This window comes from Gossypium arboreum, chromosome 9, assembly GCF_025698485.1.
Source record: "Gossypium arboreum isolate Shixiya-1 chromosome 9, ASM2569848v2, whole genome shotgun sequence".
Taxonomy (NCBI): Eukaryota; Viridiplantae; Streptophyta; class Magnoliopsida; order Malvales; family Malvaceae; genus Gossypium; species Gossypium arboreum.
Genome location: NC_069078.1, coordinates 10,153,101 through 10,225,189, shown reverse-complemented (window position 1 = coordinate 10,225,189; position 72,089 = coordinate 10,153,101). Strand labels below are relative to the sequence as shown.

The following is a 72,089-nucleotide window of genomic DNA, read 5'->3' as shown; positions in this document are numbered from 1 at the left end:
ATCGAAAATGAGTTCAGAGTCGATTACATACGAGGAAGGATTAGCACCCTCGTCGCCCAAAATTGGTACCTAGTTGATTAATTAATGTCTTAGTGTCGAAAATTTGAAAACTTGAAAGAATTTAAAATACGATCCCTCTTTGTAAAGAAAATGCTCAAATGTTAAGGACCTTCTCGTCTCACAATATAAAATGTCACATCCAGTAAGTTAGGACACGACATCTTGAATTTTCGAGAGCGAGCTTGCCTTTTATATAAAAGTTCGTGTATTTCAAAAGGTTATTCAGTTAGTTAAGGTGAACGAGGAAAATCGAAACCCAGTAAGTTAGGGCACGTTTCCTCGAATTCCCGAACACCGAATATTGCCTTTACTTGCAAAAATCTTATTTCGAGGTAACAAAATGCCATACCCAGTAAGTTAGGACACAACACCTCGTATCTCCAAGAATAAGCATTTTTCAAAACTTATGTCGCGATTTAAAATAGTATTCCGTTATTTAGGTTAAAGGAGAAAATCAAAACCCAGTAAGTTAGGGCACGATTGTCTCGAATTACCAAATACGGAATATTACTTTTATGAAAGAATTATTATTGGGTTGGATATAATGATAATAAGAATAATATTAAAGTAAAGTAAATAATAATACTATATATAAATATATATATATATATATGTATATAATAGAAATACACACTACTATATAATAATAATAATAAATATAGAAATACAAAAAGCAAATATAATAAAAATATTAAATTAAAGTAATAAAAACAATACTATATATAAATATATATATATATATATACATAAAATATACACTAATATATAATAAAAATAGTAATAGCAAAAATAATGAAAATATGAGTAATATTAATAATATATTAGAATACAAAAGTAAAGTAATAACAATAGGGGTGATAATAATAATAATACTAATACAAACAATAATACATATATATATATATATATATAATAATAGTAGTCAGAAATAAAAAATAATAGAAGTAACAATAATGATAGTAATAATATAAATAAATATGGAGAGGGCATATATAATATAATAATAATATAAATAATAATATATACATGAGAAATAATAATAATAATATAAATAATAGTAAAAATAATAAAATAAAAAAAATAAAACAAAGCTCTCAACTCTCTTTCTCCCTCTTTTCTAAATCCGGCCGTTGGTCTGGCTTTACTTCGGTCATGGACCCCCACGGGCCGCCATCGACGCCACCGTACACGGTGACCGGACCTAAAAAAAAACCTTTTTCAGTAATGAAAATATGGGTAAGCTTCTTACTTTTATTTTTACTTTCGTATAAAAAAAACAAAATAAAATTGAAAGGAAAACAATAAACAAACAAAGAACTTAAGATGAGAATAGACAAAAGAAACCTCTTTTGCTTTGATCTTTGATTAATCTCCAAAAACTAGCCTTTCCAAAAAACAAAAAACCCCTTCTAACATAGTCTTGAATGGCTTTTATAGCCAAATTTTACAAATAAATTTTTGTAAGCAAGTGGAGTGGTTGGGGTGGTTTAGGTGGCCAAGGTGGGTGGCCAACAATGGTGGTGGAGTAGGTGGCCAACAAGGGTGGTGGAGTAGGTGGCCAACAAGGGTGGTGGAGTAGGTGGCCAAGGTGGTGGAGTAGGTGGCCAAGGTGGTGGAGTAGGTGGGATTAGGGTTTTTATTTTTTTGATTTTTTTTTTGGGTTGGGTTAGTGTTTTGGGCTAAGTTTTGGGTTTATAGTTGGGTTATGTTTATTTGGGCCCAAAATTGGGCTTGTACAGCTGCTCCTCTTTGCTTGTTGTCGTGTAACGAAAACAAAGCAAAGACTTAAGAAAGACCAATTTTATCCGGTCTCACTGTGTCTGGACTTGTTTAGCGCTCCTTTTCTCCAGGTAGCTTTATTCCAATCTTGTTGCTTCGCTTCGCTTCACTGCTCTACTGCGACTTCAAGAAGGCAAGGTTTGTTTTGATCTGCTCAATTGCAACTCCATGGAGATAAGACACGTGACTTCCATCAATTCCACTGAAACTTCAAAGAGACCTGCTGTAGCTTCGCTTAATCCACTGAAACTTCAAGGAGATCTGCTGTGGCTTTTAGCTGCTCCAACGCCATTTCAGGGAGAAGATATTTGATTTTTAACTTGTTACTCTACTGCTTAGGGGGTTAAGGCTTGTCATCATTGATCCGTTTCCCTACTGCTTAGGGGTTTAAGATCTTGTAAAATCAGCCTATTACCCTACTGCTTAGGGGTTTAAAATCTGTAAATTTAGCTTGTTACCCTACTGCTTAGGGGTTTAAGACTCATCACCTTCGATCTGTTTCCCTACTGCTTAGGGGGTTAAGATCTGTAAATTTAGCCTGTTACCCTACTGCTTAGGGGTTTAAAACTCATCACCTTCAATCTATTTCCCTACTGCTTAGGGGGTTAAGATCTGTAAATCTTCAATCTGCTTCACTGCAACTTCAGGAAGACGAGATTCGTTGGATTCGATCTGTTCCACTGCAACTTTAGGGAGACAAGATCTGTAATTTTTAGCCTATTACCCTACTGCTTAGGGGGTTAAAGCTCATTATCTTCGATTTGTTTCCCTACTGCTTAGGGTGATAAGATCTATGAATTCACTGATTCTAGGGACATAACCTGTAGAATCAGTTCCATGTATTTATGCTTATGTCAAAGAATTAAGATGTTATGACCAAAATGAATCAAATGTTCCTAATTAGATGCACTTATGAATGATCTATGAATGTATGAGTGTAGCATGTTGTGAGCGAGAATCCCTTTTAATGTTTAGGTTGCCATTGCTCTTTGTTCATCAAGGTTCTTTCACTGAAATGGTACCCTGTCTTCTTGTTTAGCTCAAATTTTGAACAGAAAACCCGAAGAGGTAGTCCCAATTTAAACTCTTTCTTCTCAGATACTTCCAATCTTTGAGTTTGGTTAGTTCTAAAAAAATAGTCCTGTTTCAGGTTCCTATACTATTTAGAAACTTTCAGAGTAATATGCAAAACTCATTTTGCAAAAATGGTTTTAGTCCATTAATCATCATTTCAATGCAAAATACTTGAAAAAGATCATAGTAATGATGGAATTGAAATTTATCAGAAACAAAATTTGAAGGGAATGGATTCATCACGGTCAACAAACATTGCTGGAATACAAAATGAATAAAAAGGGAATAGGTGCCCCAGATATCGCAACGTGAGCTTCTCTGCACTTGTTTCTTGAGGACTCCTTTTTGCCCAATATGTGTTTAGGGGATCTAGAATACTCTTGTAGATGCCCCAAAACGTAACATCTCTCTTCCTTGTTAATTTTAGGTATCATAAGACCATCGCATGCCCCACCTTCGATCAAAATTTGAATCGCCCTTTATGGGTTTTCAATTCAAAATCCATTTGGTCTCAAGGTGCTCTTTGCGAGTTTTCACCCTGGCCTCTCCTTTTTTTTTTAGGCGAAGTATTTCTTAACCGAATCCGAATTCACAGGATTGGATAAGGTCTTGCCATCCATTTCAGCCAATATCAATGCTCCGCTAGAAAAGGCTTTCTTCACCACATAAGGCCCTTCCCAATTCGGCATTCATTTTCCTCTGAAGTCTTTTTGTATGGGCAGGATTTTTTTCAGTACTAGGTCTCCCTTGTGGAACTCCCTGGGACGAACCTTTTTGTTATAAGCTCGCATCATTCGCTTTTGGTACATCTAACCATGGCGAATAGCCCGCAGCCTATTTTCTTCAATCAAATTCAGCTGATTGTATCGGGACTGGATCCATTCTGCTTCATCCATCTTTACTTCTGACAAAACTCTGAGGGAAGGAATCTCGACCTCGATAGGTAAAAGCGCCTCCATTCCATAGACTAATGAGAAAGGCGTTGCCCGGTAGAAGTTCGATAGGCGTTCGATAAGCATAGAGGCGAATGGTAGCTTCTCATGCCAATCTTTATAAGTTTACATCATCTTTCCTACAATCTTCTTGATGTTCTTATTGGTCGCTTATTGCTCCGTTCATCTTGAGCGTCGGTGACGAGTTGTGGTGTCTGACCTTGAACTAACTGCAGAAATCCGCTATCGTGCTGTTGTTCAAATTCAATGCATTGTCAGATATAATCCTTTCTGGCATTCCATATTGACAGATGATTTCCTTTTTCAGGAACTTGCTAACTGCTGATTTAGTGACATTGGCATATGAAGCGTCCTCCACCCATTTGGTGAAATAATCGATGACCACAAAGATGAAACGATGCCCATTTGAAGCTTTTGGCAAAATTGGCCCAATCACATCCATGCCCCACATCGAGAAAGGCCATGGCGAAGTCATGACATGCAAAGGTGAGGGAGGTACATTAATCTTGTCTCCATAGATTTGGCACTTATGACATCTTTTGGCGTAGTTAATACAGTCTCCTTCCATGGTGGACCAACAATAACCGAACCTCATAATTTGCCTGGCCATTGTAAAACCATTAGCATGTGCCCCGCAGACGCCCTCGTGGACTTCTTCTAAGATTTTCTTAGCCTCAATGGCGTCTACACATCTTAATAGTACCGATCCTTCCTTCTTTGTATAGGATCTCCCATCTAAGACATAGTCATCGGCGATCTTCTCAACGTTCTCTTGTCGTTCTCGAGCTTGGTGGGTACTCACAATTCTTCACATATCGTAGGATATCGTGGTACCAAGGGCAATCATCATTTTCCTCTTCTTCTTCGAGGTTGTAACAATGAGCCGGGGCCTCGTAAATGCTCATTTGGATTGGTTTCACATCCTCTGGTTGGTTCACCTTAATCATAGAAGCTAAAGTGGCTAGGGCGTCAGCCATCTGATTTTCTTCTCGTGGGAGGTAGTAGAAGACAATATCATCAAACTCTTCAATTAACTCAAGGATCAACCTCCGGTAATTGATCAATTTGGGGTCTCTTGTCTCCCATTCACCTTTGAGTTGATAAATCACTAGGGCAGAATCTCCATATACCTTTGACATCTTGATTTTACGTTCTATGGCTGCACGTATTCCCATGATGCATGCTTCATATTCTGCCATATTGTTCGTGCAGTCAAAATCTAATTTATTAGTGAAAGGATAATGATCTCTGCTCGGGGATACCAGGACTGCCCCGATTCCATTACCCACGGCATTCGATGCTCCGTCAAAGTTTAGCTTTCAAGGATGACCTTCTTGAGGGTCTTCTTCAGTGGTTGCTACGTACATTAGATCTTCATTTGGGAAGTCAAAGTTTAGAGGCTCGTAGTCCTCTAGGGATCTGCTGGCTAGGAAATCTGCTATAGCACTCCCTTTTACGGCCTTCTGGTTCACATAGACTATATCGAATTCAGAAAGTAAAATTTGCCATCGGGCCATTCTCCCGTTCAAGGCAGTCGACTCCATCAAGTACTTCAGAGGGTCCATTTTAGAGATTAGCCAAGTTGTGTGATACAACATGTATTGTCTCGATCTTGGGTTGTCGAGATCAAGGCACAGCACAACTTTTCAATGAACGAGTATCTCGTCTCACACTCAGTAAACTTTTTACTGAGGTAATATATCGCTCTTTCTTTCCTTCCCGATTCATCGTGTTGGCCAAGCACGCATCCCATAGAATTTTCAAATACCGTCAAATCTGATGTCGATAGCTTATCTGGATTAGGTGGTGTCAACACTAGGGCATTAGAAAAATATTGCTTAACTTTGTCGAAAGTCTTCTGGCATTCCTCGTCCCAATCACCAGGGTTGTGTTTCTTAAAGAGACGGAATATGGGGTCACATTTCTCGGTTGGTTGTGAAATAAACCGAGCGATGTAATTTAGTCTTCTTAGGAATCCTCGAACTTCCTTCTGAGTACGTGGTGGAGGTAACTCTTGTATGGCTTTGACTTTATCTGGGTCAATCTCAATCCCTTTTCCACTGACCACGAATCCTAGCAGTTTACGACACAGCTCGAAGGTACATTTTATGGATTGAGTTTCAACTGAAATCTTCTCAACTTCAAAAATAATTTCCTCAAGACTTGCACATGCTCTTCTTCAGTTCGAGATTTGGCGATCATGTCGTCGACATAGACTTCAATTTCTTTATGCATCATATCATGAAATAGGGTTACCATGGCTCTCTGATATGTTGCTCCCGTATTTTTCAATCCGAACGGCATTACTTTATAGCAAAAGGTTCCCCACATGGTCACAAATGTGGTTTTATTCATGTCTTCAGGATGCATTTTGATCTGATTGTACCCCAAAAAACCATCCATGAAGGAGAAGAGTGAGTAACTTGCCGTGTTGTCTACTAAGGTGTCGATATGAGGCAACGGGAAATTATCTTTCAGGTTGGCCTTGTTTAAGTCTCTGTAGTCTACACACATCCGTACTTTTCCATCTTTTTTAGGGACGGGGACGATGTTGGCTACCCATTCCGAGTACTTAACTACTTGTAAGAAACCAACATCAAATTGCTTCTTGACCTCCTCTTTTATTTTCAACAGAACATCAAAAGATCCTTGAAGCTTTTCTTTGAACCGGCTTGTATTTTTCTTTGATGGGGAGCACATGTACCACAAGGTCGATGATTTAGCCTAGGCATATCCTGATATGACCATGCAAAGACATCCTTGAACTCTTGGAGTAACTCAATAAGGTCCCGCTTTGTCTCTGTGGTGATGCAAGCTCCGATCTTTACTTCTCTCCTTTCTAGTTCATCTCTCAAGTTCACGACTTCTACGGTCTCTTTGTGGGGTAGAATCTGTTTCTCCTCGTGTTCTACCATCCTTAACAAATCAGGGGATAAGTTACAGTCTCCGTCATCCTCAAAGTCTTGGGATCCCTCCAGACACATATCTCGCTCAAAAGGAGATTCTGAATTAGTAGCAACGTCACTCGCGTCATTGATATCTGGAGACCTATTGTAGGTGTGAAGGAAGATGCAAAGAACAAGAGAATCTAAGAACAATGATATGTGTGGTATGATCATGAATGAAAGAATAAAAGAATATTTGCATGGAATAAGTCAAAAGGATGCATTTCATCGAAATAACGATTTCGAACATAAGCCTATTTCTCAAAAGGACACTTGTTACTCCTAGGCCTAGAGTAATAAGTGTGTTTTGGACATTACTCTGAGTTAGTTCTAAAGACTTCAAGAATCTCTTCCACAGTCCAATTATTCAGAACACTTCCCGGCTCATAGGGGCGAATGCCTGATAAATTCTTTACCCCTGTCCCTTCTTCATATGTGGCGTTGATGTCCAAACTCTCCATCATTCCTTTCAAGATTTCCTTTTCTGACATCTTCCGCTCGGAGTGAATGACCCCTCCAGACACAAAAGTCTTCGATATATGGGGGAAGATTATTGGTTCCCATTCGATTTCTCCCCCGCTCAATCGCGCTCTCCTTCTTTCTTGCTTCTTCTCAAGTTCTTTCTTTCTTTGTTTCATGTCCGGCTTAAACCCTAACCCAAAACGGTCTTGTTTGTCCTTCATCATTGGTACATTAATCCTTCCTTGGAGGTATCTCCCAAGTCCTCTTCCGGGTAGAGCCCTTTTCCAATAGTTAGCCGTAGTCCCATTCTTGTAGTCTCAGATAACCTGGGCATTGGAATCTTATTTCCTTCGATGATGAACGTCGCGTTTAAAAACTCCAAAGATTGAAAAGAGCACTCGATTGCTTCATCATTTGCCTCCAGATATGGGGCATCACTGGTTATTGCCGCAATGATGTCCTCTTCAGCATTGATTGTTACTAACCGACCTTCGGTCACTAATTTCAACTTTTGATGCAACGATGAAGGGACTGCCCCCGCCGAGTGTATCCACGGTCTCCCCAATAGGCAATTATACGAAGGCTTAATGTCCATGACCAAGAAATCTACCTCGTATGTACTCGGCCCGATTAAGAGGGGTACTTCAATTCTCCCCATTACCCTCCTTTCTGTGCCATCAAATGCTCTCACTACACTTTGGCATGTCTTCATATGGGAACTATCTACTGGTAACCTACTCAGCGTAGATAGGGGTAGGACATTCAGTGCAGACCCATTGTCAATCAATACCCCCGGTAACGTGTACCCTTTACAGCGAGTCGTGATGTGCAAAGCTTTAGTTGAACCTCGGCCCCCTAGTGGTACCTCATCGTCATTGAAGAATATGAAGTTGTCGGCACTTATATTGTTGACTAAGCGATCTAGTTTGTTTACAGAGATATCGTTAGCAACATAAGTTTCATTCAAGACCTTCATCAATGCGCTTGCGATGAGTTTGAAACTTAAAAGTAAGGCCGATCTTATATATCTGCTACCGGTTGTTTGTACAACCTTGTTCTACGACACTATATTCAACGTGCTTTAGGAATTTTAAGAATTTATTGGCTTCTTTTTGATCACCGATTCATTAACAGTTGGTTCGAGCCCTTGACTTCTCTTTCTTTTGCTCAATTGCTAATGATTTTTCTTTAACTCTTTCGACTTTTGTATTTGGGGTATAACGCCTTCCGTTCGCGTATAAAACCTTCGTCTTGAACTTCCTCGATGCATTAATCGGGTCTCCTTTCCGGAATGTCACATTGCACTCTGATTCCACGGTACCCTTTTGTTATGTTCATAAGGAAAAGCAACGGGGTTTTGGATTACGACCTTTAGGCGCAACTCGTGTCCCGGCTTCATTCATTCTCGGACGTGATATGATAACCACTGGGTGGTTGACTTTGTAATTATCCTTCGTTGACCCCTCTTTGGAGGCACACACATCTGCTTCTTCCAGGCTCTCGACATATTCGAAGAATTCCAGCTCCTTATTATCCATCAATCCTTGTACTAAAGCCCTGAATTGGCTATATTTCTGAATCTCATGATCCTCTTGATCGTGGAACTCACAATAATTCTTCGCTTCTCGAGGCCTGACCCCCAAATTCTGTGTCATCAAACCATTTTCTTCCATACTTCTTTCAACGGGGTATTCACTTCTGCAACATTCATCTTAATTTCTTTCCCCGAATTCTGGATTATTGCATTTATTCCCTTATCCCCATGGTTAGGTAATGGATTCTCTGTATTGGATACATCATCAAATTTCACAATCCCCATGTTGATGAGTCTTTCAACCAATTTCTTGAAAGTGGTGCAATTTTCTATCGAGTGTCCTCTGGCTCCCGCATGGTATTCGCATTGGGCATTCGCGTCATACCATTTGGGGTATGGAGGTTGCATTGGCTTTAGATAGAAGGGAGACACGACATGTGCATCAAATAAACTCTGGTATAACTCCTTGTACGTCATTGGAATGGCCGTAAATTGAAGTTTCTCCCTGTTTTGTTTTGTGTTGGGCTCTTGTCGGGGTGGGCCCTGCTGTCCAGTAGTTGTTGACCTTGGTTGGCTTACGGTGATCGACTTCGAATATGAGCTCACATTATTCACCTCGTGCTCTTTCTTTCTCGGTGCTGTCCTTTTAGTATTTTCCCCAGCCTCTATTTTCCCACATCTTATGGCATTTTCTATCATTTCTCCAGACATTACTATGTCTAAAAAACTCTTGGTTGCGCTACCCAGTATATGGTTAATAAAAGGTGCCTTCAGGGTATTGATGAAGAGCATAGTGGTTTCCTTTTCCAACAGAGGGTTGGACCTGTGGCCACTTCTCTCCATCATTTGGGCGTCTTGCCTAAAGCTCTCATTATGCTTCTTTTCCATATTCTGTAAAGTGATTCTATCAGGGGCTATGTCTGCCACATGACCGTACTGCTTTATGAAGGCTTGTGCTAAATCTTTCCATGAACTGATCTGGGCGCGACTCAGTTGGTTGTACCATCTAGAAGCGGCCCCAACCAGACTTTCTTGGAAGCAGTGAATTAATAGTTGGTCATTATTGACATGGCCTGCCATTCGTCTGCAGAACATAGTGATGTGAGCTTCGGGACAGCTAGTCCCGTTGTATTTCTCAAATTTTGGAGTTTTGAACTTGGGGGGATTATCAAGTCCGGAACCAAACTTAATTCCTTAGCATCAATTCCACCACGATAGTCGGTGCTTTCCATTTCTTTAAATTTTTCTTCCAACCATTTACACCTTTCTTCAAGCTCTCTCGGGAGTTCTACCCTTGTCTTTTCTACTTCTGTTACTTTATCAAGATTGAGGACCACAGGATTAGTTGGGTTGTCCCCCGGATTAGAGCCCGAGTCGGCCTGATAATTCATCGGTACTGAAACACTGGCCTGAAATAGTTGGGGCCTAATTGTGACCGATGGCCTTCTTGGGTGCATGTCAGGTTGTGTCTGAACGTCCGCTGGGGCAAAACCCGGAGGGTAGGTAGGATCTTCATTATCTTCTCCCGCATTGATCAAAGGGCTTTTCCCTTTTTCTAATCCGCCAGCTAATAGATGAGTTAATTGGTCCATCATGCTTTTCTGGGACTCCAACATATGGTCCCTCATATCTTACTGTATCTTAGCCAGTTGCTCTTGCATCTGCGCTTGTAATTGTTCTTGCATCTCCCTTTGCATTTGTTCTATCCTTTCTAATCTCTGGTCCATTGCTTTGGTTTTACGGCGGGTATAGTGGGTGTGTTCGGTTGCTTGATTCTCGTTGGTTTCCAGATTAACTGAAATAATTTTGTTTAATCAAGGTTCTTTAGTGAAAGTTTAATGCAAATGTTTCAATGTAATGCAAATGTATAGAATGAATGCAAAAGAAAGAAAGATGTTGATCTTGAATTCAATTCCATTAGAATAACTTTTCTAGAAAACATATTTCTTTACATGAAAATAGATTACATATGCGGTATTGCCCTTCATAGTCTAAGTAAACGCTGATCTTTTCTTCATGGTCGAATCCTGTAAATTCTCTAAAAGATGCCTTTACTAGTTCTTTGTTGCTTAATCTGAGCCTCGATCTCTTGCTCACTTATCTCCATGATACTCATCAAAAGTGCCGGCTCTTGGATAATCTTCGTTGGCAATTAAATCAAGTCATGTATTCCTTCGTAAACTTTTGGCTTTCTCTCGTCATGCCTTTGTTGGCTTGAATCTCTGGTAATTACATCATGTATTCCTCTGTAAACTACCAGCTTTCTCTCATCGTGTTTACTTGGACTATATTCAAGCGATCGCACTATAATCTACTTTATCAAGAAATTCGTTTCCTTATGACAAACTATTCTATTTAGGAATTGAATTTCGAATCAACACATTCTTTTCTTTGATGTAATGTAATGCAAATGCATGAACGCAAAAAAAAGGAAGGCATTGATTTTAAATTTAATTTCATTAGAACAACTTTTCTAGAAAGCAAATTCTTTTACATAAAACGGACTACATATACGGCTTTTCTCTTGTATTCCAAGTGAAGACACCTATCTTCCTCTTCATATCATGATCTTATTGTCGAGTCTGACGAATTCTCCAAGAGATGTCTATATTAACTCCTTTTTTTGCTCGATCCAGGCTGCGACTCGTTGCTCACTTATTTGTGATACTTGTCAGCTCCTTTAAGAAGGTCAAGATGTGACGGCTCTCGAATAATCTTTGTCAGTTTCTGTCTTCAGGCAATGAAGCAAAGTCTTGTATTTCTTCACGGGCTATCAGTCTTCTTTCATGTGTTCACTTGGATCATATTTAGACAACCGTATTATAATCCACTTTATCAAAAAATTCGTTTTCTTATGACAAACTGTTCTATTTAGCAATCAAATATGAATCAACACCTCCTTCCTAGGATGATGTAATGTAATGCAATTATAAACAAAACAAAAATAAATCACGTTAGTGCAGGATAAATAAATAACAAATAAAGCAATTCGGGTGACCACTAGGGATTCGGAGTGGCTCTAACTAGTGTGGGCTCCTAGGTCTCTCTATATATGGTTTGGTTCTAGAGTAAGGGTACCTGAACCAGCAGATTCCTCGATCCTCACCCATTATAGACTCATTTGAATCGAGTTCAATTCAGGGGAATACATTTCCCTATGGCTACACGGAGATGAAAATCTCACGAAACCATAGGTACGGATGTATTCCGAAAGTGATCCACTATCCTGCACGGAGGTGAAAACCTCACGAAGGCGTAGTTTCTCACTCCCACTTAAGGGTGTGACCACAACGGTCATGCAATGCAATGCGAGAAGATATATGCATAAAAGCTTAAAACGATTAAAGAAAATAGGAATAAAATGATGAAAATAGTACGAAAAACGGGTGAAACGCAATGAAGAGATCGTATATCAAAACCAAATTCTCAATTTTCAGAAAAAGACAAAAGTTAATCAACTTGTGGCTTGACTTTCTTATAAAACTCCCCAGTGGAGTCGCCAAGCTGTCGTAACCATTTTTTAGGAAAATCGGGATCGACTTGGAGGAAAAAAAACGAAAATAGGAGTCGCCACCAATCTTTTTAGGTGTGATCGATCACCTTAAATTAATCATTTTAATAAAAGTTAAGATTTACTAAAACGATAATTTTTGGTCTACGAAAATCGAAAAATGAGTTCGAGTCGGTTACATACGAGGAAGGATTAGCACCCTCGATCGCCCAAAATTGGTACCTAGTTGATTAATTAGTGTCTTAGTGTCGAAAATTTGAAAACTTGAAAGAATTTAAAATCGATCCCTCTTTGTAAAGAAAATGCTCAAATGTTAAGGACCTTCTCGTCTCACAATATAAAATGTCACATCCAAGAAGTTAGGACACGACATCTTGAATTTTCGAGAGCGAGCTTGCCTTTTATATAAAAGTTCGTGTATTTCAAAAGGTTATTCGGTTAGTTAAGGTGAACGAGGAAAATCGAAACCCGTAAGTTAGGACACGTTTCCTCGAATTCCGAACACCGAATATTGCCTTTACTTGCAAAAATCTTATTTCGAGGTAACAAAATGCCATACCCGAGAAGTTAGGGCACAACACCTCGTATCTCCGAGAATAAGCATTTTCAAAACTCATGTCGCGATTTAAAATAGTATTCCGTTATTTAGGTTAAAGGAGAAAATCGAAACCCAGTAAGTTAGGACACGATTGTCTCGAATTACCAAATACTGAATATTACTTTATGAAAGAATTATTATTGGGTTGGATATAATGATAATAAGAATAATATTAAAGTAAAGTAAATAATAATACTATATATAAATATATATATATATATATATATATATATATATATATATATAATAGAAATACACACTACTATATAATAATAATAATAATAAATATAGAAATACAAAAGCAAATATAATAAAAATATTAAATTAAAGTAATAAAAACAATACTATATATAAATATATATATACATAAAAATATACACTAATATATAATAAAAATAGTAATAGCGAAAATAATGAAAATATGAATAATATTAATAATACATTAGAATACAAAAGTAAAGTAATAATAATAGGTGATAATAATAATAATACTAATACAAACAATAATACATATATATATATATATATATATATAATAATAATAATAGTAGTCGAAATAAAAATAATAGAAGTAACAATAATGATAGTAATAATATAAATAAATATGGAGAGGGCATATATAATATAATAATAATATAAATAATAATATATACATGAGAAATAATAATAATAATAATATAAATAATAGTAAAAATAATAAAATAAAAAAAAATAAAACAAAGCTCTCAACTCTCTTTCTCCCTCTTTTCTAAATCCGGACGTTGGTCTGGCTTTGCTTCGGTCATGGACCCCCACGGACAGCCATCGGCGCCACCGTACACGGCGGCCGGACCTCAAAAAAAACCTTTTTCGGTAATGAAAATATGGGTAAGCTTCTTACTTTTATTTTTACTTTCGTATAAAAAAATAAAATAAAATTGAAAGGAAAACAATAAACAAACAAAGAGCTTAAGATGAGAATAGACAAAAGAAACCTCTTTTGCTTTGATCTTTAATTAATCTCCAAAAACTAGCCTTTCCAAAAAACAAAAAACCCCTTCTAACATAGTCTTGAATGGCTTTTATGGCCAAATTTTACAAATAAATTTTTGTAAGCAAGTGGAGTGGTTGAGGTGGTTTAGGTGGCCAAGGTGGGTGGCCAACAATGGTGGTGGAGTAGGTGGCCAACAAGGGTGGTGGAGTAGGTGGGATTAGGGTTTTTATTTTTTTGATTTTTTTTTTGGGTTGGGTTAGTGTTTTGGGCTATGTTTTGGGCTAAGTTTTGGGTTTATAGTTGGGTTATGTTTATTTGGGCCCAAAATTGGGCTTGTACAATATTCTTCTCTAAATTTAAGTTGTCGTTTGGTCGACGGCCATACCGATTCGAAATTACGTGGAACACTCATCCCCAATGTTGAACCGTTATTCAGCAAGCGTGGAACTCCCGAATCAATGGCTCCCGGCCTTCGCAATGCAAAAATTAAACTTACGCAATCTCAAATATGACGATTGAACAAATCAGTTTTTGGCAATCTACGTACTAAACGAGCTCAGCTGGAAATGGAACTACATCAATTACACGACAACCCCAACACATTGCACCAGCTCCAGCGGCAGAAACAAATCAGATCAGAGCTTCTGCGGCTTGATGAATAACACATTAACTGGGCACAGAAAGCGAGAACTGACTGGATCCTATCTGGAGACCGCAATACAAAGTTCTTCCATGCAATGCAATGACAACAAAGCGTCGATCCATCAACCATATCCTGAGGCTATTCAAAGAACATCGACAGTGGATTGAGGACCAAAATTAATCACGGTGCTTGGCATTCAGATACTTGTTTAACATCTACGACCAACCACTTCTGTCTTCACCTGATGAACTTTGTCACTTCCTTCAGTCTCTATCTCTACCCTCCATTCCATCTACACTGCAAGCACTTAGCAAAAGACGAAATTACGAAAGCTGTATTTCAGATTCACCCATCTAAAGCTCTTGGAGTTGATGGAAAATCCAGATTTTTCTACCAACAGTACTGAGATTGTAGCCCCTTACTATCCAAGCAACTCGGGATTCTTACTCAGAGAATTCAATAAAACCCTCATAGCTCTCGTACCTAAACGTCAACAACAACGATGCTTCAATGACTATCGGTCTATCAGCCTCTGCAATGTCATATACAAGATATGTTCCAAAGTATTAGTTAATCGCTTTACCAAAATGCTTTCATTTAGGACCGGAATTATAATTAAAAATTATAAATTTTCATATTTTTATTAGATTTTCTTATATTTTATGTTTTTACTTTTTAAAATTATTGTTAAACAAAAATCTAAAAAGACGAAAATATTTTAGCTGTAATCCAGAGACAAATTAATTATTAATCGTTCCGTTACTGTGCTCCATCATTATTTGGTTAAGGGTAATAAAAGTTAAAGTTGGTTAAGGGTAACCCATGATTAAAATGTAATCATTGTGAATAATCATAATTAAACTTGAGTGACCAAAATATATCTTTAATCTTATTTTAATGATCATTTGTGTGATTTAACCATCATAAAAATATAAATACAACATAAACTTATTAAATACATCAAAATTTTAAATAATAAATACAAAACATGTATTTATTAAAAAAATACAATACACATGTTAACGGCTATGCTTTCAGAAAAACATGAGTGAGCCAAACTTGATTTAATTTAAAAAATTTAAAAAGAAATCAAATTTAGAGTTAACCGAATCAAGTTATTTGAGTTATTCGATTTTTTCGAGTCAAAATAATTGAATAATAGATTGATATAAATACCCATTTAATTCTATTAATTTTGTAAATAATTAAATTGGTCTCTCTCAACAAAAATTACAAAAAATTTTAACATTTCAAAATATTTATATAAACCCCAAAATTTATATATTTTAAAAAATTAAATAATTCTAAATAATATACAAAGAAAGATAAAAATTTTCTAAAATAATAATTTTGAGATTTAAGTTTATCATACTAAAGTATTTTTTCTTATTTTACTTTGAAATTTTTTCAAATATATATAATTTCAAAGTTATGTGCTCTAACATAAAATGAGCTATCTTGTAACAAGATTTTAATTTGACATATATAATTTTTTAATTTAACTCGAACAATTTACTCGATTCGATTCGATTTGATTTGAATTTCATTTCACTCTAAATTCAAATCGAGATGTAATGATAAAATATGACTATTTAACTGAATTAACTAAATTTTTTTTTACTTGATTCAACTTGATTCGATCAAATGCTAACCCTACTGAAAAATACAATAAATGGGGCTAAGTGCAAAAATACATAAAACTATGGGGGCATAAAACGAGAATACCCTTTTCTTAACTTCGTCCTCAAATAAGTTTTCTCCCATATCTTCTTCCTCATAATCTCCCTTCCTCGGGACAACCTCCGAATTAAAATTACCCCCTCGATTATAACTTTATTACGATCATGCCCTTCCCTGCCTTCATTTCTCTCCGGCTTAGTATTTTTTCTTTCTTCCCGAAATAACCCTCCATCGTATTCTAATTTACCTTCTCTCATTTGCAAGTCGGGTCGGATTGAATCCAGAATTAAATGATAGCTCCGAACGCATTGTTCCTTCCATCCTTCTAGAATATTCTGTAAGTTCTTTTATATATATATATATATATATTTGCCTGCAAAACCTAGATGATTAATTTTTTTCTTTAATTATGTGAATTTTGTTTAGCTGATTGGATTTACACGGAATTTCTTTAATTCGAGCTCAATTTTTAATATATTTGTAATAGTTTTCGGATTAGGGTTTTTTCCTCTATTTTTTCCTTGGCTTTCGACTAAAATTGTTATAAGGTTTTCGTCTTTTTCAGCTTTAATGTAGTTTAAGTAAAAAAAAAATTGTTGTTATGAACTTGTTTTCGGTAGTTTAATAACGAGAAATCAGAATTCATGGTCAAACAACAAAGAATGAGTTATCTAAAAATTTTGCGTAAATTCGATAAGTTTGAAGCATTTTGGAGTGAAAAAAGTTCCGTTGAGGTATTCAATTATTTCCTGTAACCTTTAGTTATGATATGAGTTTTAAGGATCATGAAAACCATATGAACGTCCTATAGTGTTTTTATCATAGGCATTTGGTTTAGCCTGTATATTCTTTGGTATTTATGTTAGTATGGGTTTTATGCCTTTCAATGAAGGTTTTATTGAGCATATGGTCTTCGTTTTAGATGTACTGATTTTAGTTATAGTGACAAAGCTGTGTATCTGTTCGATTTGTGTCTAATTTTTGTAGATGGATTAGAATTGGAGACATCTAATGTTGGATATGAGCCTATGGATAAAGCTACAGAGATATAGTTTTTCTTGCTTTGAACGTAATATTACTTAATGGTCTCTTGGGGTACAAAATATTGTAGAAATATCAAGGGCGCAAAGGCGCACTTTATCTGCTAAAAGTAGATTAGTCTGCTTAAGGAACAAATGCAATATCAAGCAAAGCAATAGATTAATAAGTTGATGGAGTTTTGTTTATGGATATAATATCTGTACCTAACTGTCTTCATATTGAACCTGCATTTGGTGCAATGCATGTTTGATTGCATACATAGTCTCTTTAGCTTTACCACATAATCTCTTGCTATGGATATCTATGGTTCTAATAGTTGTATTATACTTAATGTTCTGTTGTCTGTGATGCTATGGATCACTACATTTTATTTGTCTTGAATATTATTTTTTACCACTGGCATTCTGTTGACATAAATGTCCCTAAAATATGCAACTTAATTTGCTTTTTCCGTAGAGTGTTTTCTTCTATACTGTTTATTGTTGCCAGTACCATAGTATGTACTCTAATGCTTTCCCTTGTTTTTAGGTTTTACTTCAAATTTCTTGTCAAGGTGTTTGACTGCTGCATTTGGTTGTCTAGGGCTTTGCATGCTGTAAAAATACACAGATTTATCATTTATTTCAAGACGATCCATGGAGCTGAAAGTCTTATCGCCTAAGCCCGGTGGTACTTCTGCTCCTGATTGCATAAGTGATCCGGAGGAGAAAGAAGTCAGTGATGAGGAAGATGATGATCGCAACCATAAGCATCGTAGGAGGGATACATGTTCTCAATCATTAGAGAGAGATTCTACAGATCCTGTATTTACAAGGCCATACAGAAAGCGCAATAAACCTTTAGAAAATGGGCATAATGAATCTCAAGCAGCTGAAACCTGCAAAAATTCTAACAGTTTGCTTCTAGAAAAAGACTTGAAATCTAAGTTTGACAGAAGATACCCTGGATTAGCATCACTTCCTCGAGGACATTTGGATCTGAACCAGAGAATTAGGTCTAACCAAACATTCAGTGGAGATTCTGGTCCTGGTCGGGGAAGAGGAAGGGATAACTCTTCTTGGAATCACCGTGATTCAAGGTTCAACTCTGTTGATATTGCTTATCAATTGGTTCAGCCAGGATCTGTTGCTCCAAGTCTCTTTGCCGGAAGGGGATTGCCTAATCTTTCAAACACACAAGCCCCATCACGGAGTGCCTTTGCCATTATGCCAGGAATACCAAATGGCAGCCTTGATACACTCCACTCTATTGGTTTACAAGGGGTGCTTAGGCCACCAATGAATTCTTCATTAAATATGGTCATCCCTCGCCAACGCTGTAGAGACTTTGAGGAGCGGGGATTTTGTCTAAGAGGAGACATGTGTCCAATGGAGCATGGTGTCAATCGTATTGTTGTTGAAGATGTTCAGGTTTGCATCTTGCTAATGTCTACTTTGATTTTGAGTTGTGGTGTCTTATGCAGTCCTCCACGAGCCTTTACAAAATTGATATAATTTTTTTTATAAAAAAATGTGATGTGGAAATGTAATTTCACTAAGGACCAGCCAGGGACTATGTGTTAAGCATGTCCTTTATGTTAAATGATTCCTTTTTTAACCCCTTTTAAATGCTTGTTGGCAATGTCTTTGCATTAACTGCTGCATTACCACCAGAGGCAGCGCCGTAACCTGAGCCTTGCTGTTACGGTTTAATCTATATATTCTAATTCTGCAAAATATTGTCATGTTTACACTGTTCTGAAATCTAAATTACCTTGGTAGTAAAGTTCCTTCCTCAGCCTTAATTATTTATTTTCACCTTGAAGTATTTAGCAGTCTGTGTATTTGAGTCAACGCTAATTTCTTTTCTGATTTGCAGAGTCTGTCACAGTTTAACCTTCCTGTTTCAGTTCCAAGTGCACAAATATTGGCAACATCAGCTGGACCTGGGCCGCTACCTTCTGTTTTTCCTCCTTCAACCACATTGGTGAACGGCAAGGGTATACATAGCAAAAGTAGCAAGTCTGGAATGACTGAGGATGCTACAGGTTTGAATTGTGCATATACTGCTACTACTAGTGCAGGTGGAGATTTGTATGATCCTGATCAACCCTTGTGGAATAACAACGGCCCAGAAGCATCGGCAGCACTCACAGGACAGTGTTCACCCAAGATTAATGAAATGGAACCATTGCGAAATGATGATATCTCTGATCTTCATCATGGCATGTTATGTGAGAGTGCTGATAATGAATTGCCAATTAGAAGCAGCAGGTCACAGGGCATGAATTTATCAGTTTGGGGTAGAATCGGTAGCTCCAGAAGTAGAATAGAAGCAAAAGATAAAATTGATCATTTACCCTCAGACCATCTTGAGAATGAAACCAAGAAGGAACAAGAACCATTTCCTAGCTCACAGGACACTTCCTGTCAAGTTAAGCGGATCTGCAGTGAGGACGATGGCTCCAAAGTTATGGATTTGTCATTGAAGTCACAGATTGATTCGCATAGTCGCAGAAAACCTACTCAAAAGGCACTCCGTACACTGTTTGTCAATGGGATTCCCCAGAAATGCAACAAAAGAGAGGCTCTTCTGTCTCATTTTCGTAAATTTGGAGAGGTTGTTGACATTTATATTCCACAAAATAGCGAACGGGCATTCATCCAGTTTTCAAGGAGGGAAGAGGCAGAAGCTGCTCTTAAGGCACCTGATGCTGTAATGGGTAACCGCTTTATTAAGCTCTGGTGGGCTAATAGGGATAGCATACCTGATGATGGCGTGAACAGTGGCATGCCAGTTACTCCAAGTGGTCTAACAGCTTCTGGTGTTCCACCTCAACCTGTTGCTAATAAAGGAAAGGATAATCTTCAATGTATTGCTCAGAAGAGTAGTGTTGTCCATGGCACTGATGTGCCTTCTTTGAAATCCCCTAAATCTGTTAGTACGAATGGTCCCCAGGCTCCACCTCTGTTGCAGAAAAAGTTAGAGTCTCTGGAGCAAATGAAAGAGGAACTACGCAAGAAGCAGGAAATGCTGGAGCAGAAGCGGAATGACTTCCGGCGCCAGTTGAACAAACTTGAGAAACAAGTACTGTGAACTTTCTTTACTTTCCTAAATATGCACTTGTGTAATTTTACATGTCAAAAAGACTGTTATTTGTAGCAATCAGGTTTGGAAGTTGCATGTTTTCGTGATATTTTTGAATGAGATAGTATGTGATGTGAAAACCTCATTGTTGGCTCTTTGCCTATTGCACATTTTCAAACATGCATGCCTTTTGTTTTCCAATAGTTTGATTACCTGCACATGCTGATGAGTTGAGAGAATGATGAAACAGAAAATGAGGGTTTTAAAGTGTGAACGTTGTTATTATCCCTATATTCTAGGCAGGTTTAACATTTGATTCTATTTCAACCTTTTGCAGTCAAGTATTGTCAAGGGTGATCCACTGTCTGAGCCAGCGGCTAAGAGGCACAAGGTAGGAAGTGCACCTGATCCTGCAAAAGCTTTGATTCCTAGTTCCTCTGAACCCAGTGCTTCTGCAGCAAAAACATGCACTAAAGAGATGACAGATAAAAACAAATTAATGGAAAATGTTGTTTCTCGAAGTCCAAAATCAAGTACCACCATGGCATTGCAGGAATCTATGGGCTCAAAGCAGCAGTACTGTAAGCCTCGTCAGTCTGCACCCATGAGGCATCCATTCCTGATGAATAAATACAGATTGGACAACCGACCTACTGCTTTTAGAGTTATTCCGCCATTGCCTTCTGGTTTTGCAGATGTAAGTCTTCCTCTCTCCTTTTCCTCATCTGAGAAAAATTGTATTTAATTCATCGTTTATGAGGAAAGAAGCACATTTCACAAACAACTGGCCTTTGATAATGAATAGAGAGCTTTATGTTCTTGCACAACACAATATGAGTATAATCTTTGTGTGCTGTTTGAAGAAATCTCTTAATATTTTGTTGCCTTGGGCATATTGTAGCCATCTTGCTTCAGTTTTTCATTTTTCTTGAAATATCTGTGTCAGACACATTCAAATATGGGTATAGGAATAAATCCTATCAATAATACCTATGTCAGACTCATATCTGTATCTCAGCTTTTATGCTTTTTGTTGTTGGCAATGAGAGGTAGCTGATCTGATTGTCAATCAGGTTGATGTTTTGAAGGAGCACTTCTTACAATATGGAGATCTTTTCTCTGTGGAGCTACAAGATGTGGAAAATGAAGATAATGATGATATCGGATCTGAGGCATTGAAGAAATGCTCAGCTCTTATAACATACAGCACACGCCAATCGGCAGAAAGGGCTTATGTAAATGGTAAATGCTGGCAAGGCAACAATTTGCAGTTTAAATGGTTGATATATAACACTAACCCTAGTAGCAAAGAAACTTCATCTTCCGCACCAAAGCAGACTTTAGAAGCCGATGTCACAAAAGAAGAAAAAACATCACACGGCGTTGCCCAAGAAGTTGTTGGTTCAGGCAATGGGGAATCCGAGAATTCGGATAGAGAGAGTTTCGCTGAGCATATGGAATTGGCTGAAGTTTCAGAGCAGAGTCCATCCCCAACATCTAGCATGAAAGAGTCACCAAAAGGCGACACGAGTTGAGGATGGGGGCTTGTTTTACGGATTTGTACAGTGAGGTAAATAAATTCTTCCAATTTGAAACTCTAATTTTCATGAGTCCTTTATTCTCAATAACTGAAATTTCAATTTTTTTTTTATTTAAAATTTTTGCTGTTTTATCTTTGTTTCATGGTTGGGATATATGTAAAAAATGGAAATTTCTAAATCATTAATTTGCCATGGTAAGGTTTAACAGTTACTTGGGATGGCAAATTGTATGGTCTTTTTAGATTAGTTAAATGTAGGACGAAATGGCCTTTATATTTAACTTAAAATTTGAATGAAAAATCATTCCCATTTCTGTTTTACATTGGCTTGCACTTCTACTCTATTTTTCCTTTTCTTTACCCTGCATTCTTTGCGGATTTAAGCTATGGTCGGATTTTATTTTAGAAATTTATTAATATTATATAAATATTTTTTAATTGACAAATAGTAATTCAAGTCAAAACTTTGGATCTGCGTAGTTATGATGAGATTAAGATTAATGATAAAAATGTGTTTAAGTTCAAATGCAAAAGAATGAACATTAAAGATAGTAAATAATAAAATATAAATTAATTATAATTAAAAGATAACATTATATTTATATTTCATATGATGATACATTAATTATTAAAATGGAGGGATAATGAAGAGAATTGCATTATGAGTGGGAGGTCAAGCAGTAGTTGGAAAGAGATGGTCTAGTGTGGTGGAAAAGGTTTTCCAAATAGCCTTCTCACTGGGAGTTACTAAGATCTTCTTATGGGCTCCTGCTAATATTTAACGGCAAAAGAAAAAAAGTGATAGGATAATTTACTAGTATTTACTAAATTATTTAACAATTTATCAAAATTTCTAAAATAAATTTATGTCTACATTCCATCAACTCAACATTTTATATATCAAAATTTTTAGGAATTTACTAATATTTCTAAACATTTACTATGAATTTATCAAAATTTGTAAGGTAAACTTTTTGGTAGGTCAAAGTGTTGTGTTGATCAAGCCTGGGCACCAAGGGAAATCTTTAGAAACATTGTTAAATCCTTTAGAAATTTTGGTAAAGCCTTAGGAATATTGGCAAAAATCTTAGAAATATTGATAAATCCTTACAAGTATTAAAATTTTGGTTAAGGCCTAGAAATCTTGATAAATACCAATATGCCAAAATGTTGAATTGATTGAATTTGGGACATTAAGAAAATCTTTAGAATTTTTGGAAAAAAACACACTTAGAGTGAGTTTGAGTAAAGAATTTTAAAATTTTTGAGTTTTTAAAAATGCTCGTATTTTAAGTACTAGATCTGTAATTGCTTTGTTTGGATAAATAATCGAACCACCTATTTAGGTGGAATTTGAAAAATGAATTTGAGCTATTAAAATTCCCTCTTGAATTTACTAACAAATTTAAAATTCTCCAATATGTTTTGCCAAACAAGTAAATTCATTTTTAGAATTTTGAAAATCTTAGATACAAATGAAATCTCTCTTACAAATTCCCCACCCAAACACACCTTTAGAATTTTTGGTAAAACCTTGAAAATTTTGATATATCCTTAAGAAATTCTGTAAATATTTAGATATGTTGGTACTTAAAATTTTTAATAAATAGATGATACTTAAACTTTTTTTTTTGGACTTAATTAGTATTTGAACTTAAATTTTTGTTATACTTTGATATCTCTGTTGTAACTCTATAAGAAAGTGATGTTGCGACACTATCACTCAAGAATACGACATATAACAGACTCATATCATGACACATGATAAATGGTTATTTAGATTCAATCGAACTTAGATGATAATTTGTCCAAAATCATTCTACACATGCCTTTTAGTAATTTTATATATATTTTTTATTTTTATGTAATATAAGGTTTTATATTATTATTAGTTTGAAATTAAAAATATAAAAACTATAACCACATAAAAAAATTATAAAAATTATTTCATGTTGAAAATGCACCTGAACAATCGATTGTCCAGATTTAGATGACTTGGATGACAGTTTGTAAAGATCATTCCGGATGTGTGTGTGTGTTTTTACTACTTTTATATATTTTAATATTTTATAAATTTATGTTATTATTAGTTTGGAATTAAAATAAAAATATAAAAAATTATAAATTTATACATTTATAAAAGGAATTATAAAATTATTTCTCGTTCACAAAGAACACGGACAAGTAAAGTTCTAAATTTAGATGATTCTGAATATTATTTTATTTAAAATTTCATTTCGGATGTGCTTTTTAGTAATTTTATAATTTTTCAGTTGTGATTATTTATATATTATTATGTCATGATTTTTAAGTATTTGATTTTATATATTTCAATATTTGTATAATCAATTTTTTATATAAAAATAAATGATATATAAACTTACTAAAAAGAAAACACATTCGAAATGAACACGATCAAATTATTGTTTAGATTCATTTTGGACATGAAATAATTTTTATAATATATTTTATAAATTTATATATTTTTAGGAAAAACTATATTTTATTTATTTTTAATATAAAAATATGATATTTTATAAAAATTAAAAATGTATAAAATTACTTAATAGTACATTTAAAAAGTTGGAAGTTGTCGTCAGGTTCATTTGAATCTGGACAATTATTTGTCCACATTCAATCTTATTATTAAATAATTCTATAATTTCTTTTTGTAATGCTTGACGCATGCTATTGTAAAGTGTACGACAAAATCCAAGTTCAAACATGGTTAAATAAAAAAATTTAAATAAAATTTATAAATTTAAGGTTAGAATATGTATTAATTTTATTTTTTTATCTAAATTTAATTCAAGCAAGATGAACCTGTCAGATATAAATTTCATTGACCGATAAAACTCAATATTTTACATTGAGTGGTTACAGTTCACAAATTTGATCCACCAGAATAAGGTTGAATTATTGTCCATAAAAAATTCCAAGGTGGGAATAGATATGGCATGGTTGCTTTGAAAGAGATGTTATCGAATATCTAATTTGGTGTTTTTGTTTTTTACAGTAATGTATTGGAGTTTCAAAAGAGAACTATATGGTGGAGGGGTCGGCTCAACTCAATTGTGGAAATTATTGGGATGAAGATTCGAATACTTTTAGTGCGTTATTTTGGATTTCCAGTGGAAAAGATAAACGCAACTTCTTAATGCTTATCCTATGCTGGGAGACTCCATCTATTTTGTTTAGTATGCACAACTTTTGGTGTCTCCCTCTAAAGTTACTAAAAATGTGAATAAACAACTGTGTAATTCCTTTTTATTGGAAAGGGCATTGGCATTGAGTGGTCTGAGAAGTCCTACAATTTTCAAAACATGCATTCATCACACAAGATAGGTTGTCTACAAAAATCAATTTCTTGAATTAGGGTGGACAAATTGATATTTTATGTTGTTTGTGTGACATTGAGGATGAGTCTGGGGAACATTCATTTGCTTCTTTGTTTTCTAATTAGTAATGTAAGGCGTAAGGTCCAACGGCGTACCTATTATAGCTAACTCCGTCGATTTTTTTTTTTTTATAATTAATTGAAATGATCGTTTATCCAAAAAAATTTAAATTAAATATTACCATCGAATTTTAAATTAATTAAATTATTAGTTAGATATTTGTTAAATATGTAAATTTTGTGTACTGAATATATTTGGATATGTTAATTATAGAAATTGTTTTTACATAAATAACCTGCTGTCATCCTACGAAAACATACTGGATTTCGGCTACGTGAAAGATTAACAAAATTAATTAAAAATAATGAAAAAAGATGAGAGTAAAGTTATACAGGAAATCAAATTAAGCTTTGATCTGAAATTGATTTTATGGGTGTTTGCTTAATATCTTCAGCCTCCAATTTTTACCTTACATAATGAACAACCATGTTTGCAAGTCTGAGTTGCTTCTCCAAAGGCAGATAATGTTTCAAACAAACACATGCATGATGCATAACAAGCAATAGAATCTGAGCCATTCCCTTTTCACTCTCATCGATACCTTCTGAACTTGGTGATCTATTATCACCACTCTTTGATGATAATTTCGTAGCCCAACTGTAAATCCTTTCTGTTGACGACAAAAGATAAGAAGTACAGCTTTCTGCAACCACTTCCCAGTTTGGATCCGACAATAGAGAGGTAAGGGTAACTGGTATATCGTTCAGAACATATGACCGATCCGCAATGAGGAGGGGCATATATTTGCAGCAAGAACCAGATAGAAGACCAATAAACTGCAGTGCCTGTGATCCATGGATGCAGATGAAGGCAGCATAATGATAAATTTAGCTCTCAACGTTTATATTTTCTATCAATTAGTTCAATAGGTGATATCAAAATTTCAGCTCCTCCTTTCTACCCATTAGCCTAAATGGCAAGCCACCTAAATCAAACAACTACACAAGGTAGAAAATCCGTACCGTAAGTCAAACCGTTGGGGCTTCCGGTTTGACTATCTTGAATAATTTAAAAACATAAATTAATAATAATTAAAGAAATTTCATAAAAATTCAAAAATTCAAAAAAAATAGAAAAAAATATATGTATATTAAAAAACAAGTATGAAAATGAACCAAGACAATAAGAAAACCCAATTTTTTTGTTAATAAAATCCAAAATTTAAAATTTCAAAAAAGATCCAGTTATCCGGGATTTTGACCACTGAACCAACCAATTCTGATTCAACTGGTTTAGCCATCCAGTCTAGTCCGGTTTTAGAATCCATGCAAATACTCACATGCCAAATTCACAGTACTGGAGGTATGATTTAGTGAGTGTGTATGTGCATGGTGGAGGAAGAGGAAAATCGGGTTAACTTTATTGGGAGATCAATGCCTACCGTGGAAGGATAACTTGAAACGCAGCTGATTTCGATTGCATCAACCAACCATTGTCTTTTTACACTTCCCTCCACATGTTGTAGAGTTGCTACAACTTCAAGAAGCACACCCCAAGTACCTGAATACAAAATGTTGGAAGTTTGTCAGAATAAGCAAATCTTGTGGCCACAAGCAAATACTTACAACTTTCTTATGGTGACTTGTTCACATTTTCCCGAATTTCACATTCGTAGGAAAGAACACTAACCAAGTGGTTCTGAATTCAATAAATAAGACTTTGATTTTCCCAGTTCAGTCAGTGGGATGGAACCAATCCGAACTAGCTTGGCTTTAGCTTGAATCTTTTTCAGCACTTCGACGAACTGAACATCTCTTGTTACTGAGTCCGGATGTGAAACCTGTGATGAACAAATGCTTAACAGATCAAATTAGGGCATATTAGGAAGATATTAGAAACTAATTTGCAAGGAAAAAGTTCATACATGCAGAAAATCCAATAACCAGCCTGGGCGAGCCTTTGCCAAGCACCTAACCGCCTCGGACCACTCAACTGAGTCCAACTGATTCACTTGCACAATAACAGGAGCTTGAGGTAATGGTAATAAAGAAAAAAGCACTTCCATGCACCTTTCGATATTTTTAATGTATTCTAGAGAGTCAAGAGATGCTTCATCCAGACACTGATTGAGACCCTTCCAACAAGAACTCCGTAATGAACTTCTCTCCTCCGACTTTAGCACCTGGTTTGTTGTAAGTGAAGAAAAGTAATTACTCACATCATCCAATAATTTCTCCAGCCTTGAACCCGAGAATAGTTTTATCAGGTCAGCCAAATGATTGAGCAGACAAGATTGGAGACTTATCTCCAGTGTTCTGAACCGGGAAAGGTCAGACAGTTCATCTAGGAATCTTAGGAGACCATCAAATTGCTTTGCATGAACTAAGGCAAACTGCAAGCATTCCTCCCTGAGGGTTCCTCCTTTAAGAGTGATATTTGGTGCCGGCAACTGAGTAACTTGAGCATATCTCATACAGCGTCTAACAATTGCACCCCAATCCAAGGTTGGTAACCTAGGAGCTAGTGATAGACACCTTAAAATAGCAGTTACTGTGCATACATGTGTACTGGTACCTGTCTGAACTCATTCGAGCAAAAAATTATAAACATAAATTAACAAATTAGAAGTGGGGCTGTAGATTGGGCAATAAATAAAAAGTTTATACGATAAATATGGTATAGCATGGCTTTCCTAGCTATTTGGCCTAATGTAAAATCAAAAATATCATAAGTTTCATTTTTCCTGAAACATAATTGAATGAAGGCATAAGAGTATGCAAAACAGAGGCATCCATACACATCTTAGCCTAGAAAAAGAAAATCCAATTATCATCAGCCAATACAAATACTATAAGGGAACTCACCCTGGAATGATTAAAAGATTTAAGCCACAGACCAAGTTTCATGACTGCACTGTCCTCGGGAACACCTTGTGAAATAGATTTTGAGCCAGCAGACTCAGTTTGTGTACCACCAGCACTATTCGAAATTTCTCTAGACCACAGTCGCTGTCGAAGAAACGAAATTGCCCACGCTGCATATTGTTGCAATTGATTATCATCAGGATTTTGTGCAACAAGAAAAATCTCTTGCATCAATGATGCTGAGTGGTCTTCACAAACAGGATTCACAAGTATCGGACCTGAAATATGGGAAGGTTCCTGTTGACCAAGTATGTGAGTATTTGGGTACACAATAACTGACATAAAGTAGAGTGGCTTAAATCACATGAAACAAAATAATACAACTACCTTTTGCTCATAACCAGTTTGCACAGAGGAGTTAAAAGGGCGAAAATCAGCTAAATTTCCAGCACCTGCCCCAAAAGCATTAACAATGCCAAGCATCCCACCTAAATGGACGATAGGAGGGTAAGGACTAGAATAACATTTTCTAAACAGTTCAAGTAAACACTTCACACGTTCCACTTCAAAAAAGTGCAAGCCTTCAGATAATATGCATGATAATAGGCTTCCAGCTCCAGCAGTTGATGCCATCAACAAACTCTTGTGAAAAGCACCGATTTTATTGACTGACAGTAAGTCAGAAATAAGTTCCATGTAGCCATTGACTAGATGGTCTATTTCATTACCATTCATCATTTCCACTCTTTGGCAAAAAGCCACCACGAGGGGAAGTGCAAGACAGGATCCCACAGATAAAAGCATCTCAGACCTTTCACTGCTAGAACCATAGCTTTGAACCGAGGAACTCATATGAGGAATCCAAGATATAATCAAGTCTTTCACCTTGAGCACAGCATCATATGCACCAGCTCTATATATTGCACCAATAGAGCTCCCTAAGCCAATAACGAGGCCAGCTATGCCCCATATATCATCCTCCAAATAATCACAATCATCAGCTAACAAGTCAGAAGTTATGCTAGTATCTATATCATCTGTGCTTGCTGGAAAATGTGCACAGAGAGTTTCTAGATTATTGGCTGAAGAAGCAGCAACTGGATGTAATATCATAGAGAATGTTCTAACTATTCTTCCCAACAATCTCTCTTCCAGCATCTTGTGGCTTTCTTCATTAGCATTAGAGTCATCTGGAGCTTCAACTCTTGAAAGAAGATCTTGGCAGGAAAATCCTAAGCCAATTCCACAGGCTCCTTTTACAATGGAGCTTCTGCTACAGCACAAAACCTGAACCAAGCAATTTCCCGCAAAAAATAAACTATTATAAATCTATAAATATTTCTAGACACAGAGGTTATCCCCTTAGCCAATGTTTACAGCTACGAAAATAATACTGAAGTTCCTTGCTCTAATGCATACACTAAGAAATTAATAACTCCTTCATTGAACAGCTTATTCCTCTGAACTCTTTCTAAAACAAGGAATGGTCATAATAGCATGATCAATAGAAAAAAAAAAAAAACTCGGCCAATGAGGAATCCACGTAACCAAAATTTTATTTATTGCGGTTTTCATGTTCTTGCATGTGTTGGTGACTAGGTGTCTGTGTGTGAGTGTGTGCAGCTACGAGAGTGAAACAAACATCTCTCTTAGCATGTGTGAATAAACAGCATTCTGTAGGGAAAGAAAAAAGGAATAAAAGGGCCACATCCCAGTTCCCAAGATCATAGTCAACTATTAATAATTGAAGCAGATAAGAGGCCATTGTTATTGAACCAACTAAAAATGACTAGTTTTCTGCGGTGTCTACCCTCCTTTAGCAAGTACCAGAAACTTCGAACTTGTGTTTAGCAGTCAGCACCCAGGTGAGTTAACAAATTTGCTTAGACAAGAAAACCCTCAATACTAGGATTAGAACACCAGTATACTATGCTCACACAAAATTTCGACATTCAAAAAAGAAAGAACGTGTATTTTAGCTTCCAACTGTTTCCTGACTTTCTAGAATAACTTGAGTGCACTATATGAACACAATTTTTAATTCTTAATATGTCTGTAGCAGTTTCAATGCCTGACCTAGGGAAGAGGGGGGCAAGGCCAAACCAGCATCAAAGAGACTACCTCAAGAAGTCCACTAATGCTCTGAAATTTCTGCTCATGATCTGTCACATGTAAGGAGCTTGAGATCAATCCAAGAGAGATAGCAGCTGACCATTGGCGATGTTCATGTTCATACTGAAACAACCAACCCAAAAGAAACTTTGAAGCAGTTGATTTAATGGTATGGGCAGATGGTGGCAAGACCTAATAACAGCAAGAAAAAATGAAGATCAGGAAGAATAATAATTGTAGGGAGCTCCTTAAACCTTGTCATATATCTCCACAGTAGAGGCGGATTTTAGGAAGCTATTGAATTATGAAGTTTACAGATGCAGTTATTATCATTTAAGATCTCACCGCACAAAGAGCACCAATTGCCAAAGCAAGATTTTCAGCAGATCTAGGGATAGATTCTTCAGCAATTCGCATCATGCTCTGTATGATAAAATTAGAGAAAGATGAGTATCATTTTTACTGAATACAATCTATTGAAATAGATACAAGAAAATGACTTGAATACAGCAAAGAATGGCAAACCTTCAGAATACTATTAGCAGCTTTAGAAGTTTTATCTGAAACAATAACCGAGGCTTTAGCATCGATAGACAAGATATTAGCCCTCATCCAACGTCGCACAAAAGCTTTCCATGATTCAAGTGAAAGAAGCGCAACAAAAATATTTCTTGAGAGTTGAAGAGATGCAGCTATTTGCACCATTATATCTTCATATTCAGAATGAGAATCTTGCAACCCCTACAGGCTTAAGCATGTAAGACCTACCAAGCATGGTATATTCTAATGAAAAGACGTTGATAATTTAGATTATCCTACTTTTGTTGTGCCTTGGTTTTTCAAAGTGCTAGAAATAAAGGAACCACATAATAAGGCAGCACCAGGTAGTTCTCCAGGATTTCTTCTTTTTCCTGCCAATGAAATGACCATAAGAACAGCTAGCTCAGTGAATAAGAAGCACCTTACAATTAGAGAACCTAAAAACTATCCATATATAATGCCTACCTATTTTCTCTGCTAAATATCATAGAATGAAAAAAAATCACTTCTAGTTATACTTGATGCGGTTTTAAAGAATATTTTACCAAATTGCTAAGCAAAAGTCAAAATATTTTTAACTGTACCGCAGATGAAGTAACTTCTAAACTTGTAATGCACCAACTTGTCCTAAGGACATAAGAGTAAGGTAGCAAATAGTAAAATCCATTTCCTAATAACCAAAACTCTTTTAAGAAGGCAAAGAAAAATAATCTTATCATACCTGATTTGAAGATCACCTGCGGAAATACATCCAGCAACTTCTCAATCTTACTTGCAGGGACCTTTTTCTCCTTTACAAATCTTCGCCGATTGCTAGAGAAAGTTGACAGAACTTATGAGAAACAGAGAACAAAACTACTTGGGAATGTTCAACTATAGATATTTCACTACCTATGTTCATGTCCTATAATTTTCACTTGAAGTCTTTCCAAGGCCTTAAGTACATCTGGATTTGTCTCAGAAAGAAGTAGATCCATGATCATTTGCTTGAAATTTGAAATATTCTTCACAATACTTGGTATCTGGAAAGACATTGATTAACTTAGGGGAGACCCCTGTGTTTGTATCCCGAGAGTGTAATAGACAACACAAAAATAGCACAAATAATTTTTTGTGGAAAAAAACAAATAAATGTAAAATGAAAAAGAAAATGTCAGGTTCCTCAAACCTCATATTGATTTAAGGCCTCAAATGCAGAGGCCCTGGCCTTTGCCCATTGTAATTCATGACCCATATGTAAGGAGCAGCCAACATCCCATATAATCTTCATTACTTCCCTAGAGGCATCTGGATATGCGTCAGCATCCATTGCACCCCATCTTAGGAGAAAGCAGACACTGCCAATAAGCGGAGATTAGTGGAGTAGACTTTAGAATATTTTCATTTGAAAGATGGTATTCTGATTTATCTAATGGGTATGTAAATCTAGCATTTGTATTGTACAAAGTGAATATCATATAGCAGAAAATATATTGATCAGAAGTGACTGTCACATTCAAATATAACAACAGAACATATTGCTCTAGGAGCCTAGGGCCCAAGATAACAACTTCAGAATTTCAGGAAAGGAGTCTCATATTTCCACGGTAGAAACCCGGAATTATGGACATCATTATGCAAATTGTCATCACAACAAAGCAGGAATGGTCTAAATAGATTTTTCCTTTTTAACAAATTTGACATGAACAGACATCACGTGGAACCGCATTTTTGCAATCTTTAGCCCTAGACTTATGCTACAGCACCATGGTATTACTGGCAATGTGGTTGAAAGTGAGAAACACTAAGCCTACACTATTCCCAGCTGGAAAACAAAGTGCAGACAGCATAAGACTAGGCTGCACTTGTCATGTAAGTTCAACCCAGCCTTACCACTCATACCATTGTTCAGGAATCAGTAAATATCAAGAAACTTTTACCTATAGGCAAGAACTGGGTCCTCATTATAGCCTTGCATATATTTTGCAATAACATCCCATGCAGTATAAAAATCTGAATGGATAATATAAATAGAACATAGAATCAGAATACCTTGCATATTTAAAGTCAGCAAGACTAATTCATAAGATTGAAAGAAAGAAATAAAGAAATTAATTGGACAGCATAACATTGCAAATGAGCTAGACTGATAAGAAATAAAACAAGAAACTATTAAATATGGTTTGCTAGCATCATTGGATGAAGGACATCTACTAGAAATTACTCAGGCTACAATAATCTCATTAGTCTCACAAATAATTCTAGCTCTAGCTTATTATGACAGTAACGTTAGGCCAGGGATGGGGAGAGGTTAAGACTAAATGCAGGCATATGCATACATATATTATAATATAATGGACATAAGCATTAGTGTCAAATTTTTAACACAAAATAAAGAAATTAAAATTATAATCCTTTAAGAAATGACGAAAAGTAAAAAATTCAAGTCTAAAAATTAAGATTACCAATCATATCAGCTTCACAAAGGTGCGCAAGACTTTGAAAACCAAGAGCTTGAATTGTGGGATCTGGAGTCTCAATGCAAGCCTGTTTATTTGAGGGAAAAATTGGAGGGGTTGAAAGAAAGACGAGTAAAAGAATAAGAAAATAGATAACAGCTGAGAGTGCTTCATACCGAGACAGACAAGATAAGGTCCACACCCCTATCAGGGTTCTTTCTGCAAACATCCCGAATGGAAACAGCCATACTTATACAGATATTTCTCTCGCGCATGAATTCAGTGAAACCTTTTGGAGCTAGTACTCCCTTACGTCGAGGAAAAGAAAATAAAATTAAAACAGAATAAAAACTGGCCACATGAACTAGAGGCAAACATCAGAGAGTAACAGTCAATCACCCTAATGAGGTTTTCAATAATTAACAGAGAAAGCATAAAAATGAACATGCAAAGAAGTCTATTTTTGGCAGATAAACATGCTTAAAACATTTTCCAATTGAACTTATATGAAGTGAATGAGAAAAGTCTTCGAATATGACAAATATAAGATGTGTACACCTAGACAGCCCTAGATCAAGACTAGAATAGAGCCTCTGAACTCCGGTAGTTAAATTTGAACATAGCAGCAAAACCTTTGCTTGCCTTAAGTTAGTATTATTAGTTCGGATTGATTCTCTTAAAATCAAGAATTAAAACAAGAAGTTAAATTTTGGAATATATGTAAACATGATAATAAAGCTCAAATACTAGATCATACTGGCAGAACTAATCCAACTTGAAACCACCTTACTCAGAAAGCAAGAGGACTAGTGCCCAACCCAAGGCCTGGTTTGATAAATACTTGGAGAAGTGCAACCTCAAACTATAAGATCAAAAGTGATACAGGACTTCCATAAAAAAAAGTGACACATGACTCTTTCAACTGAGAAGCTATTAGGTAAGCCCTTCCTATCACATCAAGCGTGGTCCCCGTCCAACACTATAATGCCACATAAGAATATTTTTTACATGTCACTAAAAATTGCCAGCTCACTCTTAGTCTCCATTCCAACTCACCTTCCCCTCTTTCATCCCTTTTCGCCTATGCCATTTTTCTCTTCCAACCATCCACTCCTTCCCTAATGCCATTCTTTTTTCCAATTTTTGAAACCCCCCAAAAAAAGGTCATTGCTTGACAACTTAAATCCAAATTGAAAAACAAAATACAGATGGATGACTGCCTCAGTGTTGACAAGTGCTTGAACATGTCTCAGATCCCCACAGAAGTAGATGTTGAGGCATATAATTTAGTGAAGGCAGAGATTAATAGATCTTCCCAAGTTTTGACTGTGTTTTTATGATGCTTGGAATCTTAGGTTTTACAGCTGTCCAGGTTTCTTATTGGGGGTTCTGGTGATTCCATTAGTTTCAGTACCACCCTGTGCAGGACTCCCTATCCATGTTATCCTTCTAGAGGTTCTATGAATGAATGAACATTACTCTTCAAAAAATTTATGAACGGCAGAAGGTCAATAAAAAAAGTTGTTTTAGATTGATTTTATTTTATTTTTAATTCTAGAGGGAAAAAAAAGAAAAACATAACTTTTTCTTCCACAGCCAACCCAATTTCTTTTTTTTTTTTCTCTAACTGTGAAATAATTTGATTTTTTTCTTCACACACCCCCCCCCCAAAAAAAAAATACAAGTTTTGCAACTATGCAAACAATGAAAATACAGAGGTAGAAAACATATTTTTGCATCACCTTTGGTAAGGAAAGAGTAAAAGGATGGTTGGAAGGAATTCATGCTTTTGTATAGTAAAAAGAAATTTTTTTGGATTAAATTTTTAGTAAGAAATGACATGTAAAAGAATATTCTATGTTCTATTATATTATAGGATAGGGATCACGGCTGATCTAGTAGGAAGGCCTACCTAATAATTTCTCCTTTCAACATCACCATCCAAGATTGGTTTGCAAATGCTAAAAACACAAATGAGCAGGGTCCTCCAGATAGAGCTGATTTTGAAATTTAAGAAGTTTAAAAAATCTATGCGGTAAATTACAGCTATGTCTTCTCTTATTTTCACAACATAATAATAATAGACAAGCTAATATACCTGTACACATATAAACAACCATAGATATATGGGGAAAATAAAAGGCATAATGTCAAATTTAGCCTTGCCAATTTGGCCATTATTCTTTTTTTGAGCTAAATTTGGCCCTCAACCTTTTAAAAAAAGTCAAATTTGACCAACCTTTTGAAAAAGAGTTGAAATGATGTTTTTTTAACAAGAATACTGACTTAAATGTTAGATTTTTAAACATGGAAGCCTGCATGACAATCCACATGTACTCCATGCTTTTTTTTTTTTTTTTGACTTCTTATTAACTTTTTATATTTTTTAATTTTAATTTTGATTTAGTTTTATAATTTTTAAATTATTTGTTGATGTGAGATATAAGACAAATTGTTATGTTAGCATGATATGCACATGGACTGCCATGCAGGTTGTCATGCCAACAACATTAAAAATTAATGTTTTAACCACCATTTTCGTTAAAAAAAAGCGATATGACTCTTTTTTGAAAGGATAAGGGCCAAATGTAGCTCCAAAAAAAAAAAAGTAAAGGCCAAATTGATAGAAAATGTAAACGATGAGGACTACATTTATCATTATGCCAAAATAAAATATACATAGAAACACTAAAGAGCTGAATTAACACAGGTCTTAAGTTGGGTAACTAGTAAGAGCCAATAAGAGAAGAAATGCTATAGTGCTTACTTGCAAACTACTAAAGGTACGATCATTGATCTCCCAGGTTTGACAAAGCAAGCGAGTAGCTGTTGCGTACAACACTCTGAATATGAAATAAGCATATACTGGAACAAGTTAAAAGAAGATTCTTCATAGGTCATAGCAGCAGAACATTATGACTCATCAAAAAACAGCTATGAAGCACAAAATTAGAGTTCAATTCTTCAGGAAGCAATCAAATGAGTGTTTGAAAGTCCTTGATTAAAATTTGGATCTTATCCTTCCCAGGATACAACTTCTCAAGCATACAAACAAATACCTCTTAAGGACAACTAATAACAATAAAAAAAAGTTGGAAAGAGGATGCAATTTCCATGCAATTAAAAATATCATGTAACAATGTGTTCTAAACATGGCGTACTAATATGACCCTCAAGTCATTGCAAAAAAAACTAATAATGTAATCTTAGGACTTTAAATATTCAAAAAAAGTTATTATTTTTTATCCTAGTTTTAAATTGTTTTAAATTATTGTTTTATCTTATTTCTATTTTAAATGTAACTGTCCATCTTTAACTCTATAAATAGATGTTTCAATCAATAAATCAACTGGAGCTATTTCATAAGCCTCCTTTACTTCAATATGGTATCCGAGCGTTTCGTCCAACTACATGGTTTTCGATCTTTAGCCTATATGCCTTTTTTTAACCTTTTGCTCAAACAAGCATATTCTTGGATCTTGATATGGCTCCAATTATTTACCTTTTTAGCTGAAACAAAGCCAACTCTTAAAAACCATAGCCAACCAATCGATTTTCTTTACTGCTAGCCAATTATCGGCTTCTATCTATCCGTTCAAAGTGGCAAGATTCGTGCCTGATTATTTCAGTAGTCGGTTGAGGGGCCTTGTTTAATGGATGTCAAACCGCAACTTGGATTCAGTTCTACGCTACCGTAACTCACAACAAGAGTTCGTCATTACAACGTCCTCAATTGGAAACACCAACTTTTGTTATCATCAACTGTTCGCGCTTTTTTCATCATCATCAATCCAAGATTGTTGCTCTACTGACCATCAATCTTGTGAGAGCATAATAACGTAATCTTAGGATTTTTTGTCACCATCAATTCAAGATTGCTGCTTTCATGACTGTCATTCTTGCGGGGCATAATAATGTAATCTTAGGATTTGAAATATTCAAATAAAGTTCTTATTATCTTTTATCCTAGTTTAGAATTGTTTTAAATTATTGTTTTATCTTATTTCTATTTTAAATGTGATTGTCTATCTTTACCTCTATAAATAGAGGTTACTATCAATAAATCAAGTGAAGCCATTTCATAAGCCTCCCTTTACTTCAATAAAAACAACACAAGATAGATGAAAGAGTGAGAAAAAAGTTATCTAAGGAGTACATACGGTTTTGCATCCTTGTGCAGCATTGGCAGGATAGTTTGAACTACAAGCGGAATCATCCCAGTCTGTGATGCAAGTGATGGAAGCATTCCCAAAAGCTTAGGCTGCAAAATTTTATTATGAAAAAGAGAAACAAATGGAAGGAATCATAGATGAAGAGGCTTAATAGCACAAAACAAGAGTTGAGACAATGTTTAGGGAAGTGATAGGAACTCTCACCAACATACTCTGGTAGACAACATCTTTTCTGGTGAATATGTTATTATAAAAAAGAATGCTTAGCAACAAAGAAACACCTAGTTTTGGATCCATATTGCCAATGGAAGCTAAAGCATCTATAGCAGTACTTCCAAGTGATGGATGCATCACCAAAACTGCAGCAATTGCTCCAAATAGCAAGGGCATTTCTACAAGGAAAAATGATACAAAGATGAGGTAAAGATTTTATCCTCTAAAACAAATACATTGGGTACTTCATACTTTCATTGGTACAAACCAAAGACAATGACTATTTATTAGCATTTTACCTGTTAGAAGAATTTCTTGAGATCGTGGGACAGGAAGACCTGATTTTCTTCTCTCAACAATCCATAGAGCAAGCTCTTTTAGTTGATAAGCCCAAGATCTTGGTCTGCCATGCATTTCTTGGACATCAGTTCCACAAACAGAAGAGAAACTTAGAAAGAAAGAACTGGACAATGAATTTCGATCCTGTAAAACAGAACATAAACAGTGTGATTCTTCGATCACCACTTTTTGCTTTAAATACAAACATCATTATTTTGATAAAGTATCTTCCTTCTCAAAATAATCGTAAAAGCAAATAAATAAGTGATTTCAGTAATTGGTGATTATGATCTTCAACACTGTGACAAATATTAATATTTAATTGAGAAAATAGACCCCAAACAAAAACAGTAGTTCTTATATCCAACATGATCGCCAAAAAAGAAAAATACAGAACCTTAAACTTTAGACAGCAAGAACACACCTCAAACCATAGATGCTGCAAAAGCCTGTAAGTTATCAGTTCAGGTCTGCTAATAGATGGATAGCCGATCTTCTTGGCTAGGTTAATCTTTGGCATTGTCAATAATTTTACTAAAAGCCTTTCTAAAAGGACAAGCAAATCATTTGCAGCTCCTTTAACTGATTTAGAGGGGGACGATATGAGGCTGATGACGGGAAAAATAACTAAAAGCTCTTCACTAAGGAAATATTCAGCTCCATTAACAGCATACTCTACAAAAGTGACCGCAAGAGAATATTGTAAGAAATATAAGGTCTTGGAATTCAACCCAAACAAAATAATGATAAAGGATCATCAATCATCATTCATCCACTCCAGAAATATTCACACTGTCCACATGCACAAATTAGAGAGAGGGCCTACATGTTGATTTACAGCAGCACAAACCAGAAAACTAAACCAATGGTCAGTATCAACAAAAAACAGCAAACTATTATAAACCAATGGTCTAAATTAAATAGAGACTTCCAAGATGGTTTAGAAAACTAAACATTTACATATAAAAGTATTAATATTTTACACACTTCTTTGACATGGATTCATAAAAAATAAAATTAAGTCAGAAACTTAGAAATAAAGGTTAGACTACAATAAAAATTCAGTATACAGCAAAAAAATTCTGAAGATACAATTTAAAGGGCATCAAGAGAATAGAATATACATAGAAATGCTGAAAATACCGATTTTGCTTTTCCACTTCAAAAGAAAGTGAAGGAATTTTAATATTGAGAGCTGTTGATGTTCAAGATCGGATTCGATGAGCAAAACAGATAAGGATAATATTACTGATGCTAGTTCCGGCATATAATGCAGTGCAAGATCTTTCTGGGCTACCAACATGTGTTTTAATAGCTCAACTATAGGCTCAATCTCATCAGACTGCTTGCAAGGAGACATATAGAGTGAAAGCACATTCTCTATTAGTTCCACCCCACATAGTTGAGCTTCTGTAATCAACTGTTAACATGAACCAAGAACAAATAATATGGAATGATAAGAAGGCAACAAAGGCATGAATGAAAATCATAAGAAAGTCCAGACTAAGAAAAATTCTAAGTCAAAACAAAATGGTCTAAGTGAAAACTGAAGTTTCTAGAACGTACCACTCCTTTTCCAACCAATTGCCTCAAAACCACAGTAAACGAGTCAACCAAACATTCAACCACATAGCAAAAATTCCTGGTTACCTGAAAGTTCACAAGATTGTAGAACCTAAATACCTAATAAAACTGCACCTTCAAAGATACCACAAGTTCCAAACAAAAAAGAACAATAAGTTAAGAAATTAGAAGAAGCTTACCTCCAAGCTTTTGAGAGGGAAATATTTCAGGCAATGTATAAGTGCTCTGAAAATTGGCAATGCCTGGTTAGGAATTGAACAGCAAAACGATGCCATTGACGTAATCAACTGTCTAGCAAACAAAAACAATGAAGAATCCGAGGCATTCATTCTTAAAATCGAAAAAATCAGAAAATGTCTCAAGAACTCGCAGACTTCCACCATTCCCAATCCCTTGTTTTTTGCCATAAATAACAAAACTTGATTCACAAGCTCCCGTTCAACCTCTCTCCGACTGGAAAGAATCTAAAATTTTTCAAATGAATGAATAATTAAAAATTATAACGCAATGATGATTGCTATGAAGATAACTCAATTTTAACTTAATTCAAACCTTGACAAACGGGTGATCTTCATGGGACTCGGGTTTCCAAGACCCGTTACTACGTTCGTACCCGACACAAACGAGAAACCCCAAAGATTTCACGAAGAGAGGAACGAATTTGGGATCGGATCCTTCCAATGCTGATTGGAGCTCCAACAAGGCCCGAGAGAGGTCCATGTTGGAGTTCAAAACGAGGCGGCAAACCTCGCGAACTGATTGGTCGACCACGGCGGGAGAAGAGGACTGGAGGCATTGAGAGATAGCTTGTGCTCCGGGCTCCGAATCGGGCCCGAGGCGAACCGGAGCGGTTTGGAGCTTGGAGAAGATGGAGATTACTGCGAATTTTTGGAGGGAAGGTTGAGGGAGGCGGGTTTTCTCGAGTAATGAAGTGTAAGAGTCCATTTTTTCGTTTGCTGCAGAGATAAAAACTCGCTGCCGGCTCTAATATTGGAACATGAGATAGTCCTCCTTAGTTTTATAAAGGCTTAATAAGCAAATCAGTCCTTAAATTATACCTTTATTTTCATTTTGGTATCTAAGCTTTCTATTAAAAATTAAAAATTTGTCTCATTTTACTTCTTAAGGGTATGGTCCAACATCCTACTTGTTATGTTCTTATTAGTCAATATAGACTTTTTGAAATAAAGTGAGATAAGTTAATAGCTAATTGTCTATTTGTTTGGTGTAAAATATTTAGGAAAAATATATTAATTTTTGAAAAAATTGATATTTTCTAATATTTGTATGAATCATCTGAAATACTTCTTATTATTTGGTAAATTTTTCTGAAATTATTTTATAAAAGTTGTTTTCAATAAAACAAATAAAATATTAACAATAATTTTTTTCATGATTGATCTAGAGACAAAGTTTGATTATTAATTAATTTAATTAATAACAACATTTATTTGAAATGATATTTTCTATAATAATATAAATGTCACACGGAAATGTTAAAGGTTTGACTTAACAGAAATTTTTAGTACTTAGTTAGAATGTTTTTTTTTGTTTAAGTGAGTTCTAGCGTGAATATTAGAATCTTACATATTGAATGGTAAATAGTTATAAACTAAGTTTAGTCTCCTTACATTAGAACTAGGAGTTTTCTTTTACTAGAAAACATTATGATTAAGGATATTAGTAATACTGGCCGACTTGGGATTAAGGGAAACGATAGTGGAAAGATTATATAACGGGGAGGATTCTTTCATTTTGATATTCATTTTCTTTATTCCATCTTCTCTTCTAGATCATTCTGTAAAAAAAGAAATTAAAAAGCAGTCTGCATGAAAGGAAGAATCTAAGGTGTTAGTATAAATATTTGAGAACTTAGCACTATGGCAATCTTTCTAACTCTTACAGACCTTTCAATTTAAAAAAAATAAAAGAAAAGAGAAGAAGGAAAGCCTGAGGATTTCAGCATAATTCATTTTGAACTGTGATTATTTAAGTCATAGTTAACATTTATAACTCTTTTGCATGCATATGAATTAAGGTTTTCTTATCTATGTAATGCCTTCATTTTGATCTTTATATGATTTTTATGCTTAGCTAACCAAGAAAGAGGAAGCCCAAGTGATAAAGGGAAGACTAAGCAAGTGTAAGCTGTGTCAACACCAGATATTTAGCTGGTGAGTTTCTAAGCTCAAACTTTTTGTTCTTGATATATATATATATATATATATATATATATCAATATTGTATTACTGTGTTGTGTTTGACTTCATGTTTTGCTGATGATAAGTTGAATTATTGTGGGTTGTTTGTTGTATAGTTGAAGTAAGCAAAGTGATGATTTACAGATGCATGTTTGATTGTATGTTTCAATTCATTGTTTTGTTAAAGTTTCACTGGTAAAATAATTGTTGAAGAAGTTATCATTGAAATGATTCATGTTGTGTTATTAATAGAATGATCAGTTGAATGTTTGTTATATGTCTGTCATAAATATGAATGATATGTGAAGTATGGATGGATGTTTTGGCGGATATAAGATGAAGAAATGTCACGTTGTGCACTTTGTGCCACGTGTTATCTAGCTTTGCAGAGGTTTGACTGAATTGTACTAAGAATGTATATGCATGGTATTTGACTTTGTGGAGGTTCAGTTGGACTGTACGTAGATATATGCGCACAAGTAAATGAGAACCCTTAAAAAGTTCTATGTAAGTAAAAGACTTTGCAGAGTCTAAGCCTTTAAGCCTTATGTGCATAAGTAAGTCCATAGTCATACATATGTAAGCTATAAAATTCTGCTGGACTTATTCTTTAAGTTTTTCATCAAAGTTATATGTGAGATTTTGCCATACAAAGTCTACGCAAAAGTCTGTATGTATGAATCTACTATGATCATGAAGTTCTTTTATGAATCTGTATGAATGAATTTGCTATGATCATAAAGTTTCTTCTATGAATTCGCATGTTTGAATTTGCTTTATCCATGAAGTTTCTTCTATGAATTCGCATGGATAAGTCTGTCATATCTATGAACCATCTTCTATGAATCCGTGTGTATGAGTCTGTCATATCCATGAATCTTCTACGATTTCACATGTATGAATCCACATATAAGAGCCCGCATTTAACAATCCTCATTAAAGAGTCCATAGGATTGTTAGCCAAATTAATCAGAAATGGCTCTCTCTCCATTTAGTGGGTTTTATACCAAGGTTATATGCAACAATTTGTACGAAGAGACTAATGCTACATGATCTTTCACAAGAGAAATTCTCATGTATTATGTATTGTGCCTCAATGATGTTGAAGCCCAAACATAAGTCGTGGAATATGAATGCACAAGTTTGTCTAAATGAGATCTGCGTCGAACTCTTAATTGAAATAACTTATTTTTTTAGAACTGACTATGTTCCTCATGAACTTACCATGTTTATATTCCTTGTTTAAAGTATTTCCAAACTGTTGTTCGTGGGAAATAGGGAACTAAGCCAGAATCTTCAAAGTTTTGGGTGAGCATATCACCCCTAGTTTTGTAACATGTATAGATATCAGGGCAATTTGTAGTTTAAATTTCTATTTTGTACTTGTACAATAACTCTTCAAATCTAGTTCAAATTGTAATTAGACTCATGAAGATAGATGTACAAACTATTATTGTAACAACCCGTTTTTCAGTGGTGTCGAAAACACTGGTTTTGTAACAGTCTGGTTTCGACCCTAGCCAGAATAGTGGTTTCGAGACCACAAATCTGAGTCTAAAAAATATTTTAATATTATTTTCTGTGTCTGTGATATGTGAATTTATGTCTGTGAAATTTCTGTGATTTAATTTGTCAGTTTCTGTGCTTAATTTTGAAAAAGGATTAAATCGCGTAAAGTGTAAAAGTTGAGTGCTAAATGTTAAAACACCTAATTGGCTTGGCTTTTAAAATAAAGGTCCTTGCATGTCAAATTTACCATTTATATTAATGGTAGACAATGATGGACATTAGTTGGTAGAAATTTAATGGTATATGCCATGGGCAAATTGGTAAAAGGTGAAATAATGTTAATTAAAATAAAAACAAAACAAAAGGTAGCCATATTATCATGCATGTTAGTTGAAAATCAAAAAAATAAAGAAGTGTTTGAAGCTTGTGTACATTCGGCACTTTGGTAGCTAAATTGAGGTATGAAATTTGTTCAGTTTTTTATAATTTCTACGTTTCGGTGATCGTTGCTTCGTGTTCTTCAAAACCCATGTCTAAATTCCTATTTCTGCTAAAGATTTCATGAAATGCCATTGTTGATATCATGAGTTTTGTAATGTTTTTGGATGAATTATAAAGGCTTGGTAGATGATTTATAAATTTTGTCTTTGAATTTTGATGAAATAGAACTATTTGGGCTAATTTGTGAAAATGAGGTTTTGAAGGATTAAATTGTGAATTAAATATGTTATTTGTGCTGGTATGGAAGCCATATCTATTTGGCCAAGCTATAGTCTTGGTGAATTTTACATATTTGTGATTTTGTGAAAAATGGACTAAATTGTCAAAGTGTGAAAATGTAAGGGCTAAAATGCAAAGTGCCCTAAATATGTGTTCATGGATTATTTTTGAATGAAATGAATGATTGAATGGTTGAATTTGAATTGTATTAGATCAAGAACAAAGAAAATCGGACTTAGATCAAGGGGAGTCCTAAAATAGTTAAATAGTCGACTCGTTTCATCCGAAATCTGTCCAAGGTAAGTCAAATTACAATTATGTGTTAAATTTACTAATTTCCACATATATAAATTGTAATCTGTATTGGATGGCCTTGAGAGCCTGATGAATATCTTTCGAGTAAAGTCTGATAATATGTTAGTATCCGAAAAGCTCTGTATACTTCTAAAGGAACATTGACATCTATTTAAGATATCGTGTAAGACCTTGTCTGGGGTACAGGCCTCGATTGAAATTTACGAATAAGACCATGTTTGGGACATCGGCATCGTATCTGATTTCGTGTAAGACCCTGTTTGGGACAGGGGTATCAATATTGAATTACATGTAAGACCACGTCTGGGATGTCAGCATTGTATTTGTTTACGAGTATCTATATCGTTTCTGAACCGTCTGATGATAGAGTTCAAAATATGAGAATGAGTATATGAAATGTATAACCTATACAGGTACGTATGAATCTTACTAAAATTCTGAATATGAAAGACTCTATCTCTGTGAAATATGTATGGGATTTGGAAATGAAGCATGACATAAATGCAAACAAAGGAGCACGATTAAGTTTATGAATTATTCTATGAAATGGATATGAATCTTTTAGGTTGAATTGTACTTATATGCTTTAGTAGTTAGACCAATTGTATTTGGATTACTAAGCTTTTTGTAGCTTACTCTGTATGATTTCTGCCTGTTTTACAGTTATTGTAGCTACTGAAGGCTCGGGGATAGTTGAGGATCATCACCACACTATCGAACTCATTTTGGTACTTTTGAAAGTGTAAATATTTTAAAGTATGGCATGTATAGGCTAGAAGGTCTATGTATTAAGTTTTGATTTGTAAATATATGTTATGCCATGAGAGTTGGCTAGCAAATGGTATGAATGTTAAGTTTTGATATGGTTTTGAATGGGTTATTGAATGATGATGATTTAGTTGTAATAAAGCATGTTCTGAGCATGGAATTGGCTAAAAATTGTTGTATGAATGTTTTTTAACATTGCTAGTAGGAAAGAGTGGCAAGTTGGCTTAAACCAAGCCTGCATTGTGCCACACGGTCAGGGGACACGGGCGTGCCTTGTGGCCGTGTAAGAAAGTCAGTAGCTAACTAAGTATCACACGGCTGTAGCACACAGGCGTGCTTAATGGCCGTGGGTGAAAGTCAGTATGGGTGCATTATTTTGGCATGACTGGTTCACATGGGTATGTCTGATTCTCGTGTGAGGCACACGGCTTGGTCACATGGGCTTGTGACCTAATCAGAAGTGAAATTTTCTCTAGATTCTAAAAATTTTTGTATGTGTTTGGTTTAGTTCTGACTATTCTTAAAAGTATGTTTTAGGTCTCGTAGACCATCTTAAAAGATGATTGCTTACGCAATGATGTTTTATGATAAATGTGATTCTGAAATGTTCTGTCTGTCTGGTAATGCCCTTTACCTATTCCGGTGATGGTTACGGGATGGGGTGTTATAGGTTTTGTGGCCACAAATCCGACAAATGAGTCTGTAGATATTATTATTTAATATTTATGAGTCAAATATAGTATTATATTAAATTTTAATTTGGCAATTTTTGTTATTTGAATGAATAGTTAAGTTTAAGTGGTTTGTGCCTAAAGTCAATTGATTTTGAAAAATGAGGTATTGAAACCTCATTTCTATAAATCGAGCCCATAAATATTTTTATTAAATATTTACAGAGTGGTTATATAGGTGTATTGAAGTTTGGTCCGGAAATTTTAATATTTAGATAGGTTTAACATTCTAACTTTGTTCTTTGCATTTTTAAACATTAGGTTGTTGATTTTTAGTGTTAGATTTTGAGAATGGAACCTAGAAAGCAAAGATGCAACCATTAAAGCACTGATTAACTTTGAAACCTATCGCTTTCAGAACTGTAAAGTCGAGAAGTTCTACCTCTAAATAAGTAGGCATTCTTTCATTCAAGAATGTGGATTCGACCCCATAATATCTGCCTATGGTGAAATCTTAGAGTTGGTAGATTACCACCATCAGAATAATTTAAGCGCAATCTAATTGAACTGGTGGTCGACATAATCGCTTATGAATTTTACGCCTCCTTGGAAGATAGGGAGAACCGTAGGCGAATGGGTGAAATTCTAACCCATGTTATTGTAAGAGGCAAAGAAGTGTTGGTAATGCCTCGATAAATATGTCGACTATACGACACCCCAATCTATACGCATGGTTATCCCGAGGGCTAAGATTTGTTAACATTTAAATACATTGACATGGATGGGATAATTAATTTCTTGACATAGGGCCGTAGTGAGTGGACTCGCCAGGCTAATAATGATGTGTTGCTTAACTTTAATCAGGTTATAATGTTTCTAATAGCGAAGATGTGGATGCAATTTATCTACACCCTCTTATTTACCAAACAAAATGCTTCTGACTTCACTGCATTTTGAGCAGTTATGCTTTACTTTATTTTGAAAAAAAAAGAAATCTGTGTCGGCCACTAGATATATGAAGAAATGTTGAAGTGCATACGACATCAAAAATTAAGTGATTACAGCCTTGTGTAAGTACGTAGACGTGCCCATATCTTCGATTGAGCTATTTACACATCCAACGAGGAGCGAGATCAGGGATACCATATACGGCCAGTTCATCGAGCTTCAGTGAAAACAAATCCAAGAATGAGAGGAATGGTCAACGCACAAGAAAGAAAAGATCTCAGCAAAGAAAAGAGGAAAGCAGATTCAGAAGCTAGAGACACTAGAAAAAGATTGATGAATAAGCTATACCAGTCTTCATCGAAGAAATCCAAAGATTTGTATAATCGTCCGAATGCTTCAATGAGATATTCGAATAAGGATCGTACTAAACAACACTTTGGTTCTAAAATTCAAGTTACACCAGTAGCCAGTGTTAGCAGTGTGAGAGACAATAAACCTAAATGTCAGCACTGTGAATGACGACATTTTGGAGAATGCTGGAACAAAAGAAATAAAGCTTGTTACAAATATGGATCGTTGGATCATTTTATGCAAGACTGTGTTGATGGAAAAAGAGGATGTTCAGAACACGAGGCCGAGTAACACTGCAAATAGAGGTAGACCACCTAGAAACACGAGAAATGTGAGTGGTGGTAGAGGTGTAACACAAGATACTACTACGGGATCTGATGCTAGAGCACCTGCACGAGCCTAAGCTATTCACACTCGCAAAGAAGCTTCATCGCTAGATGTTATAACTGGTACTTTTACTCTCTATGATATTAAAGTTATTGCATTGATAGATCTAGGATCAACTTATTCGTACATATGTATGAATTTAGTATCTAGTAAGACTTTTCCTGTAGAGTCTACTGAATTTGTAATTAGAGTATCGAACCCCTTAAGCAGATGTGTCTTAGTTGATAGAGTATGCAAGAACTGTCTGTTGATGATTCAAGATTTATGTTTTCTGGCTAATTTGATGTTGTTGCCATTCAACGAATTTGATATTATTATGGGTATGGATTGGTTAACATTGCATGATGCGATAGTGAACTGCAAACGAAAGATAATTGATCTAAGATGTCAGAATGATGAGATAATTCAGATCGAGTCTAATGATCTGAATGGTTTACCGACAGTGATTTCTTCAATTTTAACTCTGAAACATGTGAGAAAGGGCTGTGAAGCTTACTTAGCTTATGTGCTTGATATGAAAGTGACTGAAAAGAAGATTAAATCAGTATCAGTTGTATGTGAGTATCCAGATGTGTTTCCTGAAGAGTTACCGGGTTTACTACCGATTCGAGAGGTTGAATTTGGTATTGAGTTAGTACCTAGAACAACTACGATACCGATATCTTCGTATAGGATGGCACCGACTTAAGTAAGAGAATTGAAAGCTTAGTTGCAAGAGTTAACAGATAGAGGTTTTGCAAGACTAAGTTATTCTTCTAGGGGTACACCAATTTTGTTTGTGAAAAAGGAAGACAGAACTATGAGAATGTGCATCGACTATCGACAACTCAATAAAGTGACCATAAAGAATAAATATTCTTTGCCACGTATAAATAATTTGTTCGATCAGTTGAAAGGGGCTACAGTGTTTTCAAAAATTGATTTGGGATCGGGTTATTATCAGCTGCGAGTGAAAGACTCCGATGTGCCAAAAACTGCTTTCCGAACGAGGTACAGACATTATAAGTTTTTGGTTATGCCTTTCGGACTAAAAAATGCACCTGCTACTTTTATGGACCTAATGAATAGGATCTTCAGACCATATTTGGATTGATTTGTAGTTATGTTTATAGATGACATTTTGATCTATTCCCATGCATACTAAACATTTGAGAGTAGAATTACATACTTCGCGTGATAAACAATTGTATGCGAAGTTCAATAAATGTGAATTTTGGTTGCCTGAAGTTAGTTTTCTGGGACATATTATTTCAGCATCAGGTATCCGAGTCGATCCAAGCAAGATTTCTACAATTATGGATTGGAAGCCTCCAAGAAATGTATCTGAAGTTTGCAGTTTTTTGGCACTTGCTGGTTATTATAGACGATTTGTAAAAGGTTTTTCTATGATTGCAACCCCGATAATGAGGCTACTTTAGAAAGATGTTAAGTTCAATTAGACAGAAAAGTGCTAGAAAAGTTTTGATCAGTTGAAAGCTTTGTTGACCGAAGCTCCGGTGCTAGTTTAGCCAAAGTCAGATAAATAATTTATCATTTTTAGTGATACATCTTTGAACGGTCTGGGTTGTGTTTTGATACAAGAAGGCAAAGTCATAGCTTGCGACATACGGGCTGGACTGATTTGGGCCGTGTGAGCCACACAGGCGTGTGGGATCCTGGCCAGGTCGTGTGATCCACACGGCCAAGGCCAAATTGGGCCATATGGGCCACACGAGTATGTGAGCCCACAACGATAGGCCACATGGGCGTGTGAACCCATTTAACTGAAATGTGTTCTAAGGTTGCACGAGTCGCACGAGTCGCCCAAGTCGGCTGTGAACCTACTGTGGGGTTGGTAAGCACTACTTAGACCCTTAAATGCGTGAACTGTATGTACGATGTATATATTGAGCATGGTGATTATATGAATGAATACTGAACTGTATAACTGATATTCATGTATTAGCATGTCATATGCTGTATGTTGCATTGCATTGGGTTGGGATGTTGATATTTGGAGGAAGTGTACTGAAAGGCTCTTAAGCTTATTATCTGGCAGCTCAGCTGCAATTTACTGATTATGTGCCGCATTCGGTACTACTTGGAGTGTAAGGATGAGTGGGTATTTTAAACCCCATATGGACTATAGGGATGGATGAAGATGGTGCGTAGAGGCTGGTTGGGTAGGACTCTGTTATTGATTAATATATATCTGGTACTATTACTGTGATGGGCTTAAGCCCTAACACATATCTGATACTGAAACTGAAATGGGCTTAGGCTTAGACTGCATTTTGACTGTTTGTTGTGTTTGAATGTATGCATGTCTTCTGTGGGGATTATACATTGAGTTTACGTAAACTCACCTCTTTCTATTTTATCTGTCCAGGTAATCCCCAAATTTAGACGGATCGGTATGGTGGTGGACTTGACAGTGACCACATGATTATTGAACTATTCAAATTTCAGTTATGGTATTTATTTCCAATTTATTTTCTAGGTTATTTTTTTATGTAAATTGGACTTTTGCACTATTTCTTTTACTTTGAATTTTCACTGTTCCATGGATTTTTAAACTGCAAACTCAATAAAGGCTCGATTTAATTCAAAACGATGTTTTCCTAAATGGGAACGATTTTCTTTAAATATCACGATTTTAAAAGCTTCTGCTATAAAATATGGTTTTAAATGAATAAAATTAACAAGGAAATGATTTTGAAATTTATGAGAGATAAATCGAAGATAATAAATGGAGACGGTTTTAACTTGATAACTTTAATTTCAATTCCCATTCCATGTGACATCGCCAGATTTGGCCATAACGTCTAGTCCGGGTTTGAGGTGTTACATTTAGTAGTATCAGAGCCAGGTTGTAAAACTCATCTGTGGATTTTAGGTTTTTAAAACTTGGTTTTTAAAAATTAATTTTCAAATGATTTGAAATGATTAGACTGAAAAGGTGGAACACCGAGTCTTCAGCGCTGATACTGTAAGTATTCTGATAAGCTGTTATGATATTATAGATAGTCTGTTCTGAAAACATTCTAGTTAGTGTATACTCTAACTGATAGAGACTATACTTGATAAAAAAAAACTATACTTGAAAAAAAAAACTCTGAATTTATGATACTGCTCTACATAAAACATCTGTTAATAAATACTGGAACTGTAACTAATTCATAGAATTCATAATATAGATAAATTTGAATAGACATGAGTGCATGAGGTATCCGTGGACGGGATACTAGAGGCCGAGGTAGAGGCCGCAGAGGGGTTCGAGCTGAGTTCTCCTCTTTGAATAGCATGCCAAATCTAGATACGAGTGAGACACTGATTTTGCTTGCCACTGAGACTAGGTCTCAGAGTCGTTCGACTGGGGATGACGCATTATCTTAAACTATACTGAGGATACTGGAGAGGTTCGCTAGGCCTAACACTAGATCTGAGGGCCGAGGGCCTAACAATTCCGGTCTAATGGAGCTAAACTTTTTAAGGGTGTCATAGGAGTCGCCCCTAATGTGGCTGAGTATTGGATAGAGGTTACTGAGAGGATTATGGACGATCTGGACTGTACCCCTGAGCAGAAATTGAAGGGTGCAGTCTCATTGCTTCACAATGAGGCTTACCAGTAGTAGTTGACTGTTAAGGAGGGCACTCAGTCTGACTGTCTGACTTGGGAGTTCTTTAAGACTACGGTTCACAGTAAATATGTGGGAGCCAACTATGTTGACGCTAGGAGACGTGAGTTCTTAAACCTCTCGTAAGGTGACCGATCTGTGGCCGAGTATGAGGCCGAATTCCTGAGGCTGAGTCACTATGCTCAAGGTATGGTGGCGGATGAGTATGAGAGATGTGTTCGTTTTGAGGATGGCCTAAGGGATAGTCTAAATGTGTTGATAACTCCTTAGAGGGAGTGAGAGTTCTCCATTCTGGTAGAGAAGGTGAAGATCACTGAAGAGATTAAGCACGTTGAGCGCCAAAATAGGGAGCGTGAGAGAGGTAAAAACAAGAGGGATTCGGAGCCCTCAAGTTCGTTACAGAGGCCTAAGAAAAAGGCCAGAACTGATGGGCCAGTTAGAGTTGGGCCCCCAGTTACTCCCACTGGATTGTAGTTGTGTGGAGATTATGGTAGACACTATTAGGGTGAGTGTTGAAGGAAGACTGGGGCATGTTTGAGGTGTGGGTCATTAGAGCACTACATTTTGGAGTGTTCGCTGAGGGCCAATCAGATGCAAGCTCTAGGTTCTGGTACTTCGCAGCCACAGAGGGTACTTCAGTAGCCACCGAAAGGCTGTGGTTAGGCAAGGGGTGGTAACAGTATGGGCCACGAATAGAGAGCACCAGGCAGAGGTGTTGGACAGACTGAGGCTAGGCAGCCTTCTCTTGTTTATACTGCTCGTCGCCGAGAATACATAGATGCTTCAGATGTCATTATCGGTACGTTCTTAATTTATGATGTACCATATTTTGCTTTGATAGACATAGGTTCCACACATTCCTATGTAGCTAGCATTGTGTTTGGAAATGTGGGGATTTCGGTTGAGAGTACTTCTAGTGAGGTGACTGTACTGAGTCCACTGAGGCAATCGGTTTGGGTTAGCAAATTGTATAGAGATGTTTCGCTAGAGGTTCAAGGGTCGGTATTTCTAGCTAATCTAATGGAGCTTCTGTTTGGGGAGTTCGACTTGATTCTGGGTACGGACTGGTTGGTCAAGCACCGTATCAGTCTGAATTGTGCGACTAAGAAGATTGTCTTCAGAACTGAGGAGGATAATGAGGTAGTCATGATTGAAAAATGTCAGAATTATTTGACTAATGTGATCTCTGCACTGGTGGCTGAGAAACTAGTTCGTAAGGGATGTAAGGCGTTCTTGGAAATTAACATTTTGCACTAAAATAGTTTTGGACTGTAGCAGTAGTCTAACTTTGAAAAATCATCAAAAATAGTGGAAACTGAGTTAGAGGTTGAATAAAATATGAAATTAAAGTTTATTGAGTCTAGTTTTTCATGGAAGAAACAGTGTAAGCAATGGAATTGTAAATTATGAGATATAATAAATTTTGTGAGATAAGGTTAGAATGATTTCGGGTTCCCCTATTCTGAATTTGGAAAATCATCAAAAATTGTAAAAAAATAATTAGGGGCTTAAATTTATATGTTCAAATAATGAGTCTATTTTCAAGAGAAACAAACAGAAACATCATCCAAATTTCGTACTATGAGATAAATAATTTTTAGTAAGGAAAGGTTGAAGTTGTCAAACTGTAGAATAGGGATAAATTTGAAGATTTTACTGTACTTATTTGTTAAACTATAAATTCTGAAAATTTTATGGTAGAAAGATATTTGAGTCTAGTTTCAAAAACATCAAGCGGATCTTAATTTGGAATTCTGTAGCTCAAGATATAAATAATTTAGTGACAATAACTCAAGTAGATAGCTTTGAATGAACATATAAGTAAATAGTGAAAACATATATGAATATTTAGCTAGCATGGGTTACATTAAAAATGAATCACACTGCCAAAGCCAATTTGGACTGAGTGGGCCACATGGGTGTGTGGGCCCACACGAGCAGATCACATGAGCATGTGAGCCCATTTTTACCGAAATGTTTCTAAGGTTGCACGGATCGCCCAAGTCGACTGTGAACCTACTGTAAGGTCAGTAAACGCTACTTAAACCCCTAAATATTTGAAATTGACTGAATGATATCTGTACTGAGCATGTTAATATCTGAACTGAATATATGTACTGAAATTGCATAATAGCATATCATCCATTGTATGTTGCATTGCATTGGGTTGGGGGTTGTTATTCAGAGGAAGTGTACTAAAAGGCTTTAAGCCTAATTTACTGGCAGCTCAGCTGCAAACTACTGTTTTGTGTCGCATTTTGTACTACTTGGAGTGTAGGGATGGGTGGGTTGATTATATCCCCACATGGAGTGTAGGGTTAGACGGAGATGGTGTGTAGAGGCTGGTTGGGTAGGATTTTGCTATTGCATAACTGTTACTGCTACTGATACTGTGATGGGCTAAGGCCCTACTGCATTTTTGACAATGCACTGAGATGAGCTAAGGCCCAAACAGTCACTAATACTGAAAAGGGCTTAGGCCTAAGACTGTTCAACTGTGCACTGTGAATACTAATTGTTTGTTTGTTTCTGTGGGGTTACACATTGAGTTTACGTAAACTCACCCCTTTTGTTTAATGTGCACAGGTAATCCCCAGACTTAGATGGATCAGTGCGACGGAGAACTCAACAGTGACCACAGTAATTTTTGGGCTTCATGATTTTCAATTTACGATTTATAATTTGATTATTATTGATTATTTGGGTTGTAATTTAAGGACCCTCTGGGACTTTGGTTTTAAATTTGGGTTTTTATTTATTTATTTTACTTTATGGATTTATACCTGTTGGTTGTAGGAAATTCGATTTTTAAAAAGTTAAAGTATTTTCTAAACGTATGATCACTTAGACTGTTTTATTAAAGCTTCCGCAACGAGGGATGTTTCAAAACAAATGTTTTAAATGAATAAAAGTGACTTCCTAAGTTCTAACAAAGGTTTATTAAAGATATTAACATGGAATGTTTTCATTGTAACAACGAGGTTTCAAAAACACTATCGTGTGACATTGCCAGATACGGCCATAACGTCTAAACCGGGTTTGGGGTGTTACAGTGACCTTTGGTTTGCTAGGATTAACATGTTCTGACCTTCGACCTTATAAAATAATAATTTTAGTGCTTAACAATTATAATTTTTTGGTTAATTTAGTTATTACCCTTTTAAAGTATATAACAATTAAAATAAAAGAGTAAAAACATTTTATATATTTTAAATAAAAGAATATAATTAAAATTTATAATTTTTAAAATTTAAAAATAAAAAGTCTTTAAAATTTTAAAAATAAAAAAGCAATTTTGCAAAAATAAACAAAAATTTCAAAATTCAATGTTGACTAAACCGGACCAGACCGACTAGTTAGATTAAGGAGCAATATGGGTATTGGTTTGGTGAGAGATAAAACGATTTTGCAAAAATAAACAAAAATTTTAAAATTCAATATTGACTAAACCGGACCAGACCGACTAGTTAGATTGAGAACCAATTAGGGTATTGGTCTGGTGAGAGATAAAAAACGAATTGACCTGCAAATCGGTACGGATTAGTTGAATTGAGCTGAAAAATCGGTTGAATCAACAATTAAATAGATTTCGAACTAGTTTGACTAATTGGTTCCTAGAATAATCGCTCTGACCGATTCGAAGCAAATAAATTATTAAAAATAAAAAATAACACCATTTTAAAAAATTATAAAAATCAGTTCAATTGCCAGTTCAACCAATTTGTATCGATTTGTGGGGGTCTACCAGTTATTAAAATTTTATAACTTTTTTAGACCTCAAATTTTAAATTTTTTTTGTCAATTTGGTCAATACCTTTTAAAAGTACAGAATCTTTTTAAAAATAATTATATTTTTTTAATTTAAGGAAAAAATTAAAATTTTAAAAATATATTTTTTAAAAAAGATAAAAATGAGAAAAAAATATCTTTATAATTTAAAAATAAAAAATAAAATGATTTTAAAAATATAAAAAAAATCTTAAATTCATTATTATCTTTACCAAACCAAATTGTTTCAAGAACTAGCTAGGGTATCAGTCAGGTAAGTGGTAAAAATTAGTTGACCTCACAAACAGTACAGATTGGTTGAACTGAGCTAAAAAACTAGTTAAACTAACAATTGAACTGATTTTTATATATTTTTAATATCTTCATTTCTTTTAGTAATTAATTTGCTTTGAATTGACAGGTCAATTGTTCTAAGAACCAATTGGTTAGACTAGTTCAAAATCAGATCAATCGATTTTTATCTCGATTCAACTAGTCTTTACCAGTTCTCTGGTCAGTCGATTATAACTCGTGTTGGACCGATGCCCCAATTGGTTCTCACTCCGATTGGCTGGTTCGTTCTAGTTTAGATAACATTAAATTTTGGAATTTTTGCTTAAATTTTTAAAATCATTTTATTTTTATTTTTATTTTTACTTTTGATTTTTAAAGATTTTTCATAATTTTTATTTTTAAAAAATTAAAATTTTTATTTTATGTTCTTATTTCAAAGAAAAAAGTAATTTTAAAAATTTTAAAATCTTATAAGTACTTTTACAGGTAAGGATCAAATTAACAAAAACTATAAATGTTGAGAGTTAAAAATTATTTTACATTTGACACCGTTAACTTTAATGGTAAAATTAGGCGTAGAGATCAAAATTTTAAATTTTTAAATAAAAAAGTACAAGAACTAAATATCTTATAACTAAAATATAAGAATTAATTTTTAAATTTTAAAAGAATATAAAAACTTTTTGCATATTTAAATTATTTGGAGGAACTTTCAATTTAAACAAATATTTAAATTATTGCACTTGACATTCAACTTTGTAGTAAGCGGTCATGCATTCAATGCCATCGCTTTGAACTTATTTAATTATATCACACTATGGCATTGAACTTATTTAATTATATCACACTAGTCATTCTTCTTTTGTAGCAGCCTATCAGACATTTATTCCCATCGCTTGGTGATCCTAGTCATCAGTTCATTCTCGGTGTGCAGGATAATCGATACGGCCGGAACAACCGGAGATTTTTCCATCACATGAATACGATAATTGTAAATTAGAGCAGATGCCACAGCTTTCATCTGACTAAATGATGTTTCCTTCCCCAAACATATCCTTGATCCTGCACCAAAAGATAAGAACTTGTATGATGGCTCATGTTTGATCTTTCCTCTCTCATCAATCCATCTCTCAGGCTTGAATTCATAGAAATCTTCTCCCCAGGTTGACTTCATTCTTCCCGTTGAATACACACTAAACAAGATTTTCGCCTTTGGATGAACTGGATGCCCGCTTGGAAGCATGTCTGGTTTGACAGGTTCCTTGCGATTGAAAGGGACTGGTGGATACAACCTTAATACCTCACACAATGCTCCATGGAGATAAACCAAATTCTTTACGTCATCGACTTTGAAATTTGAATAACCGCCTCCTTTTGCTTTCACTTGTAGGTATTTTTGATTCAAGTTCTATGATCTTGTTTTCCACTACTGGATGCTTGGAAACCAACCAAGCGAACCAAGTAAGAGCAGTGCTCGTCAAGGCCATCGCAGCAAATATCATATTCAGAGCGGTCTTCTCAAGAACTTATCATCACATTTCAAACCTGTTGGTTCCTTTTCAGTTATGTATGATGTTAAGAGATCCACACCATCTACTGATACCAACTCTTGGTTTAGCTTTTTCACTTCTTTTCTTTTCTGACATATATATTCAGCTAATACGTCATCAAGAACTTTCCATGCCTTCTTGTATTTCCCTTCTTGTCCTATGTTCAACCACTTCTGCAACTTAGTAAAGCATAGCGGTCTAACATGCCGATAAAATATTGCTTGCTCCAGATCATCCATGGCCTTGGGGAAAAGAACTTGAGGGAGTTCAAGGGAGAGCCAACTAGGATCATAGCCGGTAACCAATATGCATGCAGAATCAAACGTGAACCTTTGGAAAATGTCTTTTAAGTTGATGATGAAGCCATGTTTAGCAGCATGGTCAATGATGGGCATCAGCCCCATTTCCACCTTGTCTCGGGTAGTCCTCAACAAGAATTGGTGGACAAGGTGATATCTCATGGATGCTTGAGCTGCTATCCGCTGGTTTTTCCACAAATCCATGTCGGAGTTCAAAATCCCGTCTCCTAAGGCATCCAACATCTGCTTGAATTCAGGGCCTTTGGGGAAGTTGTCAAAGTTGGAACTCATAACGTAGCGAGCATTGGCAGGGTCACATGTCATGTCATCACCCAGTTCATCTTAGCAAACCAAGGGCCTTCCAAAACAAAAGTGCCCTTGCAGCTTTCTAGTGTCTCAGTACACCAGTCGTGGAACCGATGAAAGTTGAGGAGAAGCTCAACAATACCAGGAGAACTCTTTGGACACCCATTTTTATTTCTCATCAAGCGGTATAGAAACAGAAAGGAAATGAGAGCCAAGAAGAAAACTTGAAGAAAACTCTGTAATGCCATGAAATTGATATAACCAAGTCTAGGCAAATTACTTGTTCTTCTTAATTCGATTTATTAAGTGAACTTTTCCCACATTAATTACTCACCGTCCCAACCATGTGATTTCTTAATTCAACTTAATCGCCAAGTTGGATGCATTAATCGAGAGAAAAACAAGAGATTTCTAAGGAAATTTTGGTTGTTTTTTTTTTTTTTGTTTTAAAAAGGCTTCTAACGAATTTTAAATATACAACTAGTCAGTATTTTTTATAAAATAATATCATGACTGTCCATTTGTTTACTGTTTTAAAGTTCATAACACTAACTTAATTTGGTGTAATTATTATAATTGGGAGATCTTATTTAATTGCGTATAATTAGGGTTCCAATTACATTTTCAATTCTTAGAAAGAGAATAAGAATTGGAGTAAATGGACAGTTAATTAATCTAAATTCAACAATCCGAGGAACTTCCAAACACTTGATAATGGTTTAACTTTAAATTTCTTTATAAAGATTCAAATTATAAAAATTATATTATAAGCATGAATATGTATAAGTGTTTGAATAATTATGACTAAAACTTCTAAAATTATATTATAAATAGTAAAAAGATAATTTATGTATATTTTATAAAGTTATAACAAAAAATATATTATTTAAATCTTAAAATTTTCTAAAGTTCTCATCTAAAAAGTATATTATAAAAGTAATTTGTGTGTTATAAAATATTATAGAATGTGTGTTATAAAATATTATAGAAAGTGTTATAATAAACTTATTATAAAAAGTTATGAAAAATATGAACATAAACTTTATTTACATATTCATGCTATGCTATGTATTATATAAAATAATATATTTATTTATAAAAAAAGTGTTATAATTTTTCCTTTTACCAAAACTTATTTATAAAAAATAACTTTAGCAAAAATTATATTATTTATAAGAAGTGTTATAAAAGTTATTAGACATTTTTTAAATATTTTTGTAAAGCTTATACACTATAAATTTTATATTATTAGACATTCATGCGAAGATGCGTCGTCACCAGATGTTATCACTGGTACATTTTCTCTCTATGCCACTAATGTAATTGCCTTGATTGATCCTAGGTCGACTCATTCATATGTTTGTATGAATTTAGTGTCTAGTAAGAGTTTGCCTGTTGAGTCTACTGAATTTGTGACTAAAGTATCGAACCCCTTAGGCAAGTATGTCCTAGTTGATAAAGTTTGTAAGAATTGTCCTTTGATGACTCGGGGTTACTATTTATCGGCTGATTTAATGCTTTTACCGTTTGATGAATTCGATGTGATTTTGGGTATGTATTGGTTGTCTCTGCATGATGATGTTGCGAATTGTAGACAAAAGACTATTCAATTGAAATGCCAGAATAATAAAATTCTTTAAATTGAATCAGATGAGTCGAGTGAGTTGCCTATTGTGATATCGACAATGTTAGCTCAGAAATATGTAAGAAAAGGTTGCGATGTGTAACATCCCAAAATAGGGCCTAGTCGGAACAGTGGTTCTGGGACCACAAATACGATGTTGAAATATTTATTTTATGATTATTATGAGGTCTAGAATACGAAAATATGCATGTATTAAAGTTTCATGAGGAAATTGTATGAGTAAGGTGTCTAATTGGAAAATAAAGACCAAATTGAATAAATTGCAAAACTTGGTTTTTAGAAGCAATTTGTGTGAAATTGCTTTAGATTATTAATTAGAAGGTCCTAAAAAGAAAATTTCCCAATTTCTAAGTTTTTGGACAAAAATGGGCTTGTATGGATAAAATTTTAAAGAAAGGGCTTAAGGGCATTTTGGTCATTTGGCTAATTAATGAAATAAAATGGGAAAATGAAGGCAAAAATCAGCCATTCTTCTCCCTCATCCAGCCCAATTTCTCAAGCCCTCCATAGCTAGGGTTTTCAACATTTTCAAGCTCAATAATAACTACTCCCAAGCCCCGTTTTTAATGTTCTTCGTATTTTTGAAACCCTGCTAGCTTACTCTCTCCATTTCTACCCATATTTTGAGTTAGGGTTCATGTTTTTAAAGTGACCCATGTGTGAAATTTTTATTCTTTAATGTTTTATGGAGGAATATGAAAGTTGGATGTGTGTTAAACATCTTTTTCTAGGTGATTTTCATGAAAAACCCCTAAAAGGACCTTTTTGCAAAAGGTGTAAAATATGTGGTAGAAATGCGAAATAATAGAAAAATATGGGCTGCCATAAAAGGAAAGAACATTAGGCTAGGCTTGGGTAATTAGAAAATTCATGCATTTCATCATACGAGCCTAGGGACTAAATCGTAAAAAGGTGAAAGGTTAAGGGCAAAATAGTCATTTTGTCTGGGGTTAAATTTAGGCTCAAAAAGAATAATGTGAGGTATTGATGATTCATTTTTATTGTTATAGATCCCAAGGAGCAAATTCTGGAGGTCGATCGAGGAAAACGAAAGGTTTCGGAATAACCGAAACGCGAAACCAAGACGAATACCAGTAAGTTCGAATAACTTTAAGTAAACTATTAATATGCGTAATGACATGTGTTACGAATGAATGATATTTAGTTATAATGATGGCGTGAAAATCTATGAAATCTGTCAATAATAATGATATGATAGTAAATGTCCCGGCTGAAGTAAAAAGGGAAATTGGATGGATAAACCATGGCTTACATGACTTGAGATCCTGCATGTGTTGTAGAAAAGGATTTAGCCCGGACAGGTAATCCGTTGATCTCAAATGTAGAAAGGATCTTGCCCGAACGGGTGTTCCTTAAGTGATCGAGCCTCCCGAAGAATATATGTGCACTGCGGATTCTTGGACGAGTAATCCAATTAGGGTTTGAATTTAGCTTGGACTGATAATTCAGATCCGAGCTCATTGAGAGTGCTTGTCATTACGAGGGATTTAGCCTAGACTGGTAATCCCGACATCACTCCATGAGTTTATATTACGGGGGATTTAGCCTGGATTGGTAATCTCGCCGTAAGATGTGAGGTTCGTGGGAGTGCGTACTTGAGATGATCGCTCTTATGACTTGACAGTAAATGGAAAATCTATCGAGATTTCTGAGAAACTCAACAGGATTAATATGAGATATAAAAATGAAAACGTTGAATGACGAGCTCATCTTAGACAAGTTACATGGTGCATTATTATGTGACTAACTTGTTGATGGAGTGCATGTGATAGGGAAACCGTTCCATACTTGTTGGTTTATTTGCTTAATATGGTTGCATGCTAAATAAATCGGTAAGTTAACTTTCTAGTTATTCGGGCTTACTAAGCATGTAAATGCTTACCCCTCTCTTTTCCCTGTCTTACAGAGCTTTTGGACTCACGAAGATTGGAAGACAGTTGGAGAATCAACACACTATCATCTTGTCTAGCTTTGGTATATAGATATTCTTATTTTGTTCAATGGCATGTTTAGGGCTTTTGTTTATTTTGTAATATGTGTCATTTGATTTGCCAATATGAAGGCTTGTAAGGTATGCATGTCCACATGCATATGGCTATTGGATTTGGCTCATTTTGTTTTAAGTTGTGACCTACCGAATTGTGCATGTTATGTTCTAATGTCTTATGATGATTAAATATGGTGTGTTACAATTAGTCATATATATAATATGACCAAATCACATGGGATGGCTAGGCCATAATTGGCAATGAGTTATAATAATGAGCCAATTTTGAATGTGTCATAAGGCATAAACATCATTGATACAAGAGAAATAACTTAGCATGTGTAAGACCGATGAAATGAGGCTTACATGTAATGAGGTTTATTGAGGTCATTTAAGTGTATAATTAAGCTTGGTTATGTGTTATGGAAACTTATAAATGAGAATACATGTCAGAGGTTGACCAAAGGCTTGAAAAATAGCCTAACAAGGTCCACACGGACCACCCTATGGGCGTGTGATATGACTGTGTGTCCCCTGCACATTAGAATTTTAAGTAAAAATGCATGGTAGTAAACACACGGGTAGAGACACGGCCGTGTGTCTTGGCCGTGTGCCTCTAAATGCATGCTAACATCATAAACAGGATACTCAAGTTTTTGGACATGGGCGACCACACAGGCGTGTCAAGGCCGTGTGAAGGACACGGACTAGAGACACAGGTGTGTGCTTGGCCGTGTGAAAACCCCTGTAGGTTTGAAGTAGAAAATAAATTCAATCAATTCCACATGGGTTGGAGACACGGGCGTGTGCTATGTCTCCACACGGGCGTGTGAGACACTAACTCATAATGTTTCTTAAAACTTTCTTAGGTCCTCAGTTTAGTCTCGGACCACTTTCAATGTATGTTTTAACCCTCATAGGCCCATAATAGAGACACCAAGATGTTATTAGATTGGTTTCAAATTGGAACAAAATTTTATAACCCGTATTTCCCAAAAATGTTTGAGCACATGCCTGGTAACGCCTCGTACCTGGTCTCGGTCTTGGGTATGGGAAAGGGGTGTTACATTTAGTGGTATCAAAGCCATGGTTTAGTCAGTTTTAGGACTACCGTAGAGTGCATCGAGTTTACTATACATGCCATTATATGAACGTTGATAGTGTGACATCTCCTAACTATTTAATTATCTTTGAATATAGTAAATGTCTTCCAATCAAGCACAAGATGAGTTCGAGGGAGCCGAAAGCCATGCTCCAGCTTTCGTACAATGAGCTGTTTCTAGTAGTAGAAGGCCTATGTATAAAGGCCGGTAAGAGGCCAGAGCCGCCTTCTTTGACATGATGGATGAGTGGTTTGGGGATTATTTGAGTTATCGTCCCAACATACCATGACCTCCCCCGCCCCCTGACCGACCTGATGAGGAAGTGCCACAAGGTATGACACCTGTAAGAATTGGTAAAGCCCCTGTAGACAAGCTTAGAAAGTACGGGGCTGAGGAATTTAGAGCTAAGATTGTTGATGATACTGAACGAGCCGAGTTCTGGCTCAAGAACACTATACAAGTATTGGACGAATTATCATGCACACCTGAAAAGTGCTTAAAGTGTGCCGTGTCACTCCTAAAGGATATTGCATACCACTGGTGGAAGACCGTATCTTCAATGGTGCCAAAGGAAAACATCACTTGGGAATTTTTCCAAGCGGAGTTTAAGAAGAAATACATCAGTCAAAGGTTCTTAGACTCGAAATGGAAGGAGTTCCTAAAACTCAAACAAGGGAATAAGACGGTATCAGAATACAGAAGGGAGTTTGTAAGGCTAAGTCAGTATGCGACTGAATGGGTTCAAACAGAGTCAGAAATGTGTAAACGCTTCGAGGAAGGTCTGAAAAAAGAAATCAAGCTATTGATTGGGATCCTTGAGATACGAGAGTTTACCGCATTAGCTGATTAGGCCAAAAAAGCTGAGAAGCTCAATAATGAAAGGAAGCAAGCTAAGAGAGAAGCTCGAGTTGCGAGCAAGAGATTCAACGGTAAGACGCTCTCATTTCCCACAAAGAAATAAAGGAGCCAACATGAACGCTCCACTTCATCGGTAGGATATTCGGGTAGAACAAAAGGCTCTAAATGACGTAATCAAAAGTCTTCCTCCCCGATGGTGACTAGTGTAGGGAGTGTAGATGACCAAAAGCCGAAGTGTAATAGCTGCAATAAATTTCACTTCAGAGAGTACCAGATGAAGAGTGGTGTGTTATAGATGTGGTTCTCTTGACCACTTCCTCAGAGACTACCCAGAGTGAAATGATAAAGAAGTGGAAGTAGCCCCGAAATCGAGTGCTCCTATTTCACGAGGTAGACCTCCGCGATATCCTAGAAGTGCTAGTGACAGTCGAGCTACGGCCAAAGACACTACGAAATCAGAAGCTCGAGCCTCGGCAAGAACGTATGCAATTCGTGCTCGAGAGGAAGCCTCTGCTCCTAATGTTATCATGAGTACATTTTCTCTTTTTAATACTTGTGTTGTTGCCTTAATTGATCCGGGGTCAATGCATTTATACCTTTGCATGAAATTGGTGTCTAGTATGAATATATCCATTGAACCTATGGAATTTATAATCAGAGTTTCGAACCCATTAGGCAAGTCAGTTCTGGCTAATAAAGTCTGTAAGAATTGTCCCTTGACGATTCAGGGTCATTGTTTTCTGGCTAACCTTATGTTATTGCCATTTGATGAATTTGATGTAATACTTGGCATAGATTGGTTAGCCCTGCATGATGTAATTGTAAATTGTGGTAGCAAGTATATTAAATTGAAGTGCCTAGATGGTGAGATTTTACGGGTTGATTCAAGAGAATTGGATACACCGCTGGTTGTAATCACAGCAATGGTTGCTCAAAGATATATGAGAAAAGGGTACAAAGCCTACCTTGCTTTTGTTCTGAACACTAAGGAAATGGAGTTGAAGATTGAATCCGTGCCAATAGTATGTGAATATCCAGATGTGTTCCCAGAAGAATTACCCGGATTACCTTTTGAAAGAGAGATAGAGTTTGGTATTGAACTGGTGCCAAGGACAGCTCCTATTTCTATTGCTTCGTATAGGATGACACCAACCGAACTAAAAGAATTAAAAGTACAGTTGCAAGAGCTGACGGATAAAGGTTTTGCAAGGCCAAGTTTTTCGTCTTGGGGTGCTCATATATTATTTGTAAAGAAGAAAGATGGTTCAATGCGGCTATGTATAGATTATCGGCAACTGAACAAGGTAACTATTAAGAATAAGTATCCTTTTCCAAGGATCGATGATTTGTTCGACCAGTTGAGAGGAGCCACTGTATTCTCTAAGATAGACTTGAGATCCTGCTACTATCAGTTGCGAGTTAAGGAGTCAGATGTGCCAAAGACAACTTTTAGAACAAGGTATGGCCACTATGAATTTCTTGTCATGCTGTTTGGGTTAACGAATGCACCAGTCGTATTTATGGGCTTAATGAATAGGATATTTCGCCATACTTGGACAAGTTCGTCGTTGTGTTCATTGACGACATTTTGATTTATTCCAAGGATGGGATAGAACATACGAAGCATTTGAGGACTGTGTTGCAGACTTTACAGGAAAAGCAATTGTATGCTAAGTTTAGCAAGAGTGAATTTTGGCTCCAATAAGTAGGGTTTTTGGGTCATATTGTTTCAGGTGATGGCATCCAAGTTGATCCAAGTAAAATTTCTGCAATCGTTGAATGGAAACCACCTAAAAATGTAACCGAGGTTAGAAGTTTTTTGGGCTTAGTCGTTTACTACCGAAGATTTATGAAAGGATTCTCCATGATAGTGACTCCAATGACGAGGTTACTATAGAAAGACGTTAAGTTTGAATGGACAGAGAAGTGCTAGCAGAGTTTTAAAAAGTTGAAGACATTGCTGACTGAAGCTCTAGTTTTAGTATTGCCTGAGCCGGAAAAAGAGTTTGTGGTCTATAGTGATGCATCCTTAAATGGATTGGGTTGTGTACTTATGCAAGATGGCAAGGTGATAGCCTATGCTTCGCGGTAGTTGAAGCCACACTAGAAGAATTATTCGATGCATGACTTAGAGCTTGTCGCCATTGCCTTGAAAATCTTGAGGCATTACTATATGGTGAGACTTGTCGTATATTCACAGACCACAAGAGTTTGAAGTATTTAATGACTCAAAAAGAATTGAATCTGAGACAGCGGAGATGGTTAGAATTAATTAAAGATTACGAGCTAATCATCGATTATCATTCGGGAAAGGCGAATGTGGTCGCCGACGTGTTGAGCAGAAAATTTTTGTTTATATTGAGGGCCATGAATGCTCGATTGGAGTTGTTTGATGATGGTTCGGTCTTGGTAAAGTTAAGGGTCGGGCCGACATTTCTTTAGGAAATCTATGATGCTCAGACTAATGATAGTGTCCTGCAAGCTAAAAGAGCTCAATGTGGGTCGGACATTGAATCAGACTTTCAGATTGGTCCTAATGGATGTTTGATGTTCAGAGACAGAGTTTGTGTACTGAGGAATGATGAAATTATTCAGAAAATTTTGCAAAAGGCACATGATAGCCGTTTGTCTATTCATCCTGGAAGTACCAAAATGTACAATAATTTAAAGAAAATGTACTAGTGGAATGGCATGAAAAGAGATATCTTCGAATTTGTATCGAAATGCTTGATATACCAGCAAGTCAAGACTAAACATCAAGTACCTTCTAGTTTGCTATAGCCTGTGATGGTCACCGAATGAAAATGGGACAGAATCACTATGGATTTCATGGCAGGATTACCATTGGCTCCGAAAAAGAAAGATACTATATGGGTTGTGGTTGATAAGTTGACAAAGTCAGCTCAGTTCATTCCAGTAAGGACAGATTATTCACTTGACAAGTTGGCCGACTTGTATTATCTGAGATTGTGAGATTACACGGGGTACCGCTATCGATTATTTCAGACAGAGACCCAAGATTCACTTCGAGATTCTGGAATAAGTTACAAGAAGCCTTGGGTACAAAGTTGAGCTTTAGTACAACTTTTCACCTGCAGACTGATGGTCAGTCTGAACGGATGATTTAGATTTTGGAGGATATGTTACGATGTTGCACCTTTGAATTTCAGGGCAGCTGGGAAAAATACTTGCCATTGGTAGAGTTCGCCTACAACAACAGTTTTCAAACGAGTTTGAAGATGGCACCTTACAAGGCCTTGTATGGCAGGAAGTGCCGAACTCTATTGTATTGGACAAAACTCAAGGAGAACCAGATTCACGGAGTTGATCTGATCAAGGAAACTGAAGAAAAGGTTAAAATGATACATGACTATTTAAAAGTGGCATTGGATAGGCAAAAGTCATATGCTGATCTAAAAGGAAAAGTGATCAAATTTCAAGTTGGAGATAGAGTATTCTTGAAAGTATCTCCATGGAAAAAGGTATTGAGATTTGGCCAGAAAGGCAAATTGAGTCCGCGACTTATCGGACCATACGAGATCACAGAAAGAGTTGGACCATTAGCCTATCACTTGGCATTGCCACCAAAACTAGAGAAGATTCATGATGTGTTCCATGTATCGATCAGACCCCTCTCATGTGATTTCACCGGCGGAGATTGAAATTAGACCGGACTTGACCTATGGTGAAGAACCGGTAAAGATTCTGACTCGTGAAGTTAAACAGTTGAGGAATAAAGATGTGGCTTTAGTAAAAGTCTTATGGCATCGACATGATGTGGAAGAGGCTGCATGGGAGCCAGAAGAAACCATGAGAATCCAATATTTGAACCTGTTTACCGGTAAGACTTTCGAGGACGAAAGTCCCTAAAAGGGTGAGAAATGTAACATCCCAAAATAGGGCCTAGTCGAAACAGTGGTTTTGGGACCACAAATCCGACATTGAAATATTTATTTTATGATTAATATAAGGTCTAGAATATTAAAATATGCATGTGTTAAAGTTTAATAAGGAAATTCTATGAGTAAGGTGTCTAATTGGAAAATAAGGACCAAATTGAATAAATTGCAAAACTTGGTTTCTAGAAGCAATTTATGTGAAATTGCTTTAGATTATTAATTAGAAGGTCTTAAAGAGAAATTTTCCCAATTTCTAAGCTTTTGGACAAAAATGGGCTTGTATGGATAAAATTTTAAAGAAAGGGTTTAAAGGTATTTTGGTCATTTGACTAATTATTGAAATAAAATAGGAAAATGAAGGCAAAAATCAGCCATTCTTCTCCCTCATCTAGCCGAATTTCTCAATCCCTCCATAGTTAAGGTTTTCACCATTTTCAAGCTCAATAGTAACTGCTACCAAGCCCGGTTTTTAATGTTCTTCGTATTTTTAAAATCTCGGTAACTTACTCTCTCCATTTCTACTCATATTTTGAGTTAGGGTTCATGTTTGTAAAGTGAACCATGTGTGACATGTTTATTCTTTGATGTTTTATGGAGGAATATGAAAGTTGGATGTGTGTTAAACATCTTTTTCTAGGTGATTTTCATGAAAAACCCCTAAAAGGACCTTTTTACAAAAGGTGTAAAATATGTGGTAGAAATGTGAAATAATAGTAAAATTTGGGTTGCCATAAGAGAAAATAACATTCGGCTAGGCTTGGATAATGTATAAAATTCATGCATTTCATCATACGAGCCTAGAGACTAAATCGTAAAAAGGTGAAAGGTTAGGGGCAAAACGGTCATTTTGTCTTGGGGTGAAATTTAGGCTCAAAAAGAAAAATTTGAGGTATTGATGATTCATTTTTATTGTTATAGACCCCAAGGAGCAAATTTTAAAGGTCGATTGAGGAAAACGAAAAGTTTTAGAATAACCGAATTCAAAACTGAGACGAATACCAGGTAAGTTCGAATAACTTTAAGTAAACTATTAATATGCCTAATTACATGTGTTACGAATGAATGTTATTTAGTTATAATGATGGCATGAAAATCCATGAAATCTGTCAATAATAATGATATGATAATAAATGTCCCGACTGAAGTAAAAAGGGAAATTCGATGGATAAACCATGGCTTACATGACTTGAGATCCTGCATGTGTTGTAGAAAAGGATTTAGCCTGGACGAGTAATCCGTTGTTCTCAAATGTAGAAAGGATCTTGCCTGGACGGGTGTTCATTGAGTGATTGAGCCTCCCGAAGAATATGTGTGCATTGTGGATTTAGCCCGGACGAGTAATTTGATTATGGTCTAAATTTTGCCTGGACTGGTAATTTAGATCCGAGCTCATTGAGAGTGCTTATCGTTATTAGGGATTTAGCTTGGACTGGTAATCCCGACATCACTCCATGAGTTTATATTACGGAGGATTTATCCTGGATTGGTAATCTCGCCGTAAGATGTGAGGTTCACGGGAGTGCGTACTTGAGATGATTGCTCTTATGACTTGATGGTAAATGGAAAATCCATCGAGATTTCTGAGAAACTCAACGAGATTAGTATGAGATATAAAAATGAAAACGTTGAATGATGAGCTCTTCTTAGACAAGTTACATGGTGCATTATTATGTGACTAACTTATTGATGGAGTACTTGTGATAGGGAAACCATTCCATACTTGTTGGTTTATTTGCTTAATATGGTTGCATGCTAAATAAATCGGTAAGTTTACTTTCCAGTTATTTGGGCTTATTAAGCATGTTAATTCTTACCCCTCTCTTTTCCCTATCTTACAGAGCTTGTGGACTCGCGAAGATTAGAAGACGGTTGGAGAATCAGCACACTATCATCTTGTCTAGCTTTGGTATATAAATATTCTTATTTTGTTCAATGGTAGTATAGGGCTTTTGTTTATTTTGTAAAATGTGTCATTTGATTTGCCAATATGAAAGCTTGTAAGATATACATGTCCACATGCATATAGCCATGGGATTTGGCTCATTTTGTTATAAGTTATGACCTATCGAATTGTGCATGTTATGTTCTAATGTTCTTATGATGATTAAATATGGGGTGTTACAATTAGTCATATATATAATATGACAAAATCACATGGGATGGCTAGGCCATAATTGGCAATGAGTTATAATAATGAGCCAATTTTGAATGTGTCATAAGGCATAAACATCCTTGATACAAGAGAAATAACCTAGCATGTGTAAGACCGATGAAATGAGGCTTACATGCAATGAGGTTTATTGAGGTCATTTGAGTGTATAATTAGGCTTGGTTATGTGTTATGGAAACTTATAAATTAGAATACATGTTAGAGGTTGACCAAAGGCTTGGAAAATAGCTTAACAAGGTCCACACGGGTAGATACACGGGCGTGTGTCTAGGTCGTGTGTGACACACGGACCACTCCATGGGCGTGTGATATGACCGTGTGTCCCATATACATAAGAATTTTAAGTCAGAATGCATGGTAGTAAACACACGGGTAGAGACATGGTCGTGTGTCTCAACCGTGTGGAGGGCACGGCCTAGCACACGGGCGTGTGTCTTGGCCGTGTACCTCTAAATGCATGCTGACATGATAAACTGAATACTCAAATTTTTGGACATAGGCGACCACACGGGCATGTCAAGGTCGTGTAAAGGATACGGGCCAGAGACACGGGTGTGTGCTTGGCCGTGTGAAAACCTCTGTAGGTTTGAAGTAGGAAATAAATTCAATTAATTCCACATGGGTCGGGGACACGAGCGTGTGCTATGTCTCCACACGGGCGTGTGAGACACTAACTCAGAATTTTTCTTAAAATTTTTTTAGGTCATCGGTTTAGTCTCGGACCACTTTCAATGTATGTTTTGAGCCTCGTAGGCCCATAATAGAGAAACCAAGATGTTATTTGATTGGTTTCAAATTGGAACGAAATTTTATAACCCGTATTTCCTGAAAATGTTCGAGTACATGCCTGGTAACGCCTCGTACCTGGTCTCGGTCTCGGGTATGGGTAAGGAGTGTTACACGATGCTTACCTTGCATATGTATTGGATATAAAAGTGTCTGAATCGAAGATTAAATCAGTACTAGTGGTTTATGAGTATCCAGATGTGTTTCCAGAAGAGTTACCTGGGTTGCCACCGATCAGAGAAGTCGAGTTTGCTATTGAATTAGTACCGGGAACATCACCGATATCAATAGCTCCGTACTAAATGGCTCTGACAGAATTAAAAAGAGTTAAAAGATCAGTTGCAAGAGTTAACAATAGAGGTTTTGCATGACCTAGTTTTTCGCCCTGGGTGCACTAGTTTTGTTTGTAAAGAAGAAAGATGGATCGATGAGATTTTGTATTGATTATCGTTAACTCAACAAGGTTACAATTAAGAATAAATATCCTTTGTCGAGAATATATAATTTGTTTGATCAGTTGAAAGGAGCAATAGTATTTTCAAAGATTGATCTGTGGTCTGGCTATTATTAGTTGAGAGTTAAATATTCAAATGTACCGAAGATTGTGTTCAGAACAAGGTACGGGCATTACAAATTTCTTCTTATGCCATTTGGATTAAATAATGCTCCTACAGTTTTTATGGGTTTGATGAATCGAATATTTAGACCGTATTTAGACAGATTTTTTGTTCTATTCATTGATGACATTCTGATCTATTCTCGAGATGAGTCTGAGCATGCTGAACATTTGAGAATTGTATTACAAATATTGAAAGATAAGCAATTGTTTGCTAAATTCAGTAAATGCGAGTTTTGGCTCCGAGAGGTTGGATTTTTAGGGCATATTGTTTCGGCAGAAGGTATACGAGTTGATCCGAGTAAGATTTCAGCAGTTGTTGACTAGAAACCACCAAGAAATGTGTAGGAAGTCAGAAGCTTTCTGGGATTAGCTGGCTACTATCGGTGTTTTGCAACAGGATTTTCGATGATTGCTACACCGATGACTCAAGTGCTACAGAAAGATGTGAAGTTTGAGTAGTCCGAGAAATGCCAATAAAGTTTTGAACAGTTGAAAGCATTATTAACTGAAGCCCCAGTTTTAATTCATTCTGAGTCGAGAAAAAAGCTTGTGATTTTCAGTGATGCGTCATTAAATGGTTTGGGATGTGTTTTGATGCAAGAGGGAAAAGTGATAGCTTATGCTTCCAGATAGTTAAAGCCGTATGAAAAGAATTATCCGACGCATGACTTAAAGTTGGCCATTATTGTGTTCGTATTGAAAATTTGGCAACATCATTTATTCGGTGAGAAGTGTCATATCTTTACTGACCACAAGAGTTTGAAGTATATAATGACTCAGAAAAACTTGAATTTGCGACAACGAAAATCGCTTGAATTGTTGAAAGACTATGAGTTAGTGATTGATTATCATTCGGGGAAAGCGAATGTAGTCGCGAATGCTCTGAGTAGAAAATATTTATTTGCTTTACGAGCGATGAATACACAATTAACTTTGTCTGATGATGGTTTGATTTTAGCTAAGTTAAAAGCTAAACCGTTATTTCTTCAGAAAATTTGTGAAGCTCAGAAATGTGACGATATATTGCAAGCTAAAAGAGTACAATTCGAGTCGACTACTGATTCAAAGTATCAGATCAGATCTGATGATTGTTTAATGTTTTGATATAGAATTTGTTACCGTAATAATTCTGAGCTTATTCAGAAAATTCTACATGAAGCATACAGTGGTTGTTTATCTGTTCATCCGGGGAGTAAAAAAATGTACAATGAATTGAAACAGTTCTACTAGTGGTCGGGCATGAAGCGAGACATTTGAGAGTTTGTGTCTAGATTCTTGGTCTGTCAACAAGTTAAAGCCAAACATCAAGTGCCTTCGGGACTACTACAGCCGATGATGATATCAGAATAGAAATGAGATAGAGTTATGATGGATTTCATATCGGGATTACCCTTATCTCCAAAAAAGAAAGATGTTACCTGGGTTGTTATTGATCGTTTGATGAAATCAGCACATTTCATTCCAGTTTGTACAGATTTTTTTCTTGATAGATTAGATGAATTGTACATCTCTAAGATTGTCAGATTGCATGGGGTGCCAGTTTCTATTATTTTAGATAGAGATACAAGGTTTACGTCATGATTTTGGAAGAATTTGCAAGAAGCTTTGGGTACGCAGTTGCACTTTAATACTGCATTTCATTCGTAAATCGACGGTCAGTTTGGGCGAGTAATTCAGATTCTTGAAGATATGCTTCGTTGCTGTGTTTTAGAGTTTGAAGGCAACTAAAAGAAATATTTATCATTGGTTGAATTCACATATAATAACAGTTTTCAGTC

General features: G+C 35.8%; 3 protein-coding genes and 1 pseudogene across 5 annotated transcripts; 2 read left to right on the top strand and 2 right to left on the bottom strand.

Moving 5' to 3' along the window:
• Window positions 1-16,255: 16,255 nt before the first annotated feature.
• Window positions 16,256-22,160, top strand: LOC108453593 (zinc finger CCCH domain-containing protein 41-like). 3 transcript variants are annotated; one of them, XM_017751787.2, is made up of 5 exons: window positions 16,256-16,549; window positions 17,782-18,662; window positions 19,111-20,319; window positions 20,657-21,016; window positions 21,393-22,160. In XM_017751787.2, the coding sequence occupies exons 2-5, from the start codon at window positions 17,889-17,891 to the stop codon at window positions 21,852-21,854; spliced, it is 2,805 nt and encodes a 934-aa protein (XP_017607276.1). In that variant the 5' UTR covers window positions 16,256-16,549; window positions 17,782-17,888; the 3' UTR covers window positions 21,855-22,160. The 3 variants fall into 3 exon arrangements, with proteins under 3 accessions (XP_017607276.1, XP_052875256.1, XP_017607277.1); XM_053019296.1 differs by having other exon boundaries at window positions 16,262-16,549; window positions 17,836-18,662; window positions 21,408-22,160; XM_017751788.2 differs by having other exon boundaries at window positions 16,262-16,549; window positions 17,836-18,662.
• Window positions 22,161-25,643: 3,483 nt separating this feature from the next.
• On the bottom strand, window positions 25,644-40,505 carry LOC108453120 (protein RST1). The gene is made up of 25 exons (XM_017751050.2): window positions 40,072-40,505; window positions 39,699-39,983; window positions 39,502-39,585; window positions 39,079-39,355; window positions 38,360-38,610; window positions 37,896-38,079; window positions 37,588-37,775; window positions 37,372-37,472; window positions 35,979-36,054; window positions 33,388-33,519; window positions 33,218-33,299; window positions 32,693-32,765; window positions 31,942-32,110; window positions 31,665-31,795; window positions 31,495-31,586; window positions 31,053-31,144; window positions 30,759-30,974; window positions 30,579-30,656; window positions 30,243-30,425; window positions 28,509-29,408; window positions 28,122-28,418; window positions 27,182-27,835; window positions 26,947-27,097; window positions 26,699-26,817; window positions 25,644-26,102 (listed from the first exon to the last, which is right to left on the bottom strand). The coding sequence occupies exons 1-25, from the start codon at window positions 40,462-40,464 to the stop codon at window positions 25,722-25,724; spliced, it is 5,589 nt and encodes a 1,862-aa protein (XP_017606539.1). The 5' UTR covers window positions 40,465-40,505; the 3' UTR covers window positions 25,644-25,721.
• An 11,092-nt stretch (window positions 40,506-51,597) lies between these two features.
• On the top strand, window positions 51,598-52,263 carry LOC108451364 (uncharacterized). Its single transcript, XM_017749059.1, has 2 exons — window positions 51,598-51,636; window positions 51,703-52,263. The coding sequence occupies exons 1-2, from the start codon at window positions 51,598-51,600 to the stop codon at window positions 52,261-52,263; spliced, it is 600 nt and encodes a 199-aa protein (XP_017604548.1).
• Window positions 52,264-55,720: 3,457 nt separating this feature from the next.
• LOC108452485 (alkane hydroxylase MAH1-like) lies at window positions 55,721-57,490 on the bottom strand (annotated as a pseudogene).
• Window positions 57,491-72,089: the final 14,599 nt, after the last annotated feature.

Bases quoted from the DNA above. Each gene is read 5' to 3' on its own strand.
- LOC108453593 (XM_017751787.2), top strand. From the start codon at position 17,889: ATGGAGCTGAAAGTCTTATCGCCTAAGCCCGGTGGTACTTCTGCTCCT. The intron at 18,663-19,110 runs GTTTGCATCTTG...TCTGATTTGCAG, and splicing joins TTGTTGTTGAAGATGTTCAG to AGTCTGTCACAGTTTAACCT. The intron at 20,320-20,656 runs GTACTGTGAACT...AACCTTTTGCAG, and splicing joins TGAACAAACTTGAGAAACAA to TCAAGTATTGTCAAGGGTGA.
- LOC108453120 (XM_017751050.2), bottom strand. From the start codon at position 40,464: ATGGACTCTTACACTTCATTACTCGAGAAAACCCGCCTCCCTCAACCT. The intron at 38,611-39,078 runs GTATTTTCAGCA...TCACTTTTGTAG, and splicing joins GAAGTGGAAAAGCAAAATCG to AGTATGCTGTTAATGGAGCT. The intron at 33,520-35,978 runs GTAAGCACTATA...CCTCGACGTAAG, and splicing joins GTACCTTTAGTAGTTTGCAA to GGAGTACTAGCTCCAAAAGG.
- LOC108451364 (XM_017749059.1), top strand. From the start codon at position 51,598: ATGCAAGCTCTAGGTTCTGGTACTTCGCAGCCACAGAGG. The intron at 51,637-51,702 runs GTACTTCAGTAG...GGCCACGAATAG, and splicing joins GTACTTCGCAGCCACAGAGG to AGAGCACCAGGCAGAGGTGT.